We start from the raw sequence: 72,089 nt of genomic DNA, 5'->3' as shown, positions 1-72,089 counted from the left end.
TGGGGCCAATATGCTTCCTTGCTTTAAGCCTATATTGGCCATGATTTTGTTGGTGTGGACCATTCAGGAGAAACTCTTATTTTTACCCAGGCGGTCATGTGCAGAGCGATAAGAGCATTCAATAGGGATTGCAAGATGCCCCAGTTCTTTAATTTTTCCCACAATCTGGGACAAACAACGTTGTCAAAGGCTGTTTGGAAGTCGATGATCCCCAGATATAGCGATTTTCCTTTTGTAGCGAGCATGCCCTCCATCATGTGAGCTAGACAGATCAAGTTGTCTTCACTGTGGCAGCCCTTTTGGAAGCCGGTTTGAGTGTAGGGTATCAGTTTGCGGTCTTCCACCCAGATTGTCAGTTTTTTAAGTAGAGTGCTTCCGTAGGCCTTCCCTTTGACGTCAATGAGGGTGCTCATCCGGTAGTTAACTGGACTAGACTGGGGACCTTTTTTTGTAGATAGGGACGAGGAGAGAGTCTCTCCAAGAGTCAGGAATAGGCCTGCTCAATCTGCTTGCCTCAAATATGGAGGCCAAGAGTACAGCCCACTTGTGCATTGAGGCTTTGTCAGTGGCGTCACTAGGGTTGGTGTCACCCGGTGCGGGTAACTCATGGTGTCGCCCCCTCACAATTTACCGGATGGACCAATTCACCCTCTGCCTGCACCATGTCCCCTCTGCCCGCACCAACTCTCCCTCTGTCGCACCATCTCCCCTCTGCCTGCACCATTTCACCCCCTGCCTGCACCATCTTTCCCTCAGCCTACACCATCTCACCCTCTGCCTGTCCCATCTCTTCTCTGCCTGCACCATCTCCTCTCTGGTTGCACCATCACACCCTGTGCGCACACCATCTCCCCTCTGCCTGCACCATCTCTCCCTCTGTTTGCACCATTTCTCCCTCTGCCTGCACCATCTCCCCTCTGCCTACACCATCTCTCCCTCTGCCTGTACCATCTCCCCTCCGCCTGCACCATATCTCCCACTGTCTGCACCATCTCAAACTCTGCCTGCACCATCTCTCCCTCTGCCTGCACCATCTCCCCTCCGCCTGCACCATCTCTCCCTCTGTCTGTATCATTTCCCCTCCGCCTGTATCATTTCCCCTCCGCCTGCATCATCTCTCCCCCTGTCTGCATCATCTCTCCCTCTGCCTGCACCATCTCTCCCTCTGTCTGCACCATCTCCCCCCGCCTGCACCATCTCACCCCCTGCCTGTACCATCTCTCCCTCTGCCTGCATCATCTCACCCTCTGCCTGCACCATCTCCCCTCTGCCTGCACCATCTCCCCTGTGCCTGCACCATCTCTCCCTTTGTCCACACTATCTCCCCTCCGCCTGCACCATCTCTCCCTCTGCCTGCATCATCTCTCCCTCTGCCTGCATCATCTTTCCCTCTGCCTGAATCATCTCCCCTCCGCCTGCACCATCTCTCCCTCTGTCTGCACCATCTCTACCTCTGCCTGCACCATCTCTCCCTCTGCCTGCACCATCTCTCCCTCTGCCTGCACCATCTCCCCTCCACCTGCACCATCTCTCCCTCTGCCTGTATCATCTCCCCTCCACCTGCACCATCTCTCCCTCTGTCTGCACCATCTCTTCCTCTGCCTGCACCATCTTCCCTCCCCCTGCAACATCTCTCCCTCTGTCTGCACCATCTCCCCTGCCTGCACCATCTCACCCCTTGCCTGCACCATCTCTCCCTCTGCCTGCACCATCTCCTTTCTGCCTACACCATCTCCCCTCTGCCTGCACCATCTTCCCTCTGCCTGCACCATCTCCCCTCCGCCTGCACCATATCACCCCCTGCCTGCACCATCTCACCCCCTGCCTGCACCATCTCACCCTCCGCCTGCACCATCATTTCCTCTGTCTGCACCATCTCCCCTCCGCCTGCACCATCTCCCCCTCCTGCACCATCTCACCCCCTGCCTGCACCATCTCTCCGTCCGCCTGCACCATCTCCCCTCCGCCTGCACCATCTCCCCTCCGCCTGCACCATATCACCCCCTGCCTGCACCATCTCACCCCCTGCCTGCACCATCTCACCCTCCGCCTGCACCATCATTCCCTCTGTCTGCACCATCTCCCCTCCGCCTGCACCATCTCCCCTCCACCTGCACCATCTCTCCCTCTGTCTGCACCATCTCTTCCTCTGCCTGCACCATCTCCCCTCCCCCTGCAACATCTCTCCCTCTGTCTACACCATCTCCCCCGCCTGCACCATCTCACCCCTTGCCTGCACCATCTCTCCCTCTGCCTGCACCATCTCACCCTCTGCCTGCACCATCTCCACTCTGCCTGCACCATCTCCCCTCTGCCTGCACCATCTCTCCCTTTGTCCATACTATCTCCCCCGCCTGCACCATCTCACCCCCTGCCTGCACCATCTCTCCGTCCGCCTGCACCATCTCCCCTCCGCCTGCACCATCTCCCCTCCGCCTGCACCATCTCCCCTCCGCCTGCACCATTTCACCCCCTGCCTGCACCATCTCACCCCTGCCTGTACTATATCTCCCTCCGCCTGCACCTTCATTCCCTCTGTCTGCACCATCTCCCCTCCGCTGTCATCCACGCGATCTATTGACACAAAAAAAAGCAGCGAAGCACCCAACCATCTTTTTTTTAAATCTTTGTGTTCTTGTTCTTAGAGGTCTATAATAGAAATAAGTCAAAACCACAAGTATTAAAATGAGGATGTGCCGATCTCCCTCGTTATAAGGCAACCGGAGAGCTAGGCGTGTCCTAAAAAGTGAGAACAAAACACTTTTTTTACTCTGAAGACCACGTTCTGCAATAATTAAATGATAAAGCTGAAAACATTTTTAAATGCTCTGCCATTCCACTTGAGCTGCAGGATAAACAATCTGCACAGCCCATCTTAAAGTTGTTGCACAACTCTATCACGTATTGTGCGTTTTAACACACACTGTAACAATCTGCCTCAGTGACCTTATGTCAAAAAACAAGGGAGGGTTTTGACTCCTAAACTCAGCAGGCTGAGCCAAAATGAACCGTAAAAAAACTACACAATTGCCAAAGCTGAGAGACTGATTCAATACAACTCAATTAAAACAAAGCATACATGAAAAAATGCATGGACGCTGGCTTTATAAATTGCACCTTTTTTGCTTTTAATTGTTCAAGGGTTATTTCAGTTTTTTGTTATTTTTCTTTTGTGCACGGAAATACAAAAACATGAAGAAATATATATACAATTATATACAAACATGTAACAAACAATTAGGTATGTACAGTGATTCAAACAACCTCACAAACAACACATTCATGGCCAACCATTCATCCTATACCACATTCATACTGGTCCCAGTGTCAAAGAAAACTTTTTGATGTAAACGAAAATGATCTCAGTTTTTACAGTTTTTTTCAGTTTGTTAATCAGGGTTTGGAAAGAAGTCAAAAAGATCGTAGTGTATTGACAAATCAATTCCAGTGTTAATTCACACAGAAGACACGGGACCGGGTCGGTCGACGCGTTTCGAACCCTGTGAGTGCCAGGGTTCTCCTCAGGACCAAAAAGTAACTCTAAAACAAAGAGAAACAATCATCACTACCAAGATTTGAGAGGTCAACACCTCAAAGCGCTGATCAGCTTGTGTCAGCCTACCTCTACTGTTGGGTCATGGCTCCAACCGTGAGTAAAATCAGGGATGTTCCAATTTGGTGGAGCGAAGGGTACTGGAAGACATTAAACATAAACAGAAAGGGATACTAAGTAACAGTGTTGGTGTCAGGCATCTCCTTTCTCACGCTACCAACTAAGTGTTCATCTTACCTGAGCTGCAGTAAGTGCTTATTGCAAGTGGTTTCTTTGGATGAGTGGGATCCGTCCGTTTGATTGATTTGGGCGCCAAAAAACCGCTGCAAAAAGTCAAAACAATGTTGTGAGGACCAATGTTGTTGGGTGCGGTCCAAAACTCGCCGATAACCCTAAGGGAGTCGTTCTTACCGTGGCCGTGCTCCACGCAGGAACTACAAAGATTCATACAGTTGTCCGCTCCTTCCCCTTCAAAATCCAACCGGTGAATGAGCACTGTCCATGCCGTTGGATATAGGTGTGGTTTAACTCAACGGGGTTGTGGGAAATGTAGTTCTGTAGCGATTAGTTGTGGGAGGTGTAGTCCTCGAATACCAATCATGTGTTGGGTTTGTAAATTTCAGAAATCTCATTTAAACCAGAAACCATTGTGTCATATTTCATAATGAGCAGGGCTTCTCTCTGGTTCAACCGTGCCTCCAAGTTCCCGCCTCTCGAATCATTTTCAATTTTCGACAGGACTGTCCACTTTAGTTTGTTTTTGTCGTGGTTCTTGATCAGCCAATGGTGAACTAAAGGTGCATTTTCGACTTCCCTGCGTAGTCTGGATTTATGTTGTGTGATTCGTTGCCTGACTTCCTGTGTTGTTTTCCCAATGTATAACTTTGGGCAGGGGCATATGATCGCATACACGACATTTCTAGTTTTACAGTTTGTAAAGACTTCATGTTTCCAGTTGATATTGTTGAAGGAGAAAACCGTTTCTTCTATGGTTTCGGGACAACAGATACAAGTCCCACATTTGTGGTATCCGGTAGTTGGTGAGAGACCAAATAAACTTCTAAGAGTCGGGCCTTTTTCGACGGGTAGGGCTGCCCTCACAATGTGGTTGGCGACGCTTTTTTCTTTTTTATATGCAAACAAAGGTAGATTTTTGAAATCTTCATGTAGGTCTTTGATCAGATGCCAATTGGATGTGATCAGTTTTTTGAGTTGGCTTGCTGCAGGACAGAAAGTTGATACACACACCACTCGGTTTTGCTCCTTTCTGACCCTCTTTTGCATTAATGCTTCTCGTGGCGTCCACCAAGCTCTTTTAAGAGAATTTTTCAAAAGTTTTTTGGGGTAACCCCTAAGGAGAAGCCTCTCCTTTAGCAGATTTGCGTGCTCGAAATAATCCTCCTTTCGCGAACAGTTCCGACGAATCCTGAGGAACTGCCCGAAGGGCAAATTTTGTTTCAGATTCCGCGGGTGATTGCTGGAATATAAAAGTGCTTTGTTTCTATCTGTGGCTTTTCTAAACAAAGTGGTCTTGAGTTTGCCATTACAGGGTTCAACTTTGACATCCAGAAATGTAATTGATTCGTTTGAAGATGTACAGTTGAATTTTATGTCTTGTGTCCGGGTGTTCAACCATTGGACAAATTGGTTGAGGGTTTCTGAATCGCCAGTCCAGATGAGAAAAACATCATCTATGTATCGCATATAATGCGAAATCCGATTTCCAAATGGGTTGTCATTGTAGATGAATTTGTTTTCATATAACCCCATGAACATGACTGCAAGCTCGGGGGCAAATGGACAGCCCAAGAAAGGCTTCAGTGGAATAGAGACAAAGTGCAGCAGGGATTTGATGGTATTAACCATCGAGACAGCACATAGAATCTCGGTTAAAGAATTGGAAGAGATTGCAGTGCTGGAGAAAGAGATTCAAGATAACCAACTAATCACAGACTCCAAAGGATTACTTGAAAAGATAGAAAAAGAAATCGGGGAGTTTAAGGACTTTACAGTTGCCCAGAAAAATAACAAATACGAGTTGGATAAGAAAAATTTCTCCCTGGAATCCGTATATCCGTTCTTAAGGAAGGATTTCTACTCAAGCTCCGATTCAAGGAGATTCTTACAGGATAACCAAGGACGATCACGTCGTAAATTTCTCACCTTCTCCGATACATCATCATCTTCGGGAAGTGATTCTAACAATTCCAATAGACCATATCAGAACAGAGAAGGCAACCAACAAAATCAACAGCAAAGACAACAGCAAAATCAGACTCCTTTTTTAGGACAGGACCAGCAGAAAGGCAGAGGGAGAACGAGACCAGTCCAGCCATGGGAAATGAGGACGAGATCCCGATTTTACAAGAACTAAATCCCCCGGCTATATTCAACCTGTCTGACAGAATTCTAACGGAAGCAGAAACATCGATTTTGACAAAAGGCCTAGGCTTCGTTCCATCTAGACGCACAGATTTTGTCAAAATGAAACTAGAAACGCTTGAATTCTGCCGGAAGATACGACTAAAAACATTTTTTTCGGACATCAGTGAAGAACCGCAAACTGAGACAACGGGACTTAAAAGGAAATCCACCTTTTGCCCCGCAGGCTCAAAAATCCCTAAGGAGGTAGTGACATTTGAAAGGACGGTCCTGTCAGGAATATCAGCGATTGAGAAAAAGAAAAACTTTGTGAAATACAATCTCGCAAAACCCGAAAAAGACGCTTTGAATACATTAAAAAATGACAAAACAGTGGTGGTGAAACAAGCAGATAAGGGAGGGTCAGTGGTAGTCTGGGACATTAACAAATACAAGACTGAAGTCTATCGGCAACTGGATGACAACACATGCTACAGACGCATTATAAAAAATCCGACTACCGAAATCCAGAATGAACTATTCCAAATCATACAAAAAGGATTTGAACAGGGCTTTGTGGGCCCGAAAGAACTTGCCTTTTTACAGAACAAAAACCCGCGGACTCCGGTATTTTATTTACTACCCAAGATTCACAAGGATGAAATCAACCCTCCAGGTCGCCCCATCGTTTCGGGGTGCGAATCCCTTTTCGAACCGGTGGCGAAGTATATCGACTTTTTTCTAAAACCGTTCATAGAAGAGATCCCAGCCCACCTAAAAGATACCACTGCTTTCCTCCAAAAAATCGAGACCATAAGCTTTGACGATAGCACACAATTAATGGTGACGCTAGACGTCGTGTCATTGTACACACAGATCCCACAGGACCAGGCACTCGAAACTCTGTCGTTTTTTCTAAACAGGCGTGACAGACCAGTGCAGGTACCGTCTGAATTCATTTTGGAACTGGCATCCTTTGCACTACAAAAAAACTTCTTTTCATTTGATTCCGAATTATTCTTCCAGATAAAGGGAGTAGCCATGGGCTGTCCATTTGCCTCCGAGCTTGCAGTCATGTTCATGGGGTTATATGAAAACAAATTAATCTACAATGACAACCCATTTGGAAATCGGATTTCGCATTATATGCGATACATAGATGATGTTTTTCTCATCTGGACTGGCGATTCAGAAACCCTCAACCAATTTGTCCAATGGTTGAACACCCGGACACAAGACATAAAATTCAACTGTACATCTTCAAACGAATCAATTACATTTCTGGATGTCAAAGTTGAACCCTGTAATTTCAAACTCGAGACCACTTTGTTTAGAAAAGCCACAGATAGAAACAAAGCACTTTTATATTCCAGCAATCACCCGCGAAATCTGAAACAAAATTTGCCCTTCGGGCAGTTCCTCAGGATTCGTCGGAACTGTTCGCGAAAGGAGGATTATTTCGAGCACGCAAATCTGCTAAAGGAGAGGCTTCTCCTTAGGGGTTACCCCAAAAAACTTTTGAAAAATTCTCTTAAAAGAGCTTGGTGGACGCCACGAGAAGCATTAATGCAAAAGAGGGTCAGAAAGGAGCAAAACCGAGTGGTGTGTGTATCAACTTTCTGTCCTGCAGCAAGCCAACTCAAAAAACTGATCACATCCAATTGGCATCTGATCAAAGACCTACATGAAGATTTCAAAAATCTACCTTTGTTTGCATATAAAAAAGAAAAAAGCGTTGCCAACCACATTGTGAGGGCAGCCCTACCCGTCGAAAAAGGCCCGACTCTTAGAAGTTTATTTGGTATCCCACCAACTTCCGGACACCACAAATGTGGGACTTGTATCTGTTGTCCCGAAACCATAGAAGAAACGGTGTTCTCCTTCAACAATATCAACTGGAAACATGAAGTCTTTACAAACTGTAAAACTAGAAATGTCGTGTATGCGATCATATGCCCCTGCCCAAAGTTATACATTGGGAAAACAACACAGGAAGTCAGGCAACGAATCACACAACATAAATCCAGACTACGCAGGGAAGTCGAAAATGCACCTTTAGTTCACCATTGGCTGACCAAGAATCAATCAATCAATCAGTGACACATATAAAGCGCGCTACATACCCGTAGGGTCTCAAGGCGCTGGGGGGGGGGAGGGGTGTCGCTACTGCTCGAACAGCCAGGTCTTCAGCTTCTTCCTGAAGGAGAGGTGGTCTTGGGTCAGGCGCAGGTCGGTCGGGAGGGAGTTCCAGGTCTTGGCGGCCAGGTAGGAGAAGGACCTTCCTCCTGTAGTCGCTCTTCGGATGCGGGGGACGGCGGCGAGGGCGTGGTTGGCTGATCGGAGGTGGCGTTTGGGAGCGTAGAAGTTGACTCGGCTGTTGAGGTAGCTCGGGCCTTGGTCGTGTAGGGCTTTGTGTGCGTGGGTGAGGAGGCGGAAGGTGATTCTTTTGTTGACGGGGAGCCAGTGAAGGTCTCTCAGATGTCCGGAGATGTGGCTGGTTCGTGGGATGTCGAGGATGAGTCTGGCTGAGGCGTTCTGGATTCGCTGGAGTCTCTTCTGGAGCTTGGCGGTGGTACCGGCGTACCACGACAAAAACAAACTAAAGTGGACAGTCCTGTCAAAAATTGAAAATGATTCAAGAGGCGGGAACTTGGAGGCACGGTTGAACCAGAGAGAAGCCCTGCTCATTATGAAATATGACACAACGGTTTCTGGTTTAAATGAGATTTCTGAAATTTACAAACCCAACACATGATTGGTATTCGAGGACTACACCTCCCACAACTAATCGCTACAGAACTACATTTCCCACAACCCCGTTGAGTTAAACCACACCTATATCCAACGGCATGGACAGTGCTCATTCACCGGTTGGATTTTGAAGGGGAAGGAGCGGACAACTGTATGAATCTTTGTAGTTCCTGCGTGGAGCACGGCCACGGTAAGAACGACTCCCTTAGGGTTATCGGCGAGTTTTGGACCGCACCCAACAACATTGGTCCTCACAACATTGTTTTGACTTTTTGCAGCGGTTTTTTGGCGCCCAAATCAATCAAACGGACGGATCCCACTCATCCAAAGAAACCACTTGCAATAAGCACTTACTGCAGCTCAGGTAAGATGAACACTTAGTTGGTAGCGTGAGAAAGGAGATGCCTGACACCAACACTGTTACTTAGTATCCCTTTCTGTTTATGTTTAATGTCTTCCAGTACCCTTCTCTCCACCAAATTGGAACATCCCTGATTTTACTCATGGTTGGAGCCATGACCCAACAGTAGAGGTAGGCTGACACAAGCTGATCAGCGCTTTGAGGTGTTGACCTCTCAAATCTTGGTAGTGATGATTGTTTCTCTTTGTTTTAGAGTTACTTTTTGGTCCTGAGGAGAACCCTGGCACTCACAGGGTTCGAAACGCGTCGACCGACCCAGTCCCGTGTCTTCTGTGTGAATTAACACTGGAATTGATTTGTCAATGCACTACGATCTTTTTGACTTCTTTCCAAACCCTGATTAACAAACTGAAAAAAACTGTAAAAACTGAGATCATTTTCGTTTACATCAAAAAGTTTTCTTTGACACTGGGACGAGTATGAATGTGGTATAGGATGAATGGTTGGCCATGAATGTGTTGTTTGTGAGGTTGTTTGAATCACTGTACATACCTAATTGTTTGTTACATGTTTGTATATAATTGTATATATATTTCTTCATGTTTTTGTATTTCCGTGCACAAAAGAAAAATAACAAAAAACTGAAATAACCCTTGAACAATTAAAAGCAAAAAAGGTGCAATTTATAAAGCCAGCGTCCATGCATTTTTTCATGTATGCTTTGTTTTAATTGAGTTGTATTGAATCAGTCTCTCAGCTTTGGCAATTGTGTAGTTTTGTTTCAGTGACCTTATGGCATTGTTGGCACTGAGGAGTATGGTCCATGATCCCTTGACCTGACTGCCGCGTCATTCACAGCTGAGGATCGATGGAGCTATCTGAAGCCAGTCAGCAGAGATGCCGGCACACCCTATGTGTGATCTGGAGCTCGCGGAGCAGGCTGGAGACTGGTGCAGCTAGCAGCAAGCCTTAGCTGCTGCGAGACGAGCATAAATAGAGACGTAACATACATGAACACGAACTTGCATATCACTCTGACAAAACGATAAACTAGATGGTGTCACCCCATGTGAGGGTGTCACCCGGTGCGGTCCGCACCCCCCGCACCCCCCTTGTGACGCCACTGGGCTTTGTACACCTTTGTTGGTATGCCATTCGGGCCGGGCACCCCTCTCTGGTGCATTTATTTATAATAGATGTGAATTGGATTGGTGTAATCTTTATGGTGGGCTCCGGTCTTATGTGAGGGTTTATATGGCTAGAGCTGTGGTAGCCAGGCCGATTGTTGCTAATAGGCTCTATGTAGAGTGTTTCAATATGAGCCTCCTATTCAGCAGGAGCAGTATTTGTTATGGTTGGTGGTTGGGTGATTCTGGCACCCTTATTTACCCAGCTCCAGGATCTCCTTTGGTCCTTTGATTTTATTATTTTGTGAGCGGTTGCCCAGAGGTGTTCTTCTTTCATTCTCAAGTAGGTGAATCTAGCTTTCTTGTACTCTTTGTGAGTGAGCGATTTTGCTGTGTATTATGTAAAATAATTGACAGAGCCAATAGATTTTGTAAAGGCGAAACCTGCTGGCTTTGCCTTTGCTTGTTGTTGATGTTCGATAGTGGGCTAGAGTGCCTTGAGCAGCTTGGTCAGGACACGGCTTCAGCTCATTTAGTACAAGCATTTGCAATGCAATAGGTCTTGCATTACTGAAAGTTTGAGCTATAGGCGTAGCATTATTATTTGCAACGCCAATAGCTCAAACTTCGAGTAATTCAAAACACATTGCATTGCAAATGTTTGTTAAAACATGTTGCACAGCGGCGCTAGTTGCTGTACAACATAGCTTAAAGTTTTTTTTAAAGTGCTATGACGCGGCCAGTGTTGACCGCATAATAGGGATTTTTTTTACTTTAAGTCATGCTAAACAGGAGCTTGACGCTGCTGTGTAACATATCAAACAAAACATTGATGAAACCAATAGAATTCACAGAGCCAAAACCTATTGGTTTTGCCAGTGCTTGTTCCCTTCTGTCATGCTTTTTACATTTTGAATAAACCTTTATGATTTTAACCTCGAATTTTGTTCAGTTAAGGCTTTCTTTATTTGCACAAGCCCTCTGTCCTTTGGCACTCACACAGCCCCAATCCTGAGCATTGCCCCATACATTTGTTAATACCAAGGTCCAACAACATTTAGGAGATAGTTATGCAGAATTGGAAAAAGGATAACCCTATTGATTCTATAGATGCATGTTGATTATTGAAGGATGATAAATGTTTGAGAAATGAGGATGGCAACCTTCAGATGTTGTTGAGTAGTAAAGCATACATATGAATGACCTGCCTTGTTACAGTAAGTTCAAAAACCACATTCTGCCAAAAATGTGATGACACTAAATATTTCAAAATACATTACATGACACATTTACCGATTTTAGACATAGAAACTTGAACGTGCACATTGAATGTTAAATGAAGTGACAGTAGTTGAGACAAGTGAAGTAACAACACTGTAAAAGCGTGCTAGAAAGTGTTAGAAAGAGAAATTCACTGCTGACTGATTATAATGCTTATTATTAGGTTTCCATAACAAGATTACTTTTGAAAATTATGTTTTATTATTCATTTATTGATTAAACTAATAATTACAATGATGTGGTTTAACATTTGTATTGCCTTACATTGAAATGCACCATGAATAGATTGTGGTGTAACTATGCGTTAAAATTATTTAGGAAGCTGAAATTTACAAATGTGATTGTAGAGACCATAATGATCATAAAAAACAAAAAAACGATTTTAGTAAAAGGATTTTTAAGTATAAATTACATGTATAGATATTGAAAATTGTTGCAGTAGGCCATAGTAAACGTTAACCATGTTTGTGTAATAATATAATGGTGAAGCATTACTATGTTTCTCTTATTATGAAATTATGATTTAATACATTGTATTTGATTCTAATTGAGTTTAGTTCGTTCAAAGCTTACATATGCATTGTAATGCCATTTTAAATGAGCACTTTTCCCTTAGTCAGGTACGATGGTCCCTTAGCATTTCTGCAAATGTTGCCTTAATTGCTCTGTACATGTATCATCTTACGTTAAAAGGGCATTCTTTTAGAGTTCGCTGTGAAATAGTCTGGTGGGAAAGCGAACCATAACCCGATGTAATTGAATGATGCAATGTAAATTTGTTACTGTTGAGAAGCATGTGAGATGCGGAAACCCAGCTATTTCTCATGATCATCATGCAGGAATAAATACATTGTGATTGATGTGTTGATTGTCGCTCTCTCTCTCTCGCTGGCATTTTTCTTTTTGTTGTGTTTTGAATTATGTATATCTCTTTGCATCATCCTCGCATGTGTGCGATTCACATACAGAACTGGAAAAAGGAAAATGAGGTTTCTAGAATGTGTTACACCATTTGTCATATCATTGGTCACGTTTTGCAGATGCTCATTTTGTATTGTTACTAATGAAGTTTTCGATGTAATTTACACACCATGTGATTGTATGCTTATATGGACCAATCTGATGCAAATAAAGAGATTTAGAAAAAAAAAGGAATAAATAAATTGTATTTGGTGATTTCATACGTAAACTAATCATGTGATGGACTGACAAGTGGAGTAATCACTGAAGCATCATAAAGACTATAAAAGAAGAAACCCCAAAGGAGGGGCAACGCCATGCTTTTTTTTTCTATGCAAGAGCTACGGATGATATATTTTTACTATGCGAAAGGACTGAACGATTTCCCTATGATTTTATAAACCATCCTTGATCTCTTATTTTGGACTGCCTTTGCTGATACTGCTGCCTTAAGCAGCTGACTTGGAATCCTTCTTTGCTGAGCTACTTGCTTTTGCCTTATTACCCATGCTTATGAACTCGCCCTTAGTGGACTTTAACTTGATTCGTTTTACCCCTTTTTTTGGTTTAGAACCTTTGGATGCGGTTAGAGAAATACCACCCTACTGCCTTAAATGGTGGTAGGAAAATGCAACCTTGCATCTGATAAGTGTTTTAAACCATCCTCTTTGGATTTGTATCTCTGACTAAATGTGTAGTCTTGCATTACATGCTGTAATATTCCTGACCGAAATGCTTACGAGATTGCTTGTTTGTATTGATTTCGGATCATTAATAAAATACCATAATTATCTAAATTGTCTGAGTCAATTAATTTGTCCTGATGTTCTTTCATTAAACTGTGCTGTTTTCCATTTAATTTTATATGCATTGCACGGGGGCACAGCGAATCTTTTCAGAGTATGAAGTTCTTCTACTTTTATTCTGTGTTGCTGTAGCAGAGCTCCTAGTGTGTATAATTTTAGTTAGACTTAACTTCTTAAGGAGGTTGGGATTACCCATTACGATACTTTATTTCTATAGCATGGTCCTGAGAGTGGCGCATTTGAACCTGATCTCGAACTTGTGAGTTAGTCACAAATTATTGGTCCTACTTGAGAGACTGACCCTGTGTTTTGAATACCCTATATCACCCCTCCTATCAGTGGAAAAAGATTCATCAGAGGATCTTTTGCCTCTGTGGTAAGAGAAATGCTGTGATACATCTACCTGGAAAGGGCCCATTATGGTTAGAGGGATAAATAGCGGAAGCATGGCACAAGTCGGGGGTTCACGCAGGTACACAGTGTCCCCCCACTATTTTCACAGGGTGGATGCGGCCCCTTCCACAAAGAAGTTGGGCCCCACGTAAATATGCTGAACTTGTACGGGTGTAATTTTAAGACACCTGGACACGTTCAGCAGCACCTGTAAGTTGTCTGCTTTCAATTCCCAGCAGTAACAAGTCTAAATCCCTATCCAAACTTCATTGGCTGCCTGTAGAGAGAAGAATTCAGTTTAAAGCTCTCTGCGTAGCTCATAAAATGTTGTCTTATCAAGCTCCTACTGCCCTAGTCAATGTGCTAGTGACATATAGTCCGAGCCGCCATCTTCGCTCCTCTGATCAAAGGCTGATCTGTATTCCCCGTGTTCGCAGAGTCAGAGCAAGTGGTCGTTCTTTTTTTAGGTGCTGGTGGCCAAATGGTGGAATTCTCTCCCCTCTGTAATTAGAGGTCTCCAGAATCATTTAGAGTTAGGCAACGCTATAAAGACATGGCTTTTGCCCGGGTAATCGTGGACACTTTTCTTTTCTTCGCATTTGCTTCAATCCATGCATACCTGAGTAGCGCTGGGACGCCCCGTCGCTGGGGCATCTATGAGCTGTACATATTAAGTAAATAAATAAAATAAAACGTGCAGGCAGTGAGAGGGCTTTTTTTCACCTCCGGCTGGGCCTCCTTTTTTTTAATATCTTTACTGGAGTTGCCTGGAACCTCACACTTAAATGTAAATGCCGCAGAGGGGAAACAAAGGCACACATGTTGTTATCTTTTCACAGGTACTTAAGAGACGCATGCTTTTGCCAGTCCCTGTATATAAGAGATGCATGCACTATAAGAATGTCAACTGTATTATTCTGTCCCAGTATTTTCACAAATAACTCAATTACATAAATGTCAATGCCACTATTTGATTTATTTTATAGCGCTACGCAGCCCAATGCAGGGTGTCAGAGCTCTTTACGTAACACACACATTATACATTGTCAATAAATAATGTACATGTGTAAATCAATGTACAAGATGGGATACATGAGACAGGTTGTTAAGGTTTAGGTGCCACATGTCCTTCGTAACTCACTATGCTATATTACAAGGATTCAAATGTATATACTGCAGGTAACAAGGGATCTCTGTGTTCAAAGCAGTAACCCATTTACTTATCTACATAATATAAGAATCTGTCATCTGCATGTTGTAGTATCCCTTTTAGGTTACATCATTTGAATTGTTATGTTTCTTATGTGTTCTATATTCTATTTCTCCTTGAGATTAAACTACTTCTACTTCAAGACTTGGTCTCCCAATTACTTCACATGTCACATGAATTGCTTTGCAGGACACATTAACCTTCTTTACTACTTTGATTCAAATGTGAGACTTCACAAAACACAATGCATTAACCTCCGGAGTTATCTCACCATTATTATTATTTCCTGAGATTTACTGGGCACCTCTGCAGCAGGTGCCTTAACTCCATAAAATATTTTAAGATGCATACTTTTCAGCCAATTAAGCAGAACAGGTATACTGCCATGCTTCTCCTCGTTGCCAATTTCTTTGTAGAAGGGTTGAAAAAAATAAATGTATTAGTTGAGGCCCAGATTTTGCTTCAGGATTGCGCCACTTTTTTGGCACAACCCTGACACCAAATATAATTTGTTAAATCTCATAATGCCCTTAAATATATTCATGATATCCCAGATAAACAGATGTGTGAGGTCTTAATATCTGATGTCACTTCCAGTGAGGTCACTTTCTCCGATGTGGCGAAGGTTGACCATGTGATATCGGGTGCCTACGCTGTGACAATGCAACACCAACAGTTTTATCAATAAGTTATGGTCTTGCTTGTGTTGCCAAGTAGCCTTCAGGCTCGGGTACACAAACCTGCGCTGGCTCTTTAATTCGCTACCACGTGATCTCCACATGCCTGCTGTAATGTTGCAACGCCACTGATGGGATAGTGCTAGACACGAATTATGCTTACCACCTAATTTCTGTTAGTCGTGTGCTGAATGATGGTTTTTATGCGTGGCGTGTGTATGAATAAACGTAATCATACATTGATTTGTCTCGAGATTTATACATACATACATTTTTATCTTGAATGATTGCTTGATAAGTTCGACTTGTACTCGCCAGGTTGCTTAGAAATAACGACTTAGTGTAAAGTATAACTTTTGTTTTAACTTATTGGTCTCTGTGGGTTCTCTTTTCTGCTGTTTATTTCTCTTAAAGTTTCCATAATGACTGTATTAAACAGAATATTGCAAATATTTTCAAACTCCGCTCATTCAGCGCAAGTTCAGATGGAATGCTCTGAGCTGCAAAGCAGTTGGGGAGTTTAAGATATATTTAGTGAAAGGCCCTATCTCCTAGAAATGGAGTGTAGTTTTGGTGGTGGGGGCTTCCAGAGGCATCCACAAATAACGTGGTAGCCAACACATTTTAGGTATTTGAAGAGCTTTACTTATTCTTATAAACATTGTTAGCTTTGCCCAGGGCTAGCCATGTGTTCGCGTCCGTAATGTCACGTTAATTGTCGACCCGAGTCTTCAGGTCAAACTTGTTATTCATTCTGGTAACTGGGCAGAATTAGTGAAAGTATACAGCTGTGACTGTGATTACTGGTAAAGCTGCTCTAGCAAGGTAATAGGAGTGTCTTCATTTTGAATCATGAGACGCAAAAGCAGGACAACTAGAATGCATCAACATAACTTCCAGTCATTGACTTTGATAGGTTCCATCTTTGTACTCTAAGATCACGTGGAGCTTAACTTCTGTTCGCACCTTTTTTCATGTGTTAATTAAAATCAAATCTGCGCGTAAACGGCTACAGAAACCACAAGTGTTTTTGACCTTTTGGGTGGTTAATGTTTTAATGTAGTGTAGCGTAGATGACTGTTCGATTCTCTCGTTCTTTAAACTTTAATAGTTCTGCTTACCCTAGCAAATGTATATGAAATGCGTTTTCAGTTTGAAAGCGCTAGCTTGTGGGTTGCTGAACGCATTCTGTAATGGCATTGTCTAAAAATGCACTGCAATCATCGGGTGTTGCTGAGGTAGGCATCGTACTTGTTATAACTTGAAGTCGGCTGGGGATTTTCAATATGTGGCCATGGTCCTAGTTCAGAAAATATGGATTAGTTAACTGGATAGAAGTGTCCAATTTCCTAATGCTAGTAATAAGATGAAGCATACGCGCAGTAGCCCTTGAATAAGAAATGCACGCACTGTTCGGTAGTGCTGCAGTTCTTTTGCAACATAGATCTCTTTGGCGTGACGTTTGGTAAATGAAGGCTCGAACTAATACGATCTTACAGGTTGTCTCATGGGTGAAAGGTGCAAGTCACATTGAGAAGGGCATGTTAGTTTGAATTATTGGGCAGTAATTTACGTGTATCACCAGTTGCTGAAACGGAAGGTTACTTAGTAGTTTTGTTGTGCAACAATGTTCTCAAAAGGCAAACATGAATGTCTATTAACATCCTCATGACTAGCATTGTTGACCTACCATCTTTATCAAAAATGATCAGACAATGTTGTCCCTGCATACCTTAACAGTTTTCTATTTGCTGTTCTAAAAATGTATGTGGAGTGGTTCTAGGGCTAGAGGATCTTTACTGGAGTTGCCTGGAACCTCACACTTAAATGTAAATGCCGCAGAGGGGAAACAAAGGCACACATGTTGTTATCTTTTCACAGGTACTTAAGAGACGCATGCTTTTGCCAGTCCCTGTATATAAGAGATGCATGCACTATAAGAATGTCAACTGTATTATTCTGTCCCAGTATTTTCACAAATAACTCAATTACATAAATGTCAATGCCACTATTTGATTTATTTTATAGCGCTACGCAGCCCAATGCAGGGTGTCAGAGCTCTTTACGTAACACACACATTATACATTGTCAATAAATAATGTACATGTGTAAATCAATGTACAAGATGGGATACATGAGACAGGTTGTTAAGGTTTAGGTGCCACATGTCCTTCGTAACTCACTATGCTATATTACAAGGATTCAAATGTATATACTGCAGGTAACAAGGGATCTCTGTGTTCAAAGCAGTAACCCATTTACTTATCTACATAATATAAGAATCTGTCATCTGCATGTTGTAGTATCCCTTTTAGGTTACATCATTTGAATTGTTATGTTTCTTATGTGTTCTATATTCTATTTCTCCTTGAGATTAAACTACTTCTACTTCAAGACTTGGTCTCCCAATTACTTCACATGTCACATGAATTGCTTTGCAGGACACATTAACCTTCTTTACTACTTTGATTCAAATGTGAGACTTCACAAAACACAATGCATTAACCTCCGGAGTTATCTCACCATTATTATTATTTCCTGAGATTTACTGGGCACCTCTGCAGCAGGTGCCTTAACTCCATAAAATATTTTAAGATGCATACTTTTCAGCCAATTAAGCAGAACAGGTATACTGCCATGCTTCTCCTCGTTGCCAATTTCTTTGTAGAAGGGTTGAAAAAAATAAATGTATTAGTTGAGGCCCAGATTTTGCTTCAGGATTGCGCCACTTTTTTGGCACAACCCTGACACCAAATATAATTTGTTAAATCTCATAATGCCCTTAAATATATTCATGATATCCCAGATAAACAGATGTGTGAGGTCTTAATATCTGATGTCACTTCCAGTGAGGTCACTTTCTCCGATGTTGCGCGTCGTGACATCATTTGCTGTGATGGCACGCGTCATGATTTCACTTGCATACTGCCTAACCTGTTTAGTCCCCCCCCCCACTATTTTTTAAGGACCTGTGCCCTGAGCAGAAGTGTGAGATTAAATTAAAAGTATTCTAACTCTTCTGCAGGATCAAGTGCTCGCATGAAATGCATATTTTCCACAGTTTTAATGTAAAGAAAATCATGATTTTATTAAAAAAGGCACGGAGGCTAATATTAGAGATTAAAGGAAAGTAATAAAAGGGATATGCATAATGTTGGCCTCCGGGCCTTTGACATAAAATTCTATATGTGGGAAGGCCATGACATAATCACGTCTTCTCGCTAGAAGATCAAAGTGTTTCCTTAGTTTACTATCTATTAAATGCTAACTAAACAAGGGACCTCTGTCAGAGCCTATTCTATTTGAGCATGCAGTAACTCCCGCCTCCTGCATATCCGGCTACCTGCTCTAAGAGTAGCAGTTGGTCAATCTAAGCAGCTAGGAGAGAGCTGGAACTAGGTTTCGGCAGGCGCGCGGTCCGCAAGTTTCTGGCGGGCACGAGCGCGTTGTCCCGGCGACTGGCGGCAGAGGCGGGGTGCGACGTGATGACGCCATGTATATGAGCGTGAGCGGCGGGACGTCCGTTCCTTTTTTTGCCGCCATCCGAGGGGCGCCTCCTCTTGTCTCTCGCGCGCTGCCGCCCTGAGTCACTGCGCAGCTCGCCCGGCTTCAGCCGCCACCGTTTCCCGGTAAGCAGGGAGTGGGCGAGCGTGAGCGGCGGCCTGGCGGGCGTCGGACAGCGCGCGCCGCCGTCTAACCCTGATCCATAACTGTTCACGTACAGCCGACATCCGGGGTGGTGGAATTCCGCGCCACTGGGCCTGACCGGTGGGGAGGGGGAAAGAGGCTGTTTCCTGGCCGTTAAGAAGTAGGCCCTGGTAGTCCGGGACTTTGTTCAGGCAGGGGCTTTCTTTAGAGGCAGAGGGAAAGGTATCTCCACTGGGGGTTGCGTGACTGCAAGCCCATGTGTGATGGCATCTTTACGCCTCGGAGGCCCCAGGCGGGGCGCCCTTAGCGTTACTTGGAGCAGTGACACTATTGACAGGTAGCATCTGTTCGCGCACCTGGCGGAAATAGGGGTGTTAGTTGTTAGGTTGCAGTGGGCCTGCCTGCATCATATTGTCATGTTGCTCGTAATGTTACAGAAGGTCTAATTGCTATAAGACCGAGGGGGCGATGGATGGGTGAGTGATCAGTACAGAGGTGGCAGATAGGTCTCGTGTCACGGCAAAGGGGCACTGACTATTTTGCTTTACGCGCTGGGCCTCTGTTGCTGGGTATTCTTGTCTTCTCTGCTGCTTCCCTTTTCCTCCAGTGTCGCGAGTTCCACGGGAGTGGGCGCTGCCAGAAAGAGGGGTCCTCACTGCACGTGTTTGACTCCTCTGCCGCAAGGGTCGGTAGTGCCCATTTGTTTCCAGGTCGCGATGCAAAGTAGGCGTAGGCCTTTCAAAGTTTCATGCTCTTGACTCCTCTGCCAGCTGGAGTCATTGCAACAGTTTTGTGTGTTCTCGGTATCAAGTGTGGTTTTGCCCTCTATCGTGTAATTTTTAAATAAACATAAATGCACTTTTATTTTATCGATAGTGTACGTTGAAGCAGGATTCTCACTCCCACCTTTCTGTTAGCAGTTGGATATTGTTTATTATGCTGGATGGTCGTGGTGATAGGAGTAAAGATAGTTAGGGTACCTTTAGAAGTATTTGAAGGAACGTTTAGATGAGTTTCGTCTCGATTTTTTAATTTTTATTTTCGTTTCATCGTGGCGAAGGTTGACCATGTGATATCGGGTGCCTACGCTGTGACAATGCAACACCAACAGTTTTATCAATAAGTTATGGTCTTGCTTGTGTTGCCAAGTAGCCTTCAGGCTCGGGTACACAAACCTGCGCTGGCTCTTTAATTCGCTACCACGTGATCTCCACATGCCTGCTGTAATGTTGCAACGCCACTGATGGGATAGTGCTAGACACGAATTATGCTTACCACCTAATTTCTGTTAGTCGTGTGCTGAATGATGGTTTTTATGCGTGGCGTGTGTATGAATAAACGTAATCATACATTGATTTGTCTCGAGATTTATACATACATACATTTTTATCTTGAATGATTGCTTGATAAGTTCGACTTGTACTCGCCAGGTTGCTTAGAAATAACGACTTAGTGTAAAGTATAACTTTTGTTTTAACTTATTGGTCTCTGTGGGTTCTCTTTTCTGCTGTTTATTTCTCTTAAAGTTTCCATAATGACTGTATTAAACAGAATATTGCAAATATTTTCAAACTCCGCTCATTCAGCGCAAGTTCAGATGGAATGCTCTGAGCTGCAAAGCAGTTGGGGAGTTTAAGATATATTTAGTGAAAGGCCCTATCTCCTAGAAATGGAGTGTAGTTTTGGTGGTGGGGGCTTCCAGAGGCATCCACAAACAACGTGGTAGCCAACACATTTTAGGTATTTGAAGAGCTTTACTTATTCTTATAAACATTGTTAGCTTTGCCCAGGGCTAGCCATGTGTTCGCGTCCGTAATGTCACGTTAATTGTCGACCCGAGTCTTCAGGTCAAACTTGTTATTCATTCTGGTAACTGGGCAGAATTAGTGAAAGTATACAGCTGTGACTGTGATTACTGGTAAAGCTGCTCTAGCAAGGTAATAGGAGTGTCTTCATTTTGAATCATGAGACGCAAAAGCAGGACAACTAGAATGCATCAACATAACTTCCAGTCATTGACTTTGATAGGTTCCATCTTTGTACTCTAAGATCACGTGGAGCTTAACTTCTGTTCGCACCTTTTTTCATGTGTTAATTAAAATCAAATCTGCGCGTAAACGGCTACAGAAACCACAAGTGTTTTTGACCTTTTGGGTGGTTAATGTTTTAATGTAGTGTAGCGTAGATGACTGTTCGATTCTCTCGTTCTTTAAACTTTAATAGTTCTGCTTACCCTAGCAAATGTATATGAAATGCGTTTTCAGTTTGAAAGCGCTAGCTTGTGGGTTGCTGAACGCATTCTGTAATGGCATTGTCTAAAAATGCACTGCAATCATCGGGTGTTGCTGAGGTAGGCATCGTACTTGTTATAACTTGAAGTCGGCTGGGGATTTTCAATATGTGGCCATGGTCCTAGTTCAGAAAATATGGATTAGTTAACTGGATAGAAGTGTCCAATTTCCTAATGCTAGTAATAAGATGAAGCATACGCGCAGTAGCCCTTGAATAAGAAATGCACGCACTGTTCGGTAGTGCTGCAGTTCTTTTGCAACATAGATCTCTTTGGCGTGACGTTTGGTAAATGAAGGCTCGAACTAATACGATCTTACAGGTTGTCTCATGGGTGAAAGGTGCAAGTCACATTGAGAAGGGCATGTTAGTTTGAATTATTGGGCAGTAATTTACGTGTATCACCAGTTGCTGAAACGGAAGGTTACTTAGTAGTTTTGTTGTGCAACAATGTTCTCAAAAGGCAAACATGAATGTCTATTAACATCCTCATGACTAGCATTGTTGACCTACCATCTTTATCAAAAATGATCAGACAATGTTGTCCCTGCATACCTTAACAGTTTTCTATTTGCTGTTCTAAAAATGTATGTGGAGTGGTTCTAGGGCTAGAGGAATTGGGTCTATTTTCAATGAATGCCTTAATGCATATATCGCCAGCTAAAGTCAGTTCATCATGACTTGCTGACTAAGCTAGCTCCACTTCACACACCTGACTTATTTCTTTTTAACTTTTCGGAACCTGTTTTGGCCTGCCAAGAAATGCTTGAGGATTTGCCAGTTTGCTGTGTGAAGACAGCCAGGTTCTGCAGCCATATTGACATTTCCATTGTGTTAATGGAGGCTTGCATTGCTATAGGCCGTTCACTAGGCACTTTAATTCACAACATCTCTTTGAAATCCCAATGCTTTTAAGAAAAGGGCTGCAATATCAATGTAGACTTTTTTCAATTGTTTAAAGCCGGATTTGCTTTTTATTTGCTAGCACCTGGAATGTGAAAGGTTATGATTTAGGCCTAAAGTCTGGCATTGTCTTGAATCTCAACTTCTGTTTTGACATCCAGAGAATCTGGTTTAGAGTAGTAAGTGTTCTCCATTGATCTTTCTATGTTGCTCTTCGGTAAAATATCCACGATTCCTCAAATTAAAGTTACTTCGGGAAGCCCAGAAGGAAACATTCGTAAGTCAAAACTGAGTCAGACAGCCCTTCTGAAATGTTTTGGCATAGATCGATTTTTAAGGAACGGGACCGATTTACAGAGATTTAATTAACAAGTCAGGTAAATTAGTTGCCGGTGTAACACAATACTACTTGAGTGTCCCCAAGGCACATAGAAATAAGGGTTTCCTTGATCAGTAGCTAGAATTTCGATGGCAATTCAAAATGGTTCAAGAGATGATTTCCCCTAAGGCATCAAGTACGAATCGTAACCCAACCCAACCAAAAAAAAGAGCATCTTTGAGTTCTGACTGTAACACCAGAATACCTCCATGATCTTGTAATACAGCTGAACTCTTAAATTATTTCTGTTCCTTAAACTCTATCCAATACTACATAAGTAGGCACAGTACAGTTTCTTGACCATGAGCTATTGTTGGTTGTGCATACAAAAAACTACCTTCGAATTACAGAAAAGCTTCATTTCATACCATGCCAAGTGTCAATAAGAAATGCCAGCTTGTTAGAGCACTAGTTTGGGATACTTTCAGAAGTTGAAATTAGATGTTTTGCAATTCCAATTGTTTTTAAAACATGTTTATATAGATTGTATGCTCTGCAGGCCTCTTTAGTACATTCACCAAGTGGATAGACTGAACGAAGATAATACTGATGAGTTAAATTGTCGGGTTTATTTTGTTTTTGCCCTGGGAGAAGATACTTCACAATCATTTCGCCTTCCTTCTACAGCATTAGTGTGAATTCCTGGGCTCTATGCCTTTAAACCTCCCAAAAGCCTAGATCTTAAACTAACTTACTACTTTGCATACTTATGATAGGACAGTTTCTGGAACACACACAACAGTCAAATTTTCACACCCTGTAGCCGGGAAAATACAGAGATGGTGGTCTCATAGGCTCGCACTTGATTATTCAGAAGAGAACTGGTCTAACATACTGCAGAAACCTGATAAAAAAAAATCTGAGGGATGCCCAGCTGAAGGTTCGGTTTTTGCCAAAGTCTCCTTAGGTGACACTGGTCTACTCGATAATCACAAAGAAAGAGGTCCGTCCCTCTTGTCGCACCAATATCCGTTATTTCCTTCACTTATCACTCACCTCATGGTCAGACCTACTCTTTCATTCTCTCAATCCTACAATACAAGATCAAAAGATCATGGCTATACTTCGTCTGAGGTCAGTTATTTCTTTTATTAGACCCGTATATTTAAGTTTAAATCTTCTGTGGGGCATTAATGTCTCCCTTTACAACCATTGGTTAAATCCATCTTGTTTCGCTCACCATGCCACCTCAGTTTGGACCCCAGTCATTTGTAAATCAGTCTTGACCCTGCTCCCCGTGGGAACAGTCCAGCGAAAAGACCAGGAGCCTACTGGACAATAAGCATTCTGGGACAAGTTTCAGGGTATCTCCCCTCATCAGCCTGGCTAACTTGAGTGCAGTGGCATAGCAAGCTCGGGACCCATGCCGGAGCATACCCTTCCCACTTAGGATGCCAGTAGCAACACAGAGATGTGGGTTAATACTTTTATTATTTTTTTTGCTCAAGTCTTGACCTGCTCCCCATGGGAAGAGCCAGCCTGAGTACTTGCACCCACAGCCCATTTTACCTAGGATCACAAGCAGGAAGTAAAGTCAGAAATTTGTATAGCGCGCTACTCACCCAGAGGGTCTCAGGCGCTTAAGGGAAAGGGGTTTGTTACTGATCGAATAACCAAGTCTTGAGTTGCTTCCTGAATGAGAGGGGGTTCTGGGTGAGACTGAGGTGAGAGGGGAGGGAATTCCAGGTCTTGGCCGCCAGGTAAGAGAAGAATCTTCATCCCATGGTGGCTTTTCGGATGCGTGGGATCACGGCGAGGGCTAGGTTGGCCGAACGTAGTTGGCGGGTGGGGGTGTAGAAGGATAGGCAATTGTTGTAGCTGGGTCCTAGGTTGTGGAGGGCCTTGTGTGCGTGAGGAGACGGAACACGATTATCTTGCTGATAGGAAGCCAGTGCATGTCTCTCAGGTGTTCTGATATGTGGTTGTGTCAAGGTATGTCCAGGATGAGTCGGGCGGAGGCGTTTTGAATGCGTTAAAGTCTTTTCTGCAGTTTGGCTGTGGTTCCGGTGTAGAGGGTGTTACCGTAGTCTAGTCGGCTGGTGACAAGTGCTTGGGTGACCATTTTCCTAGCTTCGGTGGGGATCCATCGGAAGATCTTTCGGAGCATGCGTAGGATGTTAAAACATGATGATGAGACGGCGTTGACTTGTTTGGTCATGGATAGGGAGGAGTCTAGGATGAATCCTAAGGTGTGAGCATGGTCTGTTGGTATGGGTGCGCTGCCTAGTGCCGGGGGCCACCATGAGTCGTCCCAGGCAGAGGTGGATGTTCCTAGGATGAGGACTTCCGTCTTGTCCGAGTTCAGTTTTAGGCGGCTGTTCTTCATCCATTTGGCTACGTCGAATGGCAGTATGTTGAAGGGCAATTCAAAGTCAAAAGCCTTATGGGCATCCAAGGAGACAATGACTGGTGGCACTGCCCCTCTCTCCCCATCAGATTGCTGTTGCTTTATCGTGCCTGTAAAGAGTGAACTTAGTCTATTTGTGGGGTGCAAACCCATTTTGGTCTGGCTGGACTAAGTCTAAATCACTTTCCATAGCTTATTAGCCAAGGCCTTGTCTAGAATTTGTCTGTATTTAAGTGAGATTTGTCCAAGAGTCCCATTTGTCCACTGTTTCCCTGGTTTGGGTATTGGTATCCCCTTCGCCATTAAGTCTCTGGGGAGTTCACCTTTCTGCTGGGCTACCATGTAAAGCTTATGTAACGGGCCTTCCATTCTAGAGGACATTGCTTCATGAATTCCACTTGGGAGGCCGATCTGGCATGGGGCTTTCTTGTTTTGTAGCTGAGCACTGTCTACCTTGTGCTAGTTCTGGTCTGCTTCCAGCCCTAGAGCTTAGTTTCACCAGTTTTCTGCATGGAGTCATGGACTACGTCCTGCAAAGCTGACCCTTGGGCAGGTACCCTTCCAAAGTAGAACTCCTGTATGTATTTTACCGTTACTGCTGATATTGCTTCACTTACAATGGCCATCTTGTAGAGCCTAGAATCTCACCAATGTGTATTCTGCCGGTGTCCTGAGATTGCTGAGCCATGCTAGTTCACCTGACTTATTTCCCGCTTCCTTCACATCATTCGTTGTTGGGCTAGGTGAGCTTGTTTAATTTTGTGTAACAGGGAGCTGTATTCTTCGTTTACTATCTGGTTTGGGCAAGTTTCCTCTATTTCCCAGAGTTTCCTTTCTGCCTCCGAGCATTCAAACCCGGTCTTTCATCTCCTACTTTTTCAGAACTTCCCCTCCTCCACTGCTTCCCCCATCTGATGGTGTCTGAGTCAATGTTCTACAAAGTATAATTCTGTATCTTTATGTAGCTGCTCTGATCAACTTCAGTGATTAATTAGGTGACAGGCTTCCATACCATTCACGTTTTCCCCTTTGGTTTGGTGATTCTGTGGTAGTCGATGGGCAGTAGTCCAATATTCCCCATGCCCTATATTCCTTATCTTTAAATATATGGAGCGTTGGCAATGTTGTAAAAAATCGGAGTATGCATGTTGTGTTCCTGAATCCTATTGGGTATTCTCATACACTACACTTGCAAGCTAACTTATAACTGATAGTATGTGCTTGTAGAGGATCAAGTTGAAGATGGGTGCTTATTTTTAGGGGTTCCACGGGAAGGGAGACTGCACATCTGCAGCATGGTGCTGTAATTAAAACCAATAGACAAAACATTTGTTTGGTATAATCTATTAGTGCAACGAGACTGGCTAGAGCTATTCAACCTGATTATCTAATTAGTAATACATTAATTGGCTGAATTAAGTAGGGTATTGGCTGCTAATAAGCCATTTTCCTGATAAGGGCCTTCGGTCTCTGGTTTAAGAAATTAATTCATTTGAAGACGGCAAGTCAAACATTTTTTCCATACACTAATTACTAGGTGCGCAATACCCAGTTATTTGGAATACTGTTGTCCAAGCTGGTTGGAGGTCTTAAAGTTAATTTTTTTTGCTTCGAGAGCTTGGCGCACCTTGAATAGTTTTAGAGCATCTTAATCTACTTGATATGGCTGTGATCACCTTGTTTTTGGGCTGTCTTGAATGATTAACATGAGCACGCTAAGGAGAAAGGTGGAGCCGTTGCTTGTATTAAATCCTTGATATTGTAAACAATGGCCAAAACTTTAAGTTACTACTTTCAGGTTGCTGGTGGTTAGACACAGAGTTTCTTTTCCGTAGCCCTGATCTTCAGCCAAGAAGATTTCCTGTTATTTACATTGTCAGATATATACAGAAGGCTTAATTCCATACATTAAGGTGTAGTATTGGACCTGGCCTATTGATGATTGGCTTTAAACTACAGTTTACATTTATCTGTAGTGTATTAGGGTAAGCATGGCTGAGGAACTGTCCTTGTAAACCATGAATTGTTTGCGTGTGAATATTTGTCTTGTCAGTTTTACAAAGACACGCTTGCTATTTACTTTAGGCACTAAATGGGCATTAAATGTCTTACAGTAGAACATCTTGTGTGCCACATGCATTGTAGATGTGTATAGTGCTGTAACTAAAGTGAATGTGTGCTCCATGTTTGAGCTGTTATACAGCAAATGGAAAATGTTATGCAGTCATGTTCCAACTACATGAATGTAGTCCAGGGCAATAAACTAGCAAGGAAATTTAAAGTGATGCTGCACACTTGGTGACTGTATTATGCTGCGGTGTAATTTTCACACACTAACAGGATCTTTGCACAGATTTCACCTTTGTACCAGTTTAATACCTGTATTGAGTAACGAAAGTGACTTGTCCTTTGATAAAAGGTGTACATTTTTTTAGTAATATTTGAGCTGGAAATTATAGGAGACCTGCAAAATTTGTAGTAGATAATGCAATTACGTGGCAGATGTTACAATAAGTATGCAATAATGTGTTGCTGCTTGCGTGTTTAAGCCGGTCAACCTGTTCATTTGATGTGGAATTTTACCATAGTAATATCTGACTATAAGCAAAATATTGCTTTTTTTCACTAAGTGAAACGCACAAGATGGACGGAATGTTGCACATTGGCAAAACACTCACTCCCAGTCACAGATCTGGGTTAAATCCATCGTTATTTTGCTCACCCCGCCACCCTAGTTAAGACATCGCCAGATGCAAATCAGTCTTGACCCTGTGCCTCATGGGAGCAGTCCAGCCCAAACTGCCAAGCCATGTCTTCCCTGGACCGGAATTAAGCATCCTAGGACCGGTTTCTGGCTATCAGCCATCATCAGCCAGGATAGCTTGACTCTAGTGGCATAGTGAGCACGGGACCCACGTCTGGGCATACCCTTCCACATAGGGAGAACAGTAAAACACACAAGATGATGGACGTAATGTTGCACATTGGCAAAACAATCACCCCCAGTCAGATCTGGGTTTAATCCATCGTTGTTTTGCTGGGTCCTGTTCAGCCTGGACTGTTCCCATGAGGCACAGGGTCAAGACTGATTTGCATATCGCCATATCTGAACTGGGGTGGTGTGGTGAGCAAAATGATGGATTAAACCCAGATCTGTGACTGGGGGTGAAAGAATGTGCAACATTCCGTCCATCTTGTAATTTTGTTTTTCCCTGGGTGGTCTTGTTTAATATATACTTAATAGTCCCACTGTAGAAGTGGGGTGTGTGGTTAGCTTTAGGTTGATACCTATCTTTGAAAAACTGAGCTGCAAATCTTAATCAAATTCCAGTCGTGGTGGTTCCACATTTTTATGGTACTGGTTAGAGCGATTCCTTCACAGAGTGGGAGAGGGCCAACCTAGTCGTGTTCTCCCAAAGAATATCCATACACAAGGGCAACAGGTGAAAACAGTAGGTCCTACCAGGAAATCAAAATATTTTAGAGCAGACACCTCACCTACTAAATAGTGACATGCTTAAACTGCCCACATCCATACTCTGGTAGTACCACCAGGGTGGACTCAACCACGAATGGGAGTTCTTATACAAGGTATCTTTCTGGATGAAGCAGGGATCCAGTTGTCCTAAAAAGGCCTCGATGTATACCAAAAACGTGACTATTACCCTGATACCATGGGCATTTGTAAAAACAAGTACATGGTTCTAATTGAGTAATATTTTCTCAATCACCCCTTATTTATAGCAACCTGTTTCAGCCCTCGTCCAGCTAGTGGGTCTAGGGGCTTTCTTGAGGGTTGCCTGTGTCCCTGCATTTCTGTACATGCATTCCATGGTCATCAATGAGTTGTAAGGCTCCTGCCTAAATATCGGCCCTTCCAATTTCAGAGGTAGCTTATCTTGTCGTTTCAGGGGGTCATGTGTCTGGCAGGGGGGTATCATCCTGTAGTCGTACTCGATACAATTCTGTTTACATGTGGATGTGCTTCTGAGCAGGTGTAAACATTTCTAAAAAATTAGCTGGGTCCACACTGGAGTGGCATGGTGAGCAAAAAGCAATGGATTTACGCCCAGATCTCTACTGGGGGTAGTTTTTTACATTAACCATTCGTCTATCAATTTTTGCTGCTTGTGTTCAAGCACAAGCTGTGGCATCTGTATTTCGTAGGTTTTGAAAAGTACTAAAACGATAAGGGTCTAAAATGGATTTGTTCATTTTCTAGGTGTTAAGAACATCAACATGGCAGACCTAGACAAGTGAGTACACTTTCTCTAATTGTGCTTTTGGTAGAACACGCTTAACACTTTTGGGAGTTATTAGTATGATTTGGGTCAACTTTGGAGAAAGTTTAACGGATTGTATTGCAATTTCAGTACAGAGATGCCTGGTTGCATCCCAAGTAGTTACCAGCCGGGGGTTTTGGTACAACTTGAACTGTTTTACAGATGTGTAGCTATGAATAAATTCAATTTCACCATTTCATAAACTTACTGTTAACTCTTGTTGTACCCTCATTGATGTGATCTGTTGTATCTGTACAATTGCAGCCTAGAACGCGGAGAATATTGTGAATAAAACAAGCCTTTTGTAACTTCTGCTTAGTGATGGGTAATGTTTGTTTGCAATTTGATTAGACAATGGCTGGCTGTACTGTTTTAAGTATGTTGTCATTAAAACTTTAACTAGGTTTTTTTCTAGATTGTATTGGGCTTATAAAGTAGTGGCTACTAGTCTTGAATGTTGCATAGTGGAGGAGCTGCTTCAAATTACATGTGAGCGTCTAGATTTAGGACAGTGTTATGTATCGTTGGATCAACGGGTTGTAGAGGTATCCCACATTGGATTGTACTGGATGAGGTCCTAGTTTCTCATGATCTCCTGGCCCCCATTTAAATAGGGTAACAACCTACACCTTTGTGAAATTTCTATTTTTGGAAAGTAGAGGGAGATCGAATGCACTTGTGTGTACAGTAGCAGTGATTCATTTAGAATACTAAGTGACACTTTGAATTACGTTTGCACAAGCTGGTAAGGTTGTGAAGTGCTTTTTGACTGCATGGACAATAAATAGTTCCTCGATTACTTGACAGCTGATGTGTATTCCTTTTTGGTACTGTTCATTTAAATTCATGAGTTAAGCACAGTAATGTCTATCCACTAGCAAAGAGCAGGCTGAGCTTGACCAACAAGACATGGAAGACGTTGAGGAAGTAGAAGATGAAGAAACTGGTGAAGATGCAAACAGCAAAGGTATGCTAAAACAGTAAAGTGGGATTCTGGTCTTTAAAAATCTTTGGCAGTTTGACACTCGCAAGCGCTGCTCTATATGGGCATGTGATTCTTTAAGGGAGGGAATAAATGTAAACTGTGTGCATACATACTCAAAATAAGTCATTTCTTTTCTTACCTCAGCTCGTCAGCTGACTGTACAGATGATGCAAAATCCCCAGATTCTTGCAGCCCTTCAAGAGCGATTGGATGGTCTAGTAGGCACGTCAACAGGATACATAGAAAGGCAAGATATGTACTGTAATCAATCTCTGCAGATGTATTTATAACAGTTTCCTAGTAAACTAGGTACATGTCTAGTATTTGGTTTTGATTTCCAGTTAGATACACCCTACACTTTAGATTATGAAAGCTTTTTTATCTAGTTAAAAAAAAAGATTATGCATTGGGGTTGTGACGTGGGTTTTAAGTGAAGCAGCAACCACGAGCATGTGATTTCAAGCATGAAATGCATTATTAGTAAGGCACCCTGTTTTTCGTTTTTACTGACTTTCACAGATAAATACAGACAAGAAAATAAATGTTCTGTCTGTATTTATTTTTGAATGTGGCCAAAAACGGAAATTGGGTTTCTTTTTGTGTAATTCTAAATACTGTCTGCCATGACTGCCAGGCCAATAGCTGTGTGGATTGGTAGGTAAGGGAGCTAAAGAGTATTTTTAGTAAAGCGGCTTTAACCGCAGCAAGTAAGCACAAGGTTGATACTGAAATATGCATATTTTCATAGAAGTGCATTGTTTTATCTATGGGGGGTTTACAACACTGAAACATAATAGGCATTCAAGCATAAGTGCATATTTACTATTTAAATTAATGTTGAAATATACTAATTTCAGCTTAATTTTTCCACAAAACCCAAAATATGGATAAATGCATATAAAAGTAGTCCTCCTGGCTGTGGGTGGGGTGAGAACCACCAGAGTTGGCGAGCTTGCCTGCAAAATAAGCAGGGGTGGTGGTCGTGAAGACTTGGTAAATGATGCAGCTGATTTTGAAGATTTTTGACTTGGCAAGTAGTCAAGAGTTACATCCGGGTGATGTAATCAAATTTCTTCTGGCCCTGGATGAGTCATGCTGAAACTTGTAGGATGCTCATGAGTGCCAATGTGGCCTCTGGGCAGTGCCTCCATCCAGGTGCAAGAGTATGAGGTCTTGGGAGAAAGCAGGTACCAGGTTTTCTTGTTGGCAATGTTTTGGTTGAAGTCCAGGGTAAATCCAAGCGACCAACACTTGGTGATGTTGGGGTTCAAAGCAGTCAATGTCTTTGTAATTGAGGCAGGCTTCTTCTGTATCTCTTATTCTTGGAAAATAACGGAATTCTGTCTTGGCTGGATTTAGCTTCAATTGGGTGCTGAACATCTGGTAGTGTTTGAGGTGTTGGATTTGTGAAGCAGATGAGATTATCAGTTTTATAATCTCAAACTGATCAATGTGGTTTTGTTAAGAATGACATTAACTTGCTACAGTATGGTCCGAGGTATGAGGCTTTTTTTCTTAAGTAGATAGTAGCGCAATGTTGCTTAGCTCTGGCCATTGTATTGATTGTGCCGACCAGTGTTTGTAGTGCTATTACGCCAGCATTTCTCAGAACTAAAGTGAGTCGTCCCCCCCCCCCCCCCCCCCCCCCCCAAAAGACATGAGCCATGACAGGGGCGCATTCAGTTTTGTCTTTAGTTGTTGCATGATTTTGGACTATCTAGTTTAGTGAGAATTTGCAAGAGGTTTTGTATGTAACACTCGTTTACCAATTTCAGCTTGCCTAAAGTAGTCAAAAGGCGTGTAAATGCCCTGAAGAATCTTCAAGTGAAATGTGCAAAGATCGAAGCTAAATTCTATGAAGAGGTTCACGAGTTGGAACGAAAATATGCTGCTCTTTATCAACCCTTATTTGACAAGGTATTTGGTTTCTGGCATTTTTGACTATTCACTTGCACTTTAATTTGCTTCTGGTATTTTTAACTAACATTGTAAGCCAATCTGACTTAAACATTTAAGTGTTCTGCTTACCTATAGTTCATTGTTACTACCACTAGTCTAGACCTTTTTATAAGAGGCTGAATTGCCAAGAACGAACTTCCCGTACTTAGAATAAATATCCTGGTCTACAGGCCAAGTCCAGCATATTACAACTAGACTGTTCAGTTTCAGTAGCATCATAGCTGGTGGCCAAAGTACCGTTGATAGCTTTGCCTTAACTAAGCTAATGGTAACCACTACTCGTACCTCATTTTAAACAAGGTGACTGATGTGTATTCCTATTCAATCCTATTTGTGTGGTGCTTTTAGGGATGCATTGTCATTTTAATAAAGCAAGTTATGAATTTTCTTTGCCTGTTTCTCACGGCTCACTTGTATCCTGTGCATTGCACTACAAAATAGCATAAATATGTAAATAAGTTTAATCTTGTCCAGAGAAGTTATTTCTCCAGGACTTAACTTTGGCATGCTTTAAAATGTATTAACTAGCTCAAGGCGTAGCAATAAACATCCTTGCAGTTGGTTCATTCACAAATGCTTGGTGGTGCATTTCAATTGTGCTCAGTTTAAAGTGGATCATTGCAAAGCATGCTGGTACTTTAAATTGCCTCGGTACATGGCTTGTTCAGTGTCTTGATATCCTTGTTCTGGGATTGCATACCATTACATATTACGTAGGTAGTCATTACTGTGTAATTATGTATGGGTTATTGTACTCTAAACTAGTTTAATCTTTCAGCGTAGCGAAATAATCAATGCAGTTTACGAGCCCACAGAAGAAGAATGTGAATGGAAAGCAGATGAAGAGGAAGAACTTTCAGTGAGTACTTGTAGTAAGAATGTAGTTATTTCTATATCCACCCAAGTGCATATATCCATCCTCTGTCAACAAGCAGGTAGTTCACTGATCTCATTACTAACAACCAGTTAACTTGTCTGTTCTCTCCACAATTGTCGTCTAATTCACCCAGGTTCTCTTCCCATGCTGACCTTGGGGGACCCAGTAGGTCTGGGTAATTGTTTAATTTCCTATAGATCAGAGGCACTCTGTCAATGCATGTCAATATCCGGTCCTCTGGAGGTGAGCGCTCTGGTATCTGCTCGTCCTCAATCAGGTGGCAGTGCAGGGCATGCCCTAGCTGGAAATACCAATATTGTGGCCATTTCTGCAGCAGAACTCTTATGAGTCCCGCGTGATATAGCCCCTTAACGTCTAACCCGCTCCTGACAGTCCTGGGCCAGTCGGTCTCCCCTGACAGAGGGTATATTACTGACTTGAACCAGTTGATCTTATAACCGGAGTGATCCCCAAAAATGCAAAACGCCTGCATAATCATAACAATGGAGTACTGGGGACATGCGATGTACGAAAGAACATCTGCGTGAAGATGCTCCCCTCCTATCGCCTCTATGCCCCAAATTAATGGGTCCCGTTGGTTCCAAGTTGCCAGTGGCTCAAGTGCCTGGGCATGAATCATGGGGGGGGGGGGACTGCGGACAATTGTGCAGAGTACCCGCATTTGTGTATATTCAGTAAAACATGCATGCAACTACACAAACTTTTCCTCAATATGGTCTGAACTAGATGAAGGAATGTAATTGAATAATGTTATAATTACTGTGTCATCAAGTAGTCATTTTTGTGCTAAACCTGCACACGTTAAAGAATCATTCAATAAGTACATATATACTTTGAAAGGGCATATAAGATGAATGATTAAATTGGACGAAATAAGATTAAAACAGTGTCCAACTTGCACGTACACAGTTGGTGAAAATAGTAAAAGGTTTGAATGTGCATTGGCCTACGTATCGGTTAGGCATCATAAGGTTGAGTGGAGACTGTCTCACTGTCCGCAAAAGCAGAAAATTGGATTTTAGTTTTTTTTTAGTGTTGGAACAGTTTGTCATCGTTACTTACTTCAAGGGATTGTCCACGGACACCAACTTGATTCCATGTAAGACAAATTACCACTGGTAACCTCGCAGGTAAGGGCGCTCAATATCACCAGGGATTCAAAAAAAGCTCTCAATTTAATGATGCAGCTAGGTGATAAAAGGGTGGTTACCGGACTACCCTCAAAAGCCGCACACGTGTGGAAGATTAACATTACACAATGGGAGATCTCACCTGTGGTCCAATATATCTGAATTCAAAATAAGCCTTGTAAACAGGAAAAATAGAATAGTGAATGAAAATGCACAACAGTTGTAACACCAATGGTGTAACTAAAAGTTACTGGTCACAAAAGAAGTGTCCATTCCTCAGATCCTGGTTCAAAAACTCCAACACATCCAAGTTAAGAGTCCAAAATTATTGTCCACAAACTGAAGATTTGATTGTAGAATTCTTCTTTATTCTCCATGTATCAAACTTCTATACATTCAGTTTACAGCCAACACGTGTTTCGTCTGGCTTGTCACATTAGCCAATGACTTCATCAGGGCTGTATTGTAAACCTCAGATAAATATGTATCAATCTGTTACTCCAAAGTTTCGCAATAGAAAGATAGGTAGGGGAACTAAAAGATCACACTGGTACACCCCAGTGATTTATGAGGAATGTAAAAGAGTCAACTAGGTCACCAAGGTCATCGGGTCACCATTGTGCACACCTCATTACCCAAGATCTAGTTCAGATATGAACATAGTCACCTTTCAACATAACTGAATAACATCACAGAAAATTAATCTCATCCTCTTGACTGAGAACGACCTTCTTGTCCTCTAAATAACACAAATACATCAGGTCAATAATCGTTCTAACTTAACTGAAATACCCTATCCTATTATCCTCGCTACATTATAGCCAAGTCCTAAGTCCAATTCTTGCTTATATTAAATAAGGAATCTTTCATATATTACAATAAATAAAACTCCTTTCTAAACTCACCGATGTTGTATCACCATCACCTCCAAATAGATTACAGAAAATGAACGTATGAATCGACTCCTGGTTGCACGGGGAAATTGTATGTCTGTAGTAAAAATGTATTGTAAATGTCAGTCATAATCCAGTTAATCCATCAATATTTGAACTAGATCTTGATTCCATGTAACCCAGCATGTTGGTGCAGCTTTTGCTGAATGGAGTTTAAGAGGGTAGCTATCACATGACTGTATCCGGCTCATGTGATAAGTGGCTGTAAATTTGTCGTAATCACTGATTAGTCGTATTGTAATCAAAAACTTTATTCGATACATAAAATGAATCATAAGTATGCTGATTAGTCAATCATAAGCCTTATGGATTTTTTGTCAGCCAAATGTGCGTGAAAGTGAGTCTGCGCACGCATCTCCTGTTTCTAAATTGCATGCACGTATGTGGGAGGAGGAAAGGCTTTAGTCCCATTACCAATTCTCGTCTGTGTGTGGAAAGGTGATTCTCTGCATGCTTGCCAGTTGATCCTGCATGGTTTTAGGGAGGCTGGGAAATGTGGTCCTTCCTGCCACACCTGCGCTGTATTGCCACTGAGGGCTGTTAAATTCAATGTGACCTGCATCAGCAAAGCTAACCTCTATGGCAGATCTGAAAGGGCAGCGTTAGGTGGGGTAACGCAGTTGCCCTTCGGTCTCCCTTGGGTAAATTGTAAAAATCTACTCACTAGAGAACTTCTTTGCGGCGTTCTCAAATGTTATAAACGCTATACTTTAAAATCTAACTGGATAAGGGGCAGTCTCCGCAGCTAGTCCTTTGTCAAGTGAATCAAATGGTCCCTGTGAATTCTCATGCTTTATTAGTTGGTCTCAATGCAATATTCTCAATTGGATATTAAAAATATCCTAACCTAGTGGTACAGTTCCATTGTTCAGCGAAGCTAATATATTCATTTCATCAAGGAGGAAATGAAGGAGAAAGCGAAAATTGAAGAGGAAAAGAAAGATGAAGAGAAAGAGGATCCCAAGGGTATTCCAGAATTCTGGCTGACCGTGTTCAAAAACGTTGACCTGTTAAGTGACATGATTCAGGTATGTAGTGCCATTACACAAATTATTTTTCAACATGAGTAAAATCTAGATTTGCAATGGACTATTGTGTGTAATACTATATTAGGCAATGAGCTATTGATTGTAATACTTTTATTCACCCCGACCCACGGAAATATTACCATTTCAGTTTGAAGTTTGTCTGATTTCTTAATGCTTCTGACTAGTACAGGGGACCCATTGTCACATTTTAATCCTTGATGTAGTTTAATAGTACCTGGTGAATAGGATTTAGGGTTACCTGTTGGCAGACAGGCATTTGGGCTATTGCAGTGTTAATTTCACTTTCAGAACATCTTCGCTGAACTTAGATTGGAGTGATTGAAGTGGATATTGGTGGATATAGAACACTTCTGTTTACACCCGGGAAGTGTAGTGGAACCAAGATAATCTAAGCTTATTCTGAAAATAAACGAGTGCACCCACTTGATAGAAAAATGATTTCTTGTCTAATACACTTGCAAACATGTGACTTGATACCAATTGTATAAGGTTGCATTTTGAATCTTCCCATTGGTGTGTAGTGCCAATTGTAGGCAATCAGTATGTGTTAAATAGACCGGTTAGTCTAGCACTGTTAATTATTGCACGCGCTTTGAAGTCTTAAATTGCTAACTACATGACCGTGTCTGAAGCATTAAGGTGCAAAAGTGCTCCTGTAGTGTTTTCTGCAGCCATTAATTGCACAATTCACTACAGCCTTTTATGTGTGGTCAGAATTCCTACATTGTTTTTTAAAAGCTAGAGTTGAAAGTTATTTTGTGGGATGCCCAGTTCAAATGTGAATACCTGCTTAAGTATACAGCTATAGCCAGGGTGTCCTCCTTTGTAAAGCGAGTTTCATTTAAATAAACTTTCTTGTCAGTAGTCAACTTTACTTGGTGTTGGCTTCTCACGTTATACAGTAATTTTCTACTCTTTTATTTTAAAGGAACACGATGAACCCATTTTGAAACATTTAAAAGATATCAAAGTTAAATTCTCAGACGCTGGTCAACCCATGGTAAGTTTGTAGTTCAAGGTTTCAAACGTAATTTTGTCGAACATTTTTTTACATCGACTTCCTTTTTACTGGTGCTTCTTGAACCGTCTTGTTGCTGTACTAATTCATAATTGAACACACTAAGACTATTCCTACTGCCTAATCTGTGGGGGACAACTGTTCCTGACTGGTAAAGCATCGCCAATCCTAGGTGTATGGTTGGACCAGAGACCATTTCCTTGCAACTGTTGAAGATCTATTCAGCTGGGAGCGTATTTTGTCAAAAGCCTTTATCGACTGGCAGCTCCAGTCTCCAGGGGCTTGACATTTATTAGAAATGGGGACCAGTAAGCAAACCACATTGGAAGCGCATTTTGTCTCTTGCTCTGGGGTTCCAGTGATTGCTGGGGCATGCCAGTCTAGTGATGTACACGAAGCTTCGGATTTAAGTTGTATGGGTATATTTTCGAACTGGCATCTTGGTGATGGTATGGACTTCACTACTTGAGATGTCCATCTTCTCTTCGCCCCCCTCACATTAGGCTTTAGAAAATGAAATAAGTGGAGTGCTGCTAAAATATCTTTTTAGTGCTGATGACTTATTCTTGCGCACTTATGCTAATGGTAACATGGAAGTGGTGTAACTTTTTTGGGCACACTAAGTTGAGGTTCATACTTACTCTTGTGACACTGCATGATTTTATTAAAGTTCTTCTCGGCTTGGGGTCTCGAATGAGACACCATTTTGTTTAAATTTTAAGTAGGGTTTCTTAACCATCAGTTGAAATGTCATTTAGTTTCATGAATCCCTACTTTAACAAGTTTTAACCTGATCTGTTCTAATTTTTTACCACCGATAACAGCAAAAGCAGTAATAGGGTGAAGGAATTGCCCTCCTTATGTGCTCTGAAAATGCTGAATTCTAAAATGCAGAAGTTGTTTTTTGTGCGAAGGTTCGGTTCATGTGAATCCTCTGACCCAATTACTTCAGTAATTGGCTGTTTAGGATTCCATTTACATTTGTCTGCAAGAATGTGTACGGTATGGACTAAAGACCTTTTTTTTTTCCCCAGAGCTTCACACTAGAGTTTTACTTTGAATCAAATGAGTTCTTCACAAATGAAATCTTGACAAAATCCTACAAAATGAGGTCTGAGCCTGATGAATCTGATCCCTTTTCCTTTGATGGGCCAGAAATTATGGGCTGTACAGGGTGAGCATATACTTTTTTTAAATCAGACTTGCTACCTTTCAGACTAAAGTGTGATTTAAAACCTATACAATGCGGCTTTTGTATCTTTTATAAACTAAGTCTGAAGTGGGATTGGCTTGGTGGTTTCTTAGCGAATTTTTAGGTCTGTTGGCCAAAGCATGTTTTTACTAAAATACAGATTTATATGGGGCGGTCTTCCAGCCCTCTTCCATATCTGTCGCTCATTTTTCTTGCACCCACTCCAGCATGCAACATGGGGCACCCACTCCAGCATGCAACATAGGGCAGTTGGTCAGGTCACTTTAGCCGATTGTCTAACTTCACCACAAGTGAAACATTATGCTCTTTCTCAGTAACTAAATCACTTGCAAAGTAGTTCCAAGTGCTGGGGATTAACCAAGAATCTGTGCTTTTTGAAACTAGTGTTTTTTGCTTATAACCAATTTATTTTACATTGGTCCCAACTGCTTCTTTAACTATTATTCAAAAACCATGTCCAAACCAGCATGGACAAGGGCAGGAGGCTGGGAGTAAACACCAGACCTATTGGCTTTATCGTATTTTTTTGCCCCACTTAGTGATCTATGACTGCCAACACATGAAATGCAGATTTTTCTGCGAACAGAAGGCTATTGTCCCTAGTTGTATCTAGTTTTTGTAAACTGATCTAATATGCACTCTTTGGTAAGCTCTTTGGCTGTATTGGTACTCTCACCTGTAACCTAATTACTTTGCTAAACTGATAGCTGCATTTCATCCTGATATTTCCCACACTTGAGGTTCTGAAGGACTTTAATGGGGTGGGGGGTGTAATGTGATCAACCCTTAACTCCGACGCTCATGACGAGCTCATGGTGTACACCTCCATACACTCATGACGAGCTGAGCTCGTCATGAACAATGGGATTCAACATAAATCAGCACAGGAGGAAAATAACACTAGCATCGATGGTTTTTTTAAGATGGGAACTTTCACATGTGTCTTTGATTGGAATCTTTTTGTTAGCCCCTCAGTTTGGATTGTTTAACACTAATATTTTAAACAGTGGCTTATGCTCTGGCTTGATGCGCTTTTTAAAATTGGTTAAATCAACCTAAAGTTATTGTCTTCTATCTCCTGAAAGGCATTCACAGTTCAATACCTAGGACACTTATCAGTCTTGAGGGACTGGTTTTCTGTCCAAAATACCCACTTTAGCCAGTTTCCTGAAGCGCTGAAGAACAGACCAACCTTCTCAACATCTGCCTGCAGCAGTAGTGTCGAATGTATGCACTGTTTCAACAGCAATCCTAACCAAATTAACTGTAGCATATACAGTGATACTTAAGCTTAGTACTACTGTCTGCACCTCAAACATTTCAAATTATGCTACTGGGGGTGGGAGGTTACCAAAACGCAAACTAGGCCTTCAAGTGCTACACTTATGCTATCAGGGGTAATTATACATGTTAAACTGGATCACTTATCGCTCCAGTAAACTATGCCAAACCACTGCCTAGAAAGGAGTTTTTTTTTAGACACGGGTATTAAGTGACCCATGCTTACTTTGTCAGGCTTCTCTCAAAACCCAGCTATTGCCCAAAAGGTAATTCAGTGATGCATGACTGACTTCATTCCACTACTTTAAACAATGCCAAAGTCAAAATTCTGATTTAGAAGCCCTATCTGAATGTTTCCTTTGTACATCTAGGTGCCAAATAGACTGGAAGAAAGGAAAAAATGTAACTTTGAAAACTATCAAGAAGAAACAGAAGCATAAGGGGCGTGGCACAGTTAGAACTGTTACAAAGACTGTACCAAATGATTCATTCTTCAACTTCTTCACTCCTCCAGAAGGTAACCTATGGAGTCTTTAACTTGTTCACATCTTTACCTACACAAATTTGGATACTGATACTCTATATTTTGTTTTACAGTTCCAGAAAGTGGCGAACTGGTAAGTAACATCTTAAACCTAGGAAGTTGCAGTTTGTCTAAAACCTTAACATTTGAATTGTAAATATTAATTTATTAAAATGGCTGGCTTGTCCTACAAATAACACACCTACGTATGTTTACCATTTCTTTCGGAATTCCCTCAGCTGGTGCTAACTGCAGTCTCATCCTGTCCCTGCCAATGTTGTAATGGTAGTCCCACCACATGAAAAGGAAAATAGACTGTCCTCTTAAGCACACACATTAGGATTCACGTTTGATACTCAATCGCCCCTGGGCTTGCCTTTCAGGGTGTTTCCCAGTGACCTTGCCACTTCTCTTGAATTCTTAAGAGGTGCTAGAAATCCGTATACCAATTGGATGTTTGTAGAGTCTTAAGTAGAACACAGGGGTGGCCTATTTTGATAACAAATAAAACCTTTTCCAAATCAAAGAGTACAGTTTTACTTATCCGGAAGAAGCGGAACAAAAGGGGATGAAGACGGAGCGCTTAAGCAAATCACTCACCCCCAGTCAACTGATCTGGGTTTAATCCATCACCATTCTTTAGCTCACTCAGCCACCCCAGTTCAGACATGGCCATATGTAAATCAGTCTGACCCTGTACCTCATGAGAACAGTCCAGCCCAAACTGCCAAGCCGGTAGATTGTTTCCTGTCCAGGGAAGGCATGGCTTGGCAGTTCGGGCTGGACTGTGAGTTTGTTTCAGATGCTCCATCCATCACCACCCCCTTTTGTACTGCTTTGTTCGCCATAAGTGTGGCAGGGTATACTCAGACGTGAGTCCCTTGCTCACTTTGCCACTGGATTCAAGCAAGCCAGGCTGAAGACTGCTGTAATGCCAGAAACCGGTCCTCTGTAGCTTGTTTCCGGTCCAGAGAAGGCATGGCTTTGCAGGTCGGGCTGGACTGTTCCCATGAGGCACAGGTTCAGACTGATTTCCATATGGCCATGTCTGAACTGGGGTGGCAGAGTGGGCTAAAGAACGGTGATGGATTAAACCCAGATCTGTTGACTGGGTGTGAGTTTGTTTCAGATGCTCCGTCCATCACCACCCCCTTTTGTACCGCTAAGAAATTGAATAACCAGCCCCTTGGAGAATAAATGGACTTGGACTAGCAGGGAAGGGGACTCTATGTAGATAAAATCCACTCATCGCTGTGCTATTTGGGCTATTCACACTTGTGTTAAAGCAAACCCAAGGATTTGTTCAAGGGGTACCTTTTTAGATCTTCAGCTTAGTTCACAACCTTAATCCTCTTCAGTTAACAATGTTATGTATTGGTCTTTGGTGTAGGGAACCATTGTTCTGTTTACTTTTTGTAAAGTATCACAATGTGGCTTGTATATACTTTTACATATGCAAGAACAGGCTATTTTGTATAATAAGATGTAATGAAATTGAATAAGAAAAATATTACATGATCACACAGGACTAATGTGCTGTTTGTGTATTGAAGTAAGTACTCGATAGCCTTTGGGGGGGGGGGGGGCGCATGTGGTGGTCTGTCCTGATTGATCAACCCCCCCCCCCCCCTCCCCCCTCCCAACACACTCCGCTTTACAGTATCAAACCCTATTTGGTGTTTATAGTTTGCTCCACTAAGGGCATTAGGAAGCTTGGTGGCTTGTAAACTAGGCGCCATTAAGGCCAGTTTCTTTGCATCCAAACACATTCCAATGTGAATTTTGTATATTATGTTCTGTTGAACAAAATGTTGCCATGTAACACAACACATTAAGTGAGCAGCAAAGCCTCCATTTCTGCATGACCAAGTGGGCCATTAGGTGAGGTTTGTAGGATGGTGGAAATGGAAGTCTACTGCTTTCTCTGGCATTTCCGTTCATACGATTCTGGAGCTTAAACTGTTGTCTGCAAAACTGCACTTAAATACATTTGTCTAATCTCATCAGAGGTGGAGCTCTGAAAGCCTCTGTGGTATTTGAAGTATCTGCTTTCTATTCTAGAAAAATAAGTTTTGCTCATAGTTCTACATGGTGTGGAATATTTGAAAACTAGTTGCTCGTTCCCCTGGATTCTTGGTTGGCAAGGCATTTTTTATTGGTGATTCCTAAAGGACATCACTTCCAAAATAGCTGTTCACCAGCAGGTACCAATAAAAGCCCTGATGGAATAGTGAAGTTGGTGACTTAAAGTAATTGGCTCCCGTGTCCCTTAATTTCCTATGTGTTGAAAGGCAGTCTAGGCTACAAGTTTAAACTTATTCTATTTTTATGTAAGTGGAAGTAATTTCCTGTTGAAATGGTGTACACAACAGGTGAATTGTGAAATTGGCTGCGATTGCTGTTAAAGTGCACTTAAAATACAGGTTACTATTTAGTTAACAAACTCATAAAAAATGTCCAGTGCAAGGTGCAGCAGTTGGTAATGTTTTGGTTATGCACATGCCTGCATTTTAATAATGTGGAATGGTTGGAAGTATGCCACACTACTTTTATCCCGTTTTGCAGGATGACGATGCAGAAGCAATCCTTGCTGCAGATTTTGAAATTGGTCACTTTCTAAGGGAGCGTATTGTCCCACGATCGGTGTTGTACTTCACTGGTGAAGCTATAGAAGATGACGATGATGTAAGTAAATAACATCCAGTTTCCTGTACCTCTGGAAAAGGTTTTGATTTGGGTGCTTATTGGGGTGGGGTGGTTATTACCTCAGCCTATGGCTTGAGTTATTATGCTTGGTGACCTTAAATGGTCTTGCTTCAAACTGCTCATTTGAAGATGGGCAGCAAGGCATTTAGGGACAGAGTGAAAAGTTTTTTTTGTTTTTGTTGCATTTTTCTTTCTAGCTGGATTACTCCTTTGTGTTATATGCAGCTGATGCAGTAGTAGTCCTCAGTCATTTTAGTTTGTCAACCACTACCTGTGATCTTGATAGTCCAGGGCTTTTTGCGGGTGTTTTATGTCCCCCTTATAACTGTTCAGAGCGCAGAACTAAATGGCAATCTGTATTAACTGCATGGTAGTCGGCACATTTTCCCCTCTTGTGATGCAGTGGACTCCAGGCATTTAGTACCGCAAGCCTCTGGAAAAGGGTTTTGTGCCACAACTAACCTCAAAGGAAAGTTCAGTCTGTGTACCACTATTAATGCCTGAATATTTAACAGACCCCCTTCACTGTCTGTAGGCATTCACCATCTAGCAGTCGTGCCTTTAAATAGCTTTCAGTCATGTCAAATAGTTCACCTGTCGAAGGCTGACTAAGAGGTCTCAAGGCAAAGCTCTAGAGTGGCCCACATCCTTTCTGACAATTTCAGATTATGGAACCCGCCTGTCTAAAACTATGCCAGCAAAATGTGTGGTCCCACAGGGTTTGTCTCGGTCCCACATTTTTCAAAGTCTATATGCACCCATTGGCAGATACTAGTCTGGGCGGTCTCATCTCGGATCCTGGAGACACACCTGGTCTCCTTTGCAAATGGCCCAAACTTGAAACTTCATCAATGAGTGCCCTGTCTTGTGTCAAATTGTATGGCCAACTTTTGCCTAAAATTAAATTGTGACAGAGTTGATCCTGGCAAATAACTATTTCCCCAGGCCTGTTTAGCTGGCCAAAGGACGTGGGAAATCCTACTGTTCACAAACCCTCCATAAAGAGTCTGGGTATGTGGCTTGACCAAGAACCAACAATAGACTATCAAGCCAATAAATCAGCAGTCGCATGATTTGGTTTTCTCGGAATGATCCGAAAAATCATTGGGCTTATCCCGGAACACCTTGAAAATTGATTCCCTGGTGGCGTCCCACCTTGATTATGGCAACTCCCATCTGGGCTCACCAAAATGTCACAAATAGCCAGGTCGTACAAAATGCAGCAGCGGCTAGGTTATTGCTCAGAACCCAAGACACAAATCGGTAAAAGCATCCCTGCAACTGCTCCACTGGTTGCTCATTGATGCCAAGATAAAGTTGAATCACTTTGCCTGGCTCAAAGCAATGAACATCAATGGCCCCTCGGAAAATCAGACCTAATATCTGCATATATTCCTACAAGATGCCGTAGGTCTGCATATGAGTCTTATGAGCACTTCCAGAACTAAGAGCAAGATGAGGAGGAAGATCGTTCTCACACCTGGTCCTGTTGTGGAACTCCAAGCCTTGGGAACAGACTGCTCGATGAGAAGCCCAGCCACATACAATCAGGCCCTTTCCGGGGCTGCACCAAGAATTTGGAATTCACTCCCGCCCCAATTCGAAAAATTCCAACCCATGCACACTTTTAAATGGAGGCCAAAACTTTCCTTCTGGGCAAATTCCTCTACTAACTCCCATCACAATCACCTCAGTGACTTTGTGCTACCCTCCTGTAGGATCACTGTCTGGATGACACCCACCTGGCACCTCTAGACATCCTACCCTGTATCTGAGACCACCCGTCTCTTGAAAAATGTATCTACCTGTTTTATCCTAACTGTCTGATCCCAAATGTATCTACCCCTCCTAAGTCCCTTGTATACTACTTGTCATGCCTGTAAAGCGCTCTGATACCCTTACGGGTCTGGTTCGTGCTCTATAAAACACCAAAAATAAGCCTGTAGCCCATTTAGTACCAGTTAACTTAAGATGGATGGTTCAAACCAGGACTATATTTTGGGGTCTTCAGCCTTAATGAAGCCTAACTTTTCTCAGGTCCAGGCTTTCCTTTTTTCCTCTATGAATTATATTTCTTGTATGATTTCTCAAGAACTTGCTTTGGGTTGGGGGTGCTGAAAGATTAAAGTCCCACTACTAGACTGGCTGTTAAACTAGGTCATAAGAATACATTTATGTGCTGTAATGTGTTCCTGTGTAAACCTTTTGTTCAGCAAGGCGGTTCCTAATTTCATTTTTTTTTTTAGTATGATGAAGAAGGCGAAGAAGCAGATGATGAGGTATTATTCCTATGTCTATTGTATTACTGGTGTATAGAGCGTGGGGGGGGGGTTAAAATGCTTTTCTATTGGGTAACTGGAGGCTAGCGATTTGGGCCACAAACTAGGCAATCTGTTTTAATAATGAGGGGTATTCAGTGACTAGAATAAAATCTTAAATGTATTTATGTTAACGTTTAATTAACTTAACTACTGCTCAGCAGTGACTTCCATTGAGCTGCATAGGTTTTGTTAAAACCTAATCGTACAGGTCTAGCAAGCATAGCTGTCTGCAAATGGTGGTCCCCTAAGAATGCTGTATTAAGGCCTGACTGCCCTACTGAACCTACAGAGGATGTAATACAGCCTCCTTTAGCAAAGTAGTCTTGTAAAGAATATTCCATGTTCTGGTTTGTGAGTCATGTGAATTGGTTCATTTCCTGTCTTGCCTTGGAAATAATTGAACAATACCTGTATTGCTGCTAGTGGGCCAAGTATCTGTTTTCCTGTAATGCCAGGCGGCTGACAGCCTATAGTTATCTGCAGTCCACTATTGGGCCTAGTTTTAATACCATTTATCGAGTCACCCCTAGCAGCATTGGAGGGAATACTTGGCGTTGGAGAGTACTCTTTACTAGCTTATGGAGTTTGCTTTTAAGCTTTGACTCATGCCTGAAGCTTCTGTCCTGGTTGAAGGATTCCTCTTTGGCTTCTACCTATCGGCCAAAACCTATCACGTTTAGGATAGACTTATGGAATATGAGGAGCAGTAGCAAATCACCCTCCCAGATGGTCCTGCCCACAGAACCCACTAATCTAAAATACAGAGAATGAGCAGATGGTACTGGGCAGTTGAAACGTCTGAGGTAAAACCCTTAAACAACGGACTGTGGATAGTCCTTTAAGTGCTTTCTGGCAGGTTTTACTTCAGGAAAGTATTTACGTTTGTTTCTTTTGTTCCCCCCCTTAGTGGTATCCGAAATGTTCTCATGGTGTTGTTGAATCCTTGCTTAATGCCCATCTTTTTTGACAGGAGGGTGAGGAGGAAGCTGATGAAGAAAATGATCCAGATTACGAGCCCAAGGTAAATGGTCTTTTTTATTCTCAGTTGGATTCGGAGTTTTAAGCTTACAGTTTGATTGTGCACTTTGTCAATGTGACTCAACTATTTAGTATCAATAAGAGAATCCGTCCATTTTAATATTAAAAACAGGCCAGTTTGGATACTAAATAACAATCTTTGCTAATTTGCTGTGTCTAATTTGTAAGCATGTTTCTTCCTTCATACATCCGTTCCTCTTCGTTTTTCCTCACTAGGTTTAAATCTTGTAGAAATCTTGTCCTGGGTAGGTAACACTTGCCATTTTTAACACTGCATTAACACACTAACTGTCTTGGGTGTTAGTCTGCACAGCATACCACTAATCTTTAACCTGAGCAAGAGATTGCTATTGTGTATCCTTTTTGTATGAAGCAAATGTTGGTTTGATTATTTGTAATAAGGAACTGCACTGATGATAAACCTACAGATAATTCTTGGAAATCAGTTTGTTAGTCATGCATATTGGACTTTTATATTTAACCCACCTACTGAAAATATTTCTGGTTACTGGCGCACATTGTTTTTCATTCAAGCAGTGAATATTTTTTTAAGACCAAACATGGGTGGAATCCTCTACTAAAGGCCATGCACTCGCCAGGCTTTTTTTGCTCCTACCCCCCTAAAAATGTTTTTGGGGGGGGGGGGAATTTTTACTCCGCAGCTCCTAAAAGACAACCAGACCCACTCCTGTGCTTCTCTACTAATTGTCCCCTGGTGGTCAAGGTCCCGATGGTCATGCAGCCTAACACAAAATTAAAGAGGGAGGTGCATGCCCCCTCCTTGGACATTTGTAAATCCTGGGAATTGCCACCTCCCTAGGGCTATTTTCTTTGTAATGAGGGGCTCCCCCCCCCCAAACCAGGCCCTGGGACCACCTCCCCTGGGCCAAATTCTATTAATTTTAAATGGGTGGAGTTGCATGTGGCCCACCCTCCCAGGCTGCTCCCTGCCCTGAGGACCGCTACCCACCTAGGACAGTATCCTGCTGTATAGCATAGCGGTTTGCTGTGGCTTGATGGGTGATTTGACGGCTCCAGCCAAGTCACAGCAAACACCACTTCCAGCAAGCGAGTGGAGCAATGCTTTCTGTTGTCGGAAGCCGATCTTTTGTATGGTTCCCAATGTAGGCTCCCACACTAGGTGGGGTGCAGTCAGTGACTGCAGGCGCCTTGATGCTCTCCTTGCAGTCCCATAGCACACTGGGGGCACATAGAACAAAGTGCTCTCCCCAGGCTGCCTGTCCCTCATTTTTTTCGAGTTGAAGCTCCACTTCCATAAAGCACTAATCTTTACTTTGTGCACATGGCCAAGGCAAAGCAAGTGTGTTCCACCATTGTTATCTGTAATCTGTCTACATCCTTGCTTTTTTTGAGCACAAGGGGTTCCTTGTCTGAGAGCGGAGTCAATGGTTTTCTTAAATGCCTTGAATAATTCCTATAATCCATAGCACCCCTAGCAAACCAACAACCGCTCTCCGACCCATAGCGCTACTCACAGACCCACACAGGCACTCTCACCCAGTTTAAAAGGTTGGGAAATGCAATTAAAAAATAACCTTCAATTTAGTGATGTCACAGACTGTCATGAGTGATAGAGGTCCGAAGCAGCGCATTGCAGTGGCGTAAGTTAGTTGACTCCGGTAACTAGAACTGCTGAATTACTCTGGTTATGTATGAGTAAAATTTGAGGCTAACTAACGTCCCTGTAACTTTTTTCTTTCTTTCCAGTGAATGTATGCCAGATTTAGCAGCATTGATCCAAGTTCACTACGTCAAAGGTGGGAGGGGTGAATGCTTTCAGGAGTGATTTGTGCTGTGAGACTTAGTGTAGACCAGCTCGTTTGAGGATGGGGTAAGGTTGGTGGGGGGAGAGAACCGATTTGGAGAGTTCTACACCTACTTTTTGCTGAGACTTCAGCGTTGAACACTTGCCTTGTGTTGACCGGTTTATTATGTTTCTGTTAATAATTTTAGTCTAATTGTTTTAACCAATTTTTTCCTTATTCATGATCTTGTAGTACAAACATTTTTGTATTTACTTTTTTCTAACTCCTAATCTTTCCAACATCTTTTTTTTCGGTCTCCGACACCTTTGTTTCCTAGTTTTTAGATCCTCTGAAAAACCAGGAGGCAGAGGGATTGCTCATCCTAGATTTAGAGGCACTGACTGGGGCTAGTAGATTAACAGATTTCAACCAACATGTATAGCAGACTACTGCTATATCATCCTGTGAATTTTCTGGTACAGACTCCTGTAGGATTGAAAGGGCGCTGGTTGCCATTTGAGACACTATTACTCAGATTCGCAATCTAGACCAAATAAAATGGGGCTATGGCCTGTCCAGGTGAGGAACACTAATACTGCCTAAGGCAGTATTAATGAAAATACCATTGGTGTCCTGCTTGGTGAGTGGGACCCTTTACCATCTGAGGCCCATAACTGACACCTGTAGCAGTACCATCGTCCTATTACCTCTAGATGAAAGTCTGTCTCAAAGGATGATTACTACTCTATGGTATTCAAAAGATGAAGTCTAATCCTGAAATGGCAGACCTTTTCCTCTTCTATTCAGCATCCCACTAAAGCTGCAGAGTAGTGAGGGAGGTCTTGTTCGTTTCGGTTAAAAACAAAATAAACACTATTAGAACAGTGGAATTGAATACAATGGAGTGCTCCATGCTTCTACGGGCCAGTTAACACCTGCCAAGCAACATTCCAATGTTGCTTTTGACCACCGCTTTTGCTGTGAACAAAGGCCTCTGGGAGCCAGATGGGATTTAAACCTTGTTGGACTCCAAGAGGCCTTTGTTTTATTTGTTAGAACATTCTGCCCTCTAGTGGCAGATTGTTCTAATAGCCTTTAGTAACTGGGCTATACCGGCCATTAAAGTCACACTCCCTTGTTAAAGGCCCTCCTTCGGCTTGCTCCTTTAACGCTGGAGCAGGTCTTTATTGGCCGGTATAGCCCTCTACAGCGGGCTATAAAGCTATAATATGGTAGGTGCAAGTATTGTTAGTTTACAGTATGTTTGAAATGAGCATTTCCTCCAACAATACTGATACAATTTCACTTTCTCAAGTATCTTTCGGTCAACCATTGCTTTCCTAAGCAGATTTTCCTTACCATATGTCCTATAAACTTGTCTGCTAATACAGATAAAAATTATACTAACCTGTCGTTACACTCCACTTGAGCCCATAGTTTGGTTTGAGAATCTTGTGGCAGTTCTCTGCTTCACTTTCAGTGAAGTGATTTTATTTTTATTAACCTAAATTTGCTGTTTTGAATTTATATCTTCGATGAAACTGATGTTGGGTCACTTGAACCAAATGCACCAGCATCATTAAAACCTTGCTCTAAGATATTACAATTTTAGGCATGTCCCTTTACCTATTACTCTATTATTCCTGAAGCAGCCTCTGAGGTAAAGTTAGCTTGTGGAATTTGGTGACAGAAGTGGGCCAAAAAATTCATAAACCAGACTAAATTATATGAATCACAAATTCATGCCTTAGAGTGCTATTGAAGAGGAAGCGCTTCAGTAAGTGCCAAGATTGAACATTGGTTCGAAATAAAAGTAAAAACCAATCTAGTAAAAATGTTTTCTTAAAACAAAGATGAGCTGATTTTGTTTGTGTATACTGCTCCTAGTAGAAAATTGATTCGCACACTACTGAGACTAGGGTATTAACAACCTGGGCTGGTATTAGAGCTTGCCAAGTCTCCTTTTAAAAAAAAATTTTTTTACATTTTATTTGCAAGGGAAAAACAGCGCATACAAATCGGGTTTCAGAAGTTACAAAGTAAATACATTCATCAAGGAGTACAATGCTGACTAAGCCTTTACCTAAATCCACTCCGTAATAGGGGCCCATATATTTTCTCCCATAAGTTTTATATATAGCCAATTCCAAATTATACATACAGAAGTCTTTCATGCCAACTAATAAAAGAAGGCGGCTCAGGATTGATCCAGTCTTTAGTGATACACGCCCGTATTACAGCCATTTAATTAAACGGGAAACATTTTGTAGCCTTGGCTGATCAATAATTCCAGACCTACACCCAGTCAGTACTAACTCACCAGTTGTACGCCCCAAAATCTTGACCAAAAACCTTTCAATACGCAAAAGAAATCGCAAAGTCTAGGGCATAAAAAAACATATGGAGCGCGTCCGCGGCATATAAGCAGCACCTGTTACATTTTGCACCTATGGTCCAACTCAATTTAGAAACCCTACTTGGTGTAGTATAAATCGTGTATGGCCATGAAGTATTGTGAGCGCATCCTCTCTGTAATAAGAACTCGGTTGGCCAACGTTCCAGATTCCAGAATATTAACTTCAGATATCCCAAGTTTAATTGCCCATTTACAGTTTTCCAGATCATCCGGAAATTATTGAATCAAGCAGGAATAATATAGGCCAATTGGTATCTTTTTCAACATATATTCAATAAGAGGAATTCTAATCATTTGATGTTCAGATACTGAGTTTAAGGGCTGTAAAAAGAAACTAAATGTCCCTCTTTAAACAGATCCCCTAAACAATAAATTCCTTTAGTCTTTCACCTAGTCGCGGTTTGGTCGCGAAAGATATGGGGTAATCTGATGCGGTAGAAGGAGTATGTTTAATTTCAAAATCCCCATGTGAAGCCTAATCAGTTTCCAAACTATATAAGCAGTTGTTAGAATCTTGAATTTAGGTTTCTTGAAATAGCTGGGTTCAATTATCTTCAACAAACATCCCTTTATCTCTTCACCCATCGCCAACTCGTAAATAGATGGCGTATTACACATTGGAATTTGAGCTTTATCACCAACAAATGGACTGAAATTGTAAAGCAGCATAGTAAAAAAACAGGGAATACTCCACCCACCTCGCTTTTTAGGGAGAATCTTCTTTTTATGAGCTCTACGTTGTTGGTAGTTCCACTAATCTTGAAGTTACCCTTTTTTTTTTATTTTTTATTTTTTAGTAATATCAAAGGAAATTCAATGGGAATTGTACGAAACATATATAAAAATTTAGGTAATATCAACATTTGTAGGACATTAGCTCGACTATACAAGGATAGGTGAAGATGATCTACTCTTTGTAATCGGACTGGTTTTTACCAGTGTGGGGTTGAAGCTTAATTCTGGGATTTTGGAGACCGAAAGTGATATCTTGATTCCCAAGTATGTAACTTCAGGAACGGTTACTATAGTGGTAGGAAGGTTACCACCAACGTATAAAGTCTGAGTTCTGGATAGATTCAGCTTGTATCCTGAGAAGGATCCAAACTGTCGCTAAGTCACTAATGGCAGGAATTGCAGTTTCTAAGTTTTGGATAGATTCAGCTTGTATCCTGAGAAGGATCCAAACTGTCGCTAAGTCACTAATGGCAGGAATTGCTGTTTCTATCTGTTGTAACTACGACTAGGTCGTCTGCGTAGGCTAAGGCTCGATAATCTGTTTTGGCTAAATGAATTAGTTTAATGTTTACAGCCAAGTTTTTATAGCCAAGTTTAAACTATTTAAGAAGGGGTCTATATAAAAAGCAAAGAGTAGGGGTGAGCACTGACACCCTTGCTGTGTACCGTGATTAATCTGAAACAAAGATGATGTTTGGCCACCCAACCGTATAGACTCTGTGGGAGAGTGATACATAGTTTTCAAAGCAGTTAAGATACCTGGGCCGAATCCCTTACTAGTCCAAGAATCCCACATGTATGCCCAGGTAACCCTGCTGAATACTTTCTCTGCATCCAATGGGGTTAACCAATAGTAGAGCCAGTTGCCTGAGCCCAATCCAAAAATATAATTAAACGGCGTATATGATCCGCCCTGTCTCTTGAGGGAATAATCCAGTGTTGAAATTTTGAGACCAATGGTGTGATAATACTGGTCAGGCTTGAGGCCAGGATCTTAGAATAAACCTTACTATCCGCATTAATTAGTGCTATGGGCCTAAAGGAAGATGGTAGCAAAGGGCGATTTGTCTTAAGAAAAACAGTGATGGAAGACTGCCATGATGGTGGTGCCTTCCCCTTTTGGGCTTCCAAAAAGGGTAGTCAGTCTTTTTTTTTTTTTTGTAAGAACAGTATGAAATTCTAAAAAATTCCAGAGGGATAGCATCTGGTCCACAGCTTTGCCTGAAGCGAATGACCGATTGCTCTATTTCTTCCCAAGTAATTGGGGCGTCTAATTGTGCAGACTGAGGTGTCAAGATGATATTGAGTAAGGCTTCACTGAACTCAGCTACCCTTCCTTCAATACTACCAATATCCTGTGCATAATTTACGATAAAAGTCACAGAAGACCCCCAGTATTTCCAAAGGAGTATCATATAATTGGCCGGAGTCATCCATGATTTTATCTATCCTTGCCGAAACCTCCTGTCGCAATCTCTTCGCTAGCAGTCTCTCAGAGTTCTCTCCCACCTCGTAAACTTCGGATCTGAAGGCAGCAATTTGTTGAGCTAGATCTGTGGCAAACTTTGATATATTACTTTCTGAATAGCTAATTTTTTTTAAATTAAATCTGTATTTAACTTTCTACTGCAGGCCGTCATCAACAATTTCAATATCTCGCAGTTTACCCAGATAAATATCTGCTGTCTTTCGCATTTCCCATTGGTGAATTGAGTAAGCGTTTCACCCCTAACCCCAGATTTAAAAGCATCCCACACCATCTCAATTGATGCTGAACCTTGATTAATTAAAAAAAAAACTCGGGGATCCACTTCCCCATATATTCAATGTAAAGGGGATCAAGTAATAGTTTCCGCTCGAAAGTGCAAGGCCTCGGAGGTGAGCTAGGGTTATCTAAATCAAAAATAGGGTTGTGGTCTGAGATTACTTTGGGGAGAATTTCAAACCTAATTGTCAGTTTTATAAATCCCGCTGTTACAAAGTAAAGACGAAAATGTCTGATGCGGGGCAGAATAGAAAGTACTCCCCGGATCACCACCTCCCTTTAAATAACCTATGTCCACCAACCCAAATTCATCGATAATCCCTTTAATAGCTTTGAATACATTTTTCTTCTTACCACCATATATATAATTACTAGAGATGTCAAATTGCCCATCCAAATGCAGATTAAAATCCCCACATAGAATTAGAGGAGACGGCCACAACGCTAATTCTATACTTGACTGATTCAGCATGTCCATATCATCTGAGTTAAGGCCATAGATAGTACAGATAGTCAAAACTGTAGCTTCAAGCCGTAATTCACTAATTACCCACCGACCCAAGGGATCCTCTTTAACACGTATGCTTGTACTCGCTCATACCTTATTATTATCGCCACTCCTCTTATTGTTGTACCCTGTCGCGCAGCCAATTAATTCAAGACCTAGATCTTTAAACCAATTCCTATTCTTCCAGGCTAGGAGTTTCTTGAATACACGAGGTAAACTGTGTTCAGGATTTGAGCCATAATGCCCCTTTTCTCCTATCATTTAGGCCACAGATATTCCATGAACATATTATAAATCTACCCATTTTAAAGACTGATTATACGAGATCTCACAAAAAATATTTAAATTTACCAATAAAGCAATTAAAGGACCTGATTTGACAAGATCACATTTGTACTGTTCAAAATATTACTTTACTGGTTTTCCTTGCCCCACCCACCAAACCCCCCCTCCCCTGAGAGCCCATCCAACCCACCCTGCAGTCCACCCAAAATAGACCGGGACTGACAAGTCCCCATAGTTGATGGAGCGAGAAGCTGACTGCCCCCAACTGAGAAGCAAGTAAAAATACCTAGAGAAGCAACATTTTTTAACCTCATTACTATAGCCATGAATGTGAAGAGAACATCATTACCATTTGTTCTATTTGCTAAGATAAGGACCAGACCATAAACTATTGTAGCTAGATAGTTTTTAGCTGCTATCTCTGAAACCAATACATTTTCTCTTTATAAAAAAACCTTTAACTTGGAAGGATTTAACAAAAAAGCTCCCTTAGCTTGAAACTGGGGTAGCAACTGTCTGAGATGCCAACGCTGTTGGGACTGTTGCCTGGCAATCAGGGCGAACAAAACTCTAAGCACTTTCCCTTTCTCTTTGGATCAGGTCTAGCTAAATCATATAGAATTTCTCGTAGAAGAAAATTATTTAAGCAAATCAAAACTGCTCTAGGTTTCTCTTCAGTAGAATTACTGGCAGTACGTTTATGAAAGGGAAATCGATACTCTTTGCAATTCGCGCTCCTAGTCCCATTGAGTTAAGTCAGGAAATGCTTCTGAGAATAACTCTTAAACAAACTGCAGAATATTACTCCCCTTGGAATCTTCAGGAATACTTAAGACTCTAAGGTTATTTCTTCTTCCTCTGTTCTCCAAGTCAATTAACTTCCAGTTAATATAATCTCTAAGGGCAGCGTCTGGAAATCGGCGGAAAATCCACGAAGTGCTGTGGGGCAGACAAAACGCAGGTAAGTTTGTCACGTCTGCTGAAGCCGCTGACAACTAAGTATATCGCTCAGCATCCCTCGGTGATTATGAGCACCTCAGGAGTCGTTTTTAAGAGTTTTCTTTTCAAAGTTATAAAGTCAGATATAGGCGGGTGGTATGCCTGTAAGGAGCAGCAGAGAGCCTGTCTCACTCGGACAACGCTGCGTCCGCCATCTTGCCTCCGCTCAGAGCTTGCCAAGTCTCATGCAAGAAATGTGATCCAGGCATTATCCCATTATGTGCAGCCTGGACTATCTGGCGCAGTTGTTGCTTTAGATGGCTGCCCTCTTATGTAATTGTATGTGTATGAATCTAGTACAGCTCTGAAAGGCATGCTGTATTAGAGTATGGACTTGAAGCCCTGCCCACACTCTGCCCATATTCTTCATTGGCTTGTCATTGCCCTTGGTAAATGCTGGCTTCTGATTCATTAAAAGGTTTTAGTCCCTGCTTAGTCCAGCCTTTCTTCATTTGTAACATCCCATGAGTAATGGATCTTTTACGTCTGTCTACTGTTATTTACAGCCTGTGGGCATTTTCTATAATGAGCGTCTCCTACTCAAACATGAACTGCTTTCCTGCAACGGCACCCACTTTGCTTGCAACACTTGCAGGATGCTACTTTCGCAATGTCTGCCACGTCTTCTCTGTAATGTCCGCAGCTAACACGCTCTGCTGAATTTGGAAACTTGCTCTCTGTAGGCTGGAAATTTTGTCGGTGTTTGATGGAGTTGTCACTGACTAGGACAGACTCTCCTGGCCCATGCAGCTTCTCATGTTTCCCAGTCCTTTGCTTGCTTGTCTAGGCAGATCATGAGTAGCACTGTGGTACCTCGCTTCTTCTCCCTTATCAGAGGCACTGCTGGTCAAGGCATGAACTAGATGGGGAAAGAAACACGGAGGGGTGCCATGGCCTCCAGGCCCGCTGCCACCCACCACAATGTCAGGCTGGATGGGCCCATGCTAGGCTGGAGCCTAGCCAATCTCGTTTGCACTTCTCCCTCTGTCCAGCTACCCCCACTCACCTACTGTGATCTCGGCAAGGCACCCTCTCCCCACACACTGGCACTCCATAACACAGGTCCTGCTGACTCCAGGTGCCTGAGCCTCCACTGTCTCAGCCCTCTAGGCCGCCCAAAGCATCAACCAGTCCTGCAGATCTTGTGGATCCCCACAGCTCATCACTGGCCATGCCCCACTGTCACTTTGGAGGGAGCTCGACTAGCAAACACCCAGTTGGGGCAGGAATACGGGTCTCTTATACAGAGCCATACTAATATGTCCGTTATCTTTTCATAGCTGTTTATGCCGCCCTCCTCTAGAAATCATAACTGATGAATCGAAGTCTTTTGAAATCTAATGCAAGGCATGGCCATTAAGTCTCATGCCTGCAATCAAGGATCCATGTAGTCCCTGTATTTTGAACCATTTTGGTGGTGCTTAGTACTTGTACGATTACATAATCCGAAGTGCGCAGTTACTCCTTCTTAAAAGAATGTAATGCTTTGAGGAATGATTGGTCTGGCCAATCTACTTTCCAAAATTCCATACACATTTAAGCTTGGGAAGAAAATGTTGGTATCCAATAGCCATACATTTTGGCTACTAATCCATGTTGTAGGAGCTCAAATTGCCTCATAGTTCACTACCATATGATAATGTGGGAGTCAGTTTTGCCCTGAGGATTTTAAGTTGGGGGTTCAGTGGTGTGCTCTTAATTATTTTGACAGTTGAAAAGGCAACATTGAGTGACCTGGCTATAATTTCTAACTTGTGGTGATAGAAAGAGCCCCTGTTAATGATGGTAACCCTAATATATTTGTATGTTCATTTGCAAGCAGCTTCCCATTTATGCTCTCAACATTTTTTTTTTTTTATCCTCTCACAGATTTTCAGCACTGGTTGATGTCCAGCCTGTTTCCAGAAGTAAAACAAGCATTTGGAATGGGATGGGTCTCGCATTGCCAAGTGTTTAAGCTATTAGCATTGCAAATTACCATGGCTTTTATTGGTTTTAAAAACAAAAACCTAATTAAAAGACCTTGTCATTTACAATGCCAATAGCTCGAACTCTCATAAACCCAACCTATTGCAAATGCTTGTTTGAGTTGGCTATAACACTGTGTACAGGTACAACCCATAATATTACATTTAACCCGTTAACAGCGGTGAACATTGCAGTGCAGGGGTTCTAAAGGGTGGGTGGAGCAGCGTCGGCCAACGGTCGTGCGCAGCATCAGGGAGGGAGTGCTCCTGTTGGGCGATGGGAGCACGGAACAGGTTAATGACCTATTAAGTCTTTCCCTATCTTGCATATCAAGTATGTATTGGTTGTCTTAACTTGGACTTAAAGACTAGTGTATCCTTAAACATGTATCTATAATTACACTGCAGAGGAAGTTTTGACTAGAAAAGTATTGAACAGTTTACATTACTTGAGCAAATTTAATTAAACTAAGCATAGCAGTCAAACACTATCATATGAAATCTCTTTGAACAAAACAGCAGAAAAATTGCGAGATTGATGGCAATGTTAGAGCTTGAAACACAATGAGACATGGCTATATCTGCAGAAGGAAAACACACGTAATGTAGTACACCTTGCACTTAAGATTTATCCAATTGTCTACCCCTAGCCTTGGTATTGATGTATTCTCGTCCCATATCAAGCAAACCAGCCTGCTGCAGTAGGTTCTTTCTATGGTCTTTGAGCCCCCTTGTGTGTCTACCAGAACCGGTAGTTTCGGGCTAGGGTAGAACTAGCATTGATCAGTTGCTTATTTGCAGCTTAATTCGATTAGTGACATCCTGGTTTGTTTGGAGTCCAGCCTACTTTGCCTTAATAGGCTTAACAATCGCTCAGCATTTTGCTTGAGGACTGCCTAGAATTTGCCAGCATTCGTGTCTTTTTATAGTTTGCATGGTTTGCATTTCCTAAGCTATCAATCCCCTAAGCTATCCATCTTCAGAAGTCATGTTTTATATAGAGGCTGTTAACATTTCGTTTTTCAGTGCGTACTCCAACGTGCTACAGAAGCCTTGAGCGCCACTCCTAGAATCTTATAGGATGACTTTCTGGCACACCACTAAATTAAAGCATTCTTGAGCTACAGGTGTGTACCTGCTTTTGCTGCACATGGAGCATGCTTGGCTTGTACAAACAAGGTCAACACTTTAACCTCTGCACCCAATTGTGGCCACAGGTGCAAAGATTATTAAAGGGGCACTCTGCTCTCCAGAAATGTGAATGCTTGGTTAATGTGCCTTCTGAAAGGTAGGTCGTGTCTTGTGTACAACTACTCTGCCTATAATTGAGCTGCCACCAAGTCTGCTGTAGGCTTGTGGGTACCCTGGGTTGTAGGACGTTGTCAGTCTGCCCGTTAAATAATGCAGTTCATGCTCAATTTATTTTTATGTAGCCTTTAACTAGACCTAGTCTATTTTGGCATATTTAAGGTTGCTGAATAGTTAAAGGTAATGCTACCTCAAAAGATGGACTAAGCAAAGTTCAAGATTATGTTTGCAATCCGCCAGAACCAGCTGCCCAACTCGAATGGGATGATTGACAGCAGATGAAAGTACCGTAAATCTTAGATCAGCGGATGTGCTGCATTAACTAGGCACATTTAATAGCCTGATTTTAAAGGGATTCGGTCAAATCTGAACTGCCCCATACCAGCTTTTTCTTATTGCTATTGGTGGTCATCCTAACAAGTAAAATCTCTATATACTGGATCCTAGAACGTAACTTCAAGAATTTTAAAATGTTTACTAATTAACGAACATCCCAATTATGCAGAATTTGTTTTACCTTGCTGCATAACGTTTGGTGCCACACTGCTTAGTGGGGAAAGTGCAGGAATGTTCCTGAAAAGTACACCACATTTGTTGAAAGACTTGTTAAGAGAATGAAACTACACTATCCCCTCAGAACCAGCAGGATGACTTCTAGGCAGTTTGTTTTTTGGTGCAAGGAAGATCTTGACCGAAGGTCTTTTCTTTAAAGATTTCTGTCTGGAGACACTAGCTGCTTCACACTATTTTCCTTCTTGACTTTCACGTGTTTAATACCTGAAGCTTGCATGCTGTCTTACTGTGGAGGGAATGTGCCCAGAAATATCTACTGATTTTTTTGGGGGGGGGGGCGGGGCTCTACTTATTACATTAGACTGACATTTGCAGGATGTTTTACCTGAGATTAAGGGTCGGGATGGTGTTTGCCCGAAGGGTGAAATTGGCAGTTTAGCTTCAACATCCGCCTTGGAGGGAAAGTGTATCCACATGCTCTCCCACCCATGACACTTGCTTTCACCCCTGTAGAAGGTGAGTGGGCAGAATTTAAGTTAGTGGTGCTCAGTCTAGACTACTATTAGAGCGTTGTTCAAGGCAATCATGTATCTAAATGTCAAAACATTTGGAGTAGTATGGTTTGAGGCAACCTGGGAGCAGGTGGCAGTCGTTCAGTCGTCCTTAAGCTGCTTTCTTGACTTCTTCATGCACTTCGAAACGGACAGCCTAGACTGATAGAGGCCCTAATGTCAGGAGGGTAGTGTCAAGGCAATCACTTCTGTATGTCTCTGCATAGGTTTCAGCCTCCAGCACTTAACACCAGTGGGTCAGCTGCCTTTACCTCGTCAAAGATGTTGCAGTTGCCAAAAATGGCTGTGGGCAGCTGGTTTTTTAGGTCTCGCCTGTCGAAGCGCATGCGCATCGAGCTTGCGAGACTATGGGGGCTTAAACAGTGTTTAACCAACTTGCAAGGAATCGTGGCGATTCCTTGCAGTGCCCGTGAAATTAAAGCTCAATGCGCATGCGCATTGAGCTTAAAAGCGCGTGCACATGCCCCCGGCCGCCTGCCTTGCATGTATTTTCCCTCAGACGCACTCCTCCCACACCCCCGCTCCGCCCCCTCCCCTGCCTGCCGTGTTGCATTTCTTTAGTTCCCTCAGCCGCACTCCAGGCCCCTGCTGCTTTCACACCCTCTCCCCGCTCCGCCCCCTCCCCTGCCCGCCGTGTCGCATTTCTCCTCTCCCTCCCCTGCCCGCCGTGTCGCATTTCTCCTCCCCCTCCCCTGCCTTCCCTCAGGCTTGTTTTTTTTTTTTACTCCGCCCCCTCCCTTTTCCCCGGAGTCACTGACCAGAGGACTCTTCACCATGTCTTCACCTCTATGAACAAGGTACTGTTTTAAAAAATATATTTTACGGCACTGCTTGTATTAAGGAGGATTAGACACCAAATTACTGCTAATCCTTCCAATTTATGAATAAAAATGCCTTTGCGTTACTCCAATTTATACTTTTTTCTTGTTATTTACAGATCTATCTCAGATCGGTAAATCTTAAAATAAAAAATATAAATCGCAGCGTGCGTTTTTGACAATGCCGTACATCACAATCAAATGAATACAAGACTTTGACAGAGCAAGTCTGTCTCAAAGGCAAGGCCTCTTGATTTTGCCCATGCTTTTCTCTTTTGCATTGATGAGTACTCTCGCATTGATGAGTACTCTCCGCTGTGAGTAGGCACATGCGCAGTCCCGCTCCACCCTACCTCTGTGTGCCCCTTCCTGCCTTCACTCTGGTAGCACAGCTGCCCCGAGGCTGAGTTAATGTGGCCCTGGGTCTGCCAAGGACTTTGATCTCCTTTAATGAACCCTCCCCAGCAGGACGTTCACTTCCTCCTCCCTGTGAACGGAGCCCCTCCAGCCGGACCAGAACGAGGGAGGTGATCCTCGACAGACCAAGGCCCCCTGGGAGCACCCTCAGCACAGCCCTAGACCGAGAATGAGCCCTCCAACACATTGCATCGTGTCCTCTCCAGCATAGACTGAGGCAACCCAACATCTCCTTAGTACAGATTGAGGCTGGCCCTTTTTTCGTGTCCATTGGAGCTCATGTGGCACCCTCCCCCACCCCCCAGATAAAGCAGGAGCTGATGCAGTAAGTGCACTCAGAGGCGGAGTTCACATGGAATACCCCCACACAGGCAGAGCGCACTTTACACTGATGCTCACCCACTTTTCAGCCAGACCGAGCTGAGGTTGTAAACACCCTACCCCCTCATGGGCACAGACTGAGCTTATGTGGCCGTCTGAGCTGTGCTAGCTCACCTGCATGGATTTCTGGCAAACTTTGCCTGTGGTTCTGTGGTTTATTCCTAGCTCTGCTCTCTCCACGTGTCCCTGCCAAGGTGTGAGGCCCGGCCTACAGCATGGACCTGCCTCTGTCTCCCGTGTCTGTGTGGCTTGTGTTACTGTGAGCTCTGCAGACAGTGCTGTCCTTCATGGCTCCCGCACATGAACATATTACAAATAGTTCTATGCGCATCTCTTTACCCATGTGTCAGTGGGACTTTCTGCATGGTGGCAATGCACATGCTTGACAACCTCCATACTGGTCACCATCCCCTTCCCTGCATGCTGTAGCCCTCCTCATCAAGGGCTTGAAGAAATATGGTGCATTATCTCCCCAACCACCCTCCTCCATGGAACTTCACACGCGCCCCATGCCAGCCTGCACCATCTTCTAAACCAGCTGCATCATCAAAGAAGCCATCACGGTCAGCACCCTTGCCTAGCTGGTTGACGAGCTCACCACCTCCAGTGGCTCTCTGCACTACACTTCTCCTTCACACCCAGGCAGGACCTGAAACAAAATCCCCATGTCCTTCAGGACTGTCCGTACAATTCTTCAATTTAGGAAAGAGCGAAGGACACACCTCTGCGAAGAACACTACTTCAGGGCAAAGTAAGAACCCGTCTCCACTCTCAGCACCCAGTGATGCCCTCCAGTACCTTGTTGACTCTTTGGCCGTCTACAAGGCTCTTTCGCCGCTCGTCTAGGTTTGGATTATACAAATATCACATGGATATTTCCGAGTAAAGGTGTGCAGCCACTGTCTCTCTCACATGATCAAATACATTCTCTGTGCATGAAGCCCCCTTCTGCCCTGTGACTTGTTACTGCGAGTTTTATAAGTACAAGATTTGTCCGTATGAGTTATGGGATATGATGTGTTGCTGAGCCTGTATGAATTGTCAGTGTTCGGCAAGTATGTGATGTGTCGCTGCACCTGTATAAATTGTCCCTGCGAGGTCGGCTGGTATGTGATTTGCCACTGCACCTGTATAAATTGTCCCTGTGAGGTCGGCTGGCTCTGCCTGCTCTCCTCTCTCTCTTCCTCCCCTCTCTCCCCCTCCGTCCTTCGCTCTCGTCCTCTCCCTCTCTTCTTTCTCTCCCTCTCCCTTTACCTCTCTTCCTTTACCTCACTTCCCTCTCTTCCCTCTCCTCTCTCCCCGTCTCCGTCTCTCTCTCCTCCATCCCCCTCGATCTCTCCTCTCCCCCTCCCCTCTCTCCCTCTCTTTACCCACTCCTTTTTCTCCCTCTCCCCATCTCCCCCTCTGCCTGCTCTCCTCTTGTTCTCCCTCCCCTCTCTCCCCTCCGTCCTTCGCTCTCGTCGTCCCGCTCTCTTCTTACCCTCCCTCTCTCCCTTTCCCCTCTCCCTTTCCATCTCTTCCCTCTCCTCTCTCCCTGTCTGTCTCTCTCCTCCATCCCCCTCTCTCCCCCTCTCTCCCCCTCTCTCCCCCCTCTCTCCCCCTCTCTCCCCCCTCTCTCCCCCCTCTCTCCCCCCTCTCTCCCCCCTCTCTCCCCCTCTCTCCCCCCCCTCTCTCCCCCCCCTCTCTCCCCCCCCCTCTCTCCCCCCCCCTCTCTCCCCCCCCCTCTCTCCCCCCCCTCTCTCCCCCCCCTCTCTCCCCCCCCCTCTCCCCCCTCTCTCCCCCCTCTCTCTCTCTCCCCCTCTCTCTCCCCCCTCTCTCTCCCCCCCTCTCTCCCCCCCTCTCTCTCCCCCCCTCTCTCTCCCCCTCTCTCTCCCCCTCTCTCCCCCTCTCTCCCCCTCTCTCCCCCTCTCTCCCCCCTCTCTCCCTCCCCCTCTCTCCCTCTCTCCCCCCTCTCTCCCTCCCCCTCTCTCCCCCCTCTCTCCCTCCCCCTCTCTCCCCCCTCTCTCCCCCCTCTCTCCCCCCTCTCTCCCTCCCCCTCTCTCCCCCCTCTCTCCCCCCTCTCTCCCTCCCCCTCTCTCCCCCTCTCTCCCCCTCTCTCCCCCTCTCTCCCCCTCTCTCCCCCTCTCTCCCCCTCTCTCCCCCTCTCTCTCCCTCTCTCTCCCCCTCTCTCTCCCCCTCTCTCTCCCCCTCTCTCTCCCCCTCTCTCTCCCCCTCTCTCTCCCCCCCTCTCTCCCCCCTCTCTCCCCCCCTCTCTCCCCCCCTCTCTCCCCCCCTCTCTCCCGCTCTCTCTCCCCCCCTCTCACCCCCCCTCTCTCCCGCTCTCTCCCCCTCTCTCCCCCTTTCACTCACTTCCCTCCCCCTTTCACTCTCCCTTTCACTCACTTCCCTCTCTTCCTTTCCCTCTCCCTTTCACTCACTTCCCTCTCTTCCTTTCCCTCTCCCTTTCACTCACTTCCCTCTCTTCCTTTCCCTCTCCCTTTCACTCACTTCCCTCTCTTCCTTTCCCTCTCCCTTTCACTCACTTCCCTCTCTTCCTTTCCCTCTCCCTTTCACTCACTTCCCTCTCTTCCTTTCCCTCTCCCTTTCACTCTCTTCCCTCGCCTCTCCCCCTCTCTTTACCCTCTCCTTTTTCTCCCTCTCCCCCTCCGCCTGCTCTCCTCTCTCTCCCTCCCCTCTCTCCCCTCCGTCCTTCGCTCTCTCCCCTCCGTCCTTCGCTCTCGTCCTCCCCCTCTCTTCTTACCCACCCTCTACCCTCTCTCCATTTCCCTCTCTTCCCTCTCCTCTCTCCCCGTCTCTCTCCTCTCTCCCCTCTCTCCTCTCTCCCTCCCCTCTCTCTCCTCTCTCCCTCCCCTCTCTCCCCCTCTCTCTCCTCTCTCCCCCTCTCTCTCCTCTCTCCCCCTCTCTCTCCTCTCTCCCCCTCTCTCCTCTCTCCCCCTCTCTCTCCTCTCTCCCCCTCTCTTTACCCTCCTTTTTCTCCCTCTCCCCATCTCCCCTCTCAACACTCAACACTGTACCCTCTCACCACTACACTCCCTCTCCAATCCCTCTCACCTCTCTCTCTCGCCTTTCTCCCCTCTCCTCACTCACCCCTCTCCTCACTCTCTCCAGGCCTGACTCTCTCCTCCCCTTCACCACTCTCCCCTCTCACCACCACTCTCCCCTCTCAACACTACTCTCCTCACCACTCTCCCCTCTCCTAATTGCATAGGCCGGCCGTACTTTAAGTTTCACGCCCGCCATACAACATACAACCACATGCACAACCAAATCAGTGCACGCTTTCACCAGTCACACACACACCACAAGCCGCCGGTGCACGCTTTCACCAGGCACACACCACCAGTGTCAGTGCACGCTTTCACCAGGCACACACACACCACCAGCAGTCAGTGCACGTTTCCACCAGGCACACACACACACCACCAGCCGGCAGTGCACACTTCCACCACTACAGCATCACTCAGGGGCACCACAACATCACTATGTGCTACAACAGCATCACTGAACGCCACAGCATCACTTGTCCCCAAAACAACATCACTCAGCGCCACCGCATCCACATCCACCGCATCCACATCCACCGCATCCACATCCACCAACACCACATCCACCAACACCACATCCACCACCTCCACCACCTCCACCTCCACCACCACCACCTCCACCACCTCCACCTCCACCTCCACCACCTCCACCTCCACCACCACCACCTCCACCACCACCACCACCTCCACCACCTCCACCACACCCACCACATCCACCACATCCACCACATCCACCACCAACACTTCCACCACCACCGCATCCACCACCACCGCATCCACCACCACTGCATCCACCAACACCACATCCACCACCACCGTATCCCCAGATCCTCCACCACCACATCTATATATGTGTGTGTGTGTAGGTGCAAATGCAATGTTCTTGGATTTTCGTCACAATAATATACACTGAACATAATCTTCACAAGTTATTTACAAACGTTTAAGGTACTGCCATTATAAATGACAATAACTTTTATATAAGTATTAATTATTTACAAAAATAAAAGCCATTGTTAGTTGTAATATCAATACATCTAAGTCACGTAAATTCAACACACATTGCATTACAAATGCTATAGGTGTCACATTTGCGAAAGTTAAAACTATTGACATTGTAACTGACAAAGCTATTTTTGCTATTTTCAAAACCAACACATAAATGTCATTTACAATAACAATCGCTCAAACTTTCCTAATGCGAGACCTATTGCATTTCCAATGCTTGTATTTACTTGCCATGATTGGACGTCAAGGATCCTTACTCCTTTGTGCAAGATTTGATAGGCTACGAAACTGGGTCTTCCAAGATCAAAAGTAGACAAAGGGTCCACCCATTTTATAAATCTGGAATCTGGATGCCAGCATTCTAACTTTGTTGGAAAATTAAGAATAAGCCTACCAACACTAACCTGAACTTCAGATGGGTCTATAATAAATTGCAAGCGGTTTTCAAACATGCACTTCAAGGTAATAAAAAATGGCTAATTCGAAGTCTACATGGATTAACGAAATCAAGTCTCCTGTCTATAGGCACACCTATAAAGGACCTACCATTATTACAAATGTTATTGTAAATTTGATCTGGGATCCTGCATATAGGGGTGAATATTAAGTGTTACTTTGTTGTTGGTCTAATTGCCACACTAGGAATGCAGTATGCTATCTACTCGATTTTTAAATAAACGTCGACCTTCTATCATCTCCTTCACAGTTGCTTTGTCACCAATTCACAACCATTTTTTATTAATTAATTTAGGTTGTGTAATCTATCATTTGGAGTTGATGTGTCTAGTTGTGAACTGCAGAGTAAATATAATCTATCTCTGTTCATGACCTTCTGCACTAATTAATTTGTCTGTATTGATCTCCCGTCTTTTGTTGAAGTAAAAATTTTTCAAACACCATTTTGTGCTCTATGTATTCCCTCCTTCCACTGATATATTTGCTATGTTGAATTAAGACGGTCATCCTGTGGATACCCTTGAGTGTGATACATAAGTACAACTCATTAGATTTCCAACTTTCCTCAAACAAGTCCCTTGTAGCAGATTCTGACTTTAACTATACAGTGCCCAAGCCTACAAGGGTTTATTGGGTTTCCCCTGCCTTGAACAGGAAATGAAGTGTGACACTCATTCTAAATTGTCCTTGTTTATCACTTTTTTTATAGGAATTGCATACACTTTGACAGACTATCTTTTAAATTATGATGTATTTTTCTATACATATACCTTTCATGTTGCTATAAATGTATAACCTGAATGCAATTCTAAATTCTAATCTCTCTTCTCTTGCAGAAGGATCAGAATCCAGCGGAGTGCAAGCAGCAGTGAAGCCGTGTGTAAATAAGTGGCCTTGAGGATTTACCTGCACTGTAATAGCCTACACAATTAGTTACTTGCAGCCTTATGTTTTTGTATTTCTTGGTAGAATCAAGTAAATGAATTTTTGTTAAAATATAAATAAAACATTTAAAGAAGTTACAAATGTAAGACTCCATTCTACTTAGCATTTTAAGGCTCATTTTCTTGCATATTTAAAATGCAGAAAATCCTGGCATGAATGTTAGTTCACTGCTCCATTGTTTGGTTCCTGTGAAGTCTTGTCATGTAGTTTTTGACTGCAGGCTTGGAGGGGTCATAAACTGTTTTCCAAGATTTATTTTAGAAAGTCATCTCCTCGAACCAACCAAAGTATTTCAGCCCAGTAGTTGGGGGTTTGTCTGCTTGCACTAGTTGTGCCTTTCCATTACATCTCTACAAATGCAGTACTCTGCGCTCACTAGGAGGCAGTGCATTTTCAATTTGACTATTTACAAGACTAATGCTCCTGGCAAATACAGATAACACAGACCATGTCTAATGTTCATAACAGCTTGTTTGCAATGGGTTTTTGTATTTTATGTGACGGTGATCTACAAATAAAATCTAGTCACCTTATTAAGGTTATTGTTTACCACTGGGGTGTGAATAAAACCTAGTATTTTCAGAAACCAGGTATTTGGTCTTTTTCTATCAACATTTTAGATGAACTAGTTCTTTAAAAATGTGTTGTGCATGAACTATAGTGACTTAAAATTGTTACCTGTAACAGAAGTTATCCAGTCTTGGTATCTTTCATAGATGCACATGCTTGAATCCTTCCACGTTGTGGGAGTAAGCATTACATCTTGTACCATAGGCCATAATGGGAATATAATTCACTCCTATTGCCTACTGTAGTCCGTTTTGTAAAAATCAATCCTGATATAAACCTCAGACAACAGTGCCCTCTAAAACACTTCAGAGAGGCTAAAACCCCAAGATTTTAAAGCACAAGGGGTAGAAAACCTCACCCAAACAAAGGGTAGCCTCTTTTGGGAGGAGGAAGGGTCCTATGTGAATCTATAAAAAAATTCAATACTGCCTAACTACATTTGCAGGCCAGTAACTTAATGTTCGAGGTGTATGAGCTGCAGAATTCATACTTTTGCATTGACCCCCTTCTGGTGTTTGGCTTTGATTGCAGTTTGTTGTCTTGGAAGAAGTCCTTTGTAGTCTCGATAGGTGACTCCTCCCTTGGACAAAAGTCATGGGCATAGACTCATCCTGTATTTGTTCTTTTTTTTTTTTTTTCTGCCATAGAGTTTAGATGTAACTTCAGTGGTTCGGTACCATGTTCTCAAACAATTTTCGACGTGCAAAACATCACAACGGTATTTTCGTTCGCGTACCCTTCAACGCTCTAACTCAAATACTGTTCCGGTTGTCGACGCAGGCCGCTGGGCCTACTGACGCCATTCGGGCCTACGGCTAATGGAAAAGACTCAATTTAGAAAATGCCCCCAGCATGGAGCTAAATTTCCAGTGACCATCACAAGGTCTGCAACCTTTGTCTCTCGCCAGAGGGAAAAGATTGCCACGCTTGCACCTCCTTTCGTTCTAAAAAAACTCTGTGCTCGCCGCGTTATGGCCAATGATCTGAACTGGTGCCAAAAGACCTTCGACTAAGGCCCCGGCTTTGCAGAGGGTTCTGAGGAGCTCCACACCATGTCTGAAGCAGACTTGAATAACCACCACTCCAGGTCGAGTGAGTACAACTGCCCCAACCCCACCGAGAAAGAAGGATCTGGGTTAAAACTTCATCTTATGGCCTCAGTCTTGACTGAAAGAATTTCAGAAGCCCGCCTCCAGGCCCAGCTCCGAAGACAAAGGAAAAGCCTTCTGGCAGCTCTGGACTGAACAAACCGCATTTCGGTGCCCAAAAAACTACGTTGGTACTGAAATCGGGAAGCTCTTCTGCACCAAAAGACCAGACGGCCTTGGATCCGAAAACCCCTCTGACCCGAAAAAGATTAGACTCCATCAAAGCCAAAGGATCAAAAATCCTTTGGCTCAGAGCAGAAATCAAAACCATGTTCGGAACCAAAAATCTGCACCAAAAGGACCTTTCCAACCAGAAGAGACTTTGTACCTTCACCCCTACAACCCACTTCTCCTGTTCTTCCCACTAACCCTTTATCTACTGAAGTCTCCCATGCACTCCTTGACTCTCCACACACCACCACAGGATGATTACCTAGGGGACGGGGTGGACATAATGACCCTGCAGATAACCCTATCCGACAGACACGTTAGTGATAGATTCATTACCTTAGAATATCCCCAGGCGTCAGACTGGATCCGGAAATTTTTGCGTAGCAGTACCCTTGCGCGTCTGTAGGTGTCGTCTGCGGCTCCGTGCCCGTCGTGGGTGCCGTGATGACGTCGTCGGAGGACTTGGACGCCGCCTCCGCGTGCTGACGTCAATTCTTTTTTTTTTCGCGCCAGCAGCGCAGATCCAGAAAAAGTGGTACCTTAGTCACTTTTTGACTAACTCTTTTTTGATCTTTTTATCATTGCTTTTAGAGTCTTCGACTCCGATCGGTGCAGATAGGGATGCCTGGTTTCAAGCCCTGTGAAGATTGCAACCAACTGATGTGGGTCACGGATCCTCACTGTCTCTGCGTCAACCACGACGGCAAGACCTGCCTTAACTGCCGGGCCCTTACTTCGAAAGCTAGACTGGAGCGGCCCTGTAAGCAACTAACTCCGGCAGTCGGCCCCGCGCCGGGAGGTCCCGGTCTGGACGGAGGTCGAGGGACTGGGAGCGGAGCCGTCATAGCTCCGGGATTCGACATCACTCTTCTAGGTCTAAGTCGTCAGGTAAGCACGAAGTCTAAGACGTCATCACTCTTCCGACTCCCCCGATGCTCTCGCGACGCGGCCGGGGGGGTTCAGGTGGCACTGCCCACGCGGCTCAGGAGTCGCAGGCGTCTCGTACGGCTTCATACCCTCCAGTCCCTGGGCCTAACACGACACCGGGGGAGATCGAGCGGTTCCTCATGGCCATGAGGTACCTCTCTCCCCGACTGGTTCCGCGGTGCCTTCGGGCCCAGCGGTCCCGTCTGGAGGGTCCTAGCGGGTCGGGGGCTTCGGGCCGACTCCGTCGGGTGCTCCGGCGCCGCAGGGCCCCGCTGGATCTGGGTCGTGGACTTAACGACCTCCTTGGCGCCGACCCCACAGTGTCACCCCCGGCACTGTCCTCGGGCGGCGCCGTCCCTGACGCCTCCCTCAACCCAGTTCCGGCGCTGGAACAGCGCTGCTCAGCGCAGATTCAGACGCCATTTGGTTAGTTCACTTTCCATGAACCGGCCCCATCTTTTACTGACCCTGTGTACCAGGTGATGGGTGAGGTGGATTGGGAGGGGTCTGAGGACCCTCTGGCACGTGAGTGCCAGTCCTATGAGGACTGGACAGGTGACCTTGGGGAAGCCAGTGGTTTAGAAACTTCGCTTGACACTGGCTTTGTCTCCCCTCCTAGCGTGTCTACGGAGGAGGGGGCAACCTATAGTGTGGTATTGATGAGGGCAGCCAAGGCCTTGGGCCTTGAGCTCCCAGTCGCGGCCAAGAGGACTAACCTCACCGAGGTCCTTAAGCCGCAGTCATGCTCAGCCGAGCCTCTGCTGCCGTTTAACGAGGCCTTAACTGACGTTCTTTTGGGCACTTGGTCCAAGCCCGCTACGGTTTCGCATGTAACTCCACCGCCCGGCCCCAGGTGACCCATGTTTCCTGTCCACCCACCCCACCCCTGAGAGCCTGGTCATCCAGCCCTCCAATTCCAAGACCGCATTCCCGTCTGCTCCGCCGGACAGGGAATCCAAGAGGTACGAGCAGTATGACAAAAATCTTCTCCTCCCTTAGTCTGGGACTGCGGTCTTCCAACACCGCATGCCTTTTGGGCCGCTACACCCACTCTGTGGGATACGGTCGCGGAAGTGCTGCCAGAGTGTCCGTTGGAGGTACGGGCCAAACTCGGCCAGGCCCTTGTGGAAGGTCAGGATGCAGCCAGATATTCGATCCGGTGTAGACTAGATACCACCGGCTCACTGGACAGAGTGATGGCAACGACGGTGACGGTCAGACGCCACACCTGGTTGAGGTCCGCCAATTTCTCGGCCGATGTCCAGAACACACTGATAGACATGCCGTTCGATGGCCGTCACCTTTTTGGCGACAAGGCAGACCATGTGCTTGAGCGCTTTAAGGACTCCAGGGCCAAGTCCTTGGGCCTCTTGGCCCCATGCCAGCAATCGGCTGCCTTTCACTCCTTTGGTGGCCATGGAAGGGGTGTACCCACACGTGCTGCTAGCCACGCTCCGCAGGGTAATACCCAACGTGGTGGCGGCCGTGGAAACCGCCGTGGCGGCGGTAGGGGACAACAGCAAGGTCAGTCCACACCTTCCCCCGCAGCATCCGCCTCAAAACCCTCCTAGTCCGTGCTTTCAGGCCCATGTGACGCCAGTGGGTGGCAGGGTTCGCAATCACCACCTCCACTGGCGCACTGTCACGTCGGACAGGTGGGTGCTGCAGATCGTCTGAAGGGGCTACTCCCTCCCCCTCGAGGTGACTCCTCCAGCCATGCCACCGCAGAACCACCGTGTCCGGATCATTTGCGACTTCTGCAGGAGGAAGTTACAGCCCTCTTGGCCAAGGATGGTAGCGTTGGACTTGCAGGACGCTTACTTCCACATTCCTGTCCTGCCGGTGCTACCTGTGGTTCAAGGTTGGCCACGAGCTCTTTCAGTACACTGTGCTCCCCTTCGGCCTTACCAGCGCCCCACGGGTTTTCACTAAGGTGATGGCGGTGGTTGCAGCTCATCTGCGCAGGTTAGGGGTCTCAGTCTTCCCCTACCTCGACGACTGGTTGTTGAAGGCGGGCTCGCCCCAGACAGTCATCCGCCACCTCCAGACTACGGCGGATCTCCTGCACCAGCTGGGGTTCTCAATCAATGTGGCGAAGTCACAACTGTGCCCCTCTCGGAAGCTCCTCTTCATCGGAGCGGTTCTAGACTCGGCGCAGTTTTGGGTTTATCCGCCCGAGCAGCGGGTCCAGGATCTTCAGGCTCTAATACCACTCTTTAAGCCTTTATCCAGGATCTCGGTCAGGTTGACCTACTGGTGCATCACGCCAGGTGGCGAATGCGGGCTCTGCACTGGGACCTGAAGTATCAGGATTCAAGCCGGGCCGAAGACGGCTGTAATGCCAGAAACCGGTCCCCGGAAGCTTGTTTCCTTTCCAGTGAAAGAATTGGCTTGGTAGTTTGTTCTGCCCTGTTACCATGATGCACTGGGCCAGGGACAGACTAATTTGCATGTAGCCAGGTTCTGAGCTGGGATGGTGCAGTGAGCTAAAACTGTGATGGATCAAGCCCTGATCTGTTGACTGGGTACGAGTGTTCTGCTTAATTCAGATACTCTGTCCATCACCACCCCCTTTTCTGAATCGTTTCAGTGGGCTCAGCATCAGGGCAACCTGTCCGACCACATCTTGATCTCTGAGGGCACTGCGAGACAGCTGTAGTGGTGGCTCACGGACCGATTGGGTCAGCGGCAGATCCCTCTCCCATCCCCAACCGGAGCACGTAGTTCTGACGGACACGTCCCTCCAGACCTGGGGAGGCCACATGGGAGAGGCGGAGATCAGAGGCCTCTGGTCTCCGGCGGAGTCCCGGCTCCATATCAACCTTTTTGGAGCTGCAGGTGATTTGTCTAGCACTGAAGGCATTCCTCCCCTCTGTCTGAGGGAGTGTAGTGCAGGTGTTCACGGACAACACCATCGCCATGTGGTACTGCAACAAACAGGGCGGGTGGGGTCGTGGACCCTTAGCC

The 72,089-nt window shown here is 44.0% G+C and overlaps 1 protein-coding gene across 8 annotated transcripts; it reads left to right on the top strand.

The window, feature by feature from the left end:
• The first annotated feature begins 18,895 nt into the window (after nt 1-18,895).
• On the top strand, nt 18,896-66,892 carry NAP1L1 (nucleosome assembly protein 1 like 1). Of its 8 annotated transcripts, none has more exons than XR_015295279.1 (17): nt 18,976-19,109; nt 29,269-29,302; nt 30,208-30,296; nt 30,459-30,561; nt 32,090-32,231; nt 33,052-33,132; nt 36,157-36,282; nt 37,232-37,303; nt 38,356-38,495; nt 40,187-40,332; nt 40,413-40,432; nt 42,904-43,023; nt 45,291-45,323; nt 46,336-46,386; nt 46,620-46,648; nt 48,132-48,181; nt 66,198-66,892. XR_015295279.1 is itself a non-coding variant. In XM_086918057.1 (16 exons), the coding sequence occupies exons 2-15, from the start codon at nt 29,286-29,288 to the stop codon at nt 48,132-48,134; spliced, it is 1,146 nt and encodes a 381-aa protein (XP_086774183.1). In that variant the 5' UTR covers nt 18,924-19,109; nt 29,269-29,285; the 3' UTR covers nt 48,135-48,181; nt 66,198-66,892. The 8 variants fall into 8 exon arrangements, 6 of the variants coding, with proteins under 6 accessions (XP_086774177.1, XP_086774183.1, XP_086774179.1 ...); XR_015295278.1 differs by having other exon boundaries at nt 36,154-36,282; XM_086918057.1 differs by lacking the exon at nt 46,620-46,648 and having other exon boundaries at nt 18,924-19,109; nt 36,154-36,282.
• The last annotated feature ends 5,197 nt before the right edge of the window (nt 66,893-72,089 follow it).

This window comes from Lissotriton vulgaris, chromosome 1_1, assembly GCF_964263255.1.
Source record: "Lissotriton vulgaris chromosome 1_1, aLisVul1.2, whole genome shotgun sequence".
NCBI classification, from domain to species: Eukaryota; Metazoa; Chordata; class Amphibia; order Caudata; family Salamandridae; genus Lissotriton; species Lissotriton vulgaris.
The sequence above is the reverse complement of the archived record's forward strand: the minus strand, read 5'-3'. Positions and strand labels throughout refer to the sequence as shown.

What these genes read in the sequence shown, in the direction of transcription:
- NAP1L1 (XM_086918051.1), top strand. An exon ending in TGTTAAGTGACATGATTCAG is followed by an intron (nt 36,283 to 37,231) that starts GTATGTAGTGCC and finishes TTTATTTTAAAG; the next exon opens with GAACACGATGAACCCATTTT. An exon ending in CTATAGAAGATGACGATGAT is followed by an intron (nt 43,024 to 45,290) that starts GTAAGTAAATAA and finishes TTTTTTTTTTAG; the next exon opens with TATGATGAAGAAGGCGAAGA.